The 72,089-nt window shown below is 44.1% G+C and overlaps 1 protein-coding gene across 1 annotated transcript; it reads right to left on the bottom strand.

Annotated features, from left to right (window-relative positions):
• Positions 1-23,822: 23,822 nt before the first annotated feature.
• On the bottom strand, positions 23,823-55,485 carry PCSK1 (proprotein convertase subtilisin/kexin type 1). The gene is made up of 14 exons (XM_086628718.1): positions 55,306-55,485; positions 53,701-53,805; positions 50,076-50,186; positions 46,708-46,854; positions 46,138-46,214; positions 40,766-40,854; positions 36,587-36,759; positions 34,083-34,295; positions 32,750-32,850; positions 31,541-31,774; positions 29,878-30,035; positions 27,710-27,843; positions 25,723-25,884; positions 23,823-24,185 (listed from the first exon to the last, which is right to left on the bottom strand). Exons 1-14 carry the CDS (start codon positions 55,483-55,485, stop codon positions 23,823-23,825), a joined length of 2,247 nt encoding a protein of 748 aa, XP_086484844.1.
• Between the last annotated feature and the right edge of the window lie 16,604 nt (positions 55,486-72,089).

The raw sequence follows: 72,089 nt of genomic DNA, 5'->3' as shown, positions 1-72,089 counted from the left end.
AAGTCAATAGTTCAACTATGGGCCAAATGGCAGAAAATCACGTGAACTTTAATAATGTCAGAGCCATTTTCGTAATATGTTCCCTTTTTAACCCATAATTCCAATCCCAAATGAACTTTCAAAGCAATAAATTGACTTCAGACACTTGTCTAAATAAGTCTGGTAGCAGCTGGAAACTTGCCTAACTGCCTGGACTTCCATCTCCTCTGAGGTTTAGAAACTAAGTCCTGCGCTTCACCTGCCCGTTGCCTTCTGCCAGCTGCAGAGCTCAAAACCCACATCTGCCTATCAGAGAAACAACATAGACTACTTTTAACAAAATTATTTGTCTTTTTTTTTCTGTGCCAAAGTCAGGATGAGGGGTAGAAACAGCAATCGACATAGAATCATAGAATGGTTTGGATTGGAAGGGATCTCAAAGATGATCTAGTTCCAACCCCCCTGCCATGGGCATGGACACTTTCCACTAGACCAGATTGCTCAAAGTCTCATCCAACCTGGCCTTGAACACTTCCAGGGATGGGGCATCCACAACTTCTCTGAGCAACCTGCTCCAGTGCCTCACCACCCTCACAGGGAAAAATTTCTTCCTTATTTACAGCATGAAGGTTCTGTCTGAAGCCCTGTTGATAGCACTTCTCCCCAGCCAGAAGTAGGAGACAGCTTTGAGAATGTGTGAACAGAGCAAGATCTGTCAAAGAGGAGAAGCCAACATTTCATTTTCCATTGGACTTAGATAAACCCTGGTCATGCAGAAATCTCTTCTTTAAGGATATTCTAGAAGTAACTGCTGGCAGTCTGCATTGAGGGCCTGGCTACTTACATATAAAGAAAACAAAACAGAGCAGAAATGGTTCCTGAAATGCCTCCATCAGATTCCAGTTGCAAATTTCTCTGGAGCTGGTCCTGCCTACTCCCAGTTCAATAGCCATGCGCTAGACGAGAGGGCAAGGGGCTGGAAGTGCACAGTGCACACGAGTGGGGATGGGAAGGTGTCCCAGCTATTGGCAGTGGTCTACCCCAGAGACCACTTCCTTCATCAGCACACACTGGTGCTAAATCACAACCAGTTTTAGTGTTAGAAGTCGTAACCACAAATATATTTTTTTTTACTGTGTTACATGCCTTTTGACAAGCCTGGATGCCCAGGGAGAGCTGAAGTCTTTCAGGAGGAATGACTGACACCGTCCCAGCAGCAGGGAATCTCCCCAGACATCCCAGATGAAGAAATGCCATTTTAAATGATAAGTTTCACAGCCGAACAGTCCTCTGCACAAATGGGGACAAACGCAGAGGTACTTTAGAAGCACGATGCCTTCTAGAGCGTTTGGGCTGAAATAGGTGTTCAGTTCGGACAGAGGGTTTGTGTCTGGCACACACTCCCCACTCGCCATGTTCACACTCAGAGCATGATTGAGGCTGAAAAGGGATTTACCAAGTGGAAGTGTACCAGGGGCTTCTGCACGTCCATCACATCGTGCTGCGACACCGGTTCATTTTGACATGTCGGCACTGGGTTTTGTGCCAGCAGAGTCAATGGTCTCTGCTAAAACTGCTGTTAGGTGCAGGTATTTTCACTCCCAGGTTGGCTCAATGACTGAGAAAACGGCTGTTGAGAATTCCTCCCTCCACGGAGGGTTCAGTACACCAATTCTGCTGTGCTAGTGATCATTAGAGCTCCTTGGAAAGGGTCCAGCTGGCTGTCCAGCAAGGGCTTTATCTAGCACTCAGTTTGTAGCCTTACTCATCTATATGACTTGGCAAAATAAGAGCTTTGCTTTCAGAGAGCATGTGGGTTCTGATGTGTGTGAACTTTGCTCCAGCATCTTCTCCAAATGCTGTGGTCTGGAAGGCCCTAGTACCTGGGGAACGGTAGCCAGATATTGCCAGCTACATCTGTCTTACACATTTGCCATGAATACATTTTTTCATTTAAATCTTTAGCTTCTGCATCCCTGTCAGTGCTGTTGAACAATGGCTTTTTTTCCCCTGAAAATAGTTTAACATGGATCTGTTTAAAGGGTCCATAAAAGAAATACAACCATTTTAGCTGGCTTGTGCTTGAACAATAAGTACTTACCTCAAGATGTCCTCTGTCCAGAGGATTAAGTTATATATTTTCTCCAGCCCAGGGTTTCTTCAACGTGGCCTTAAAGCCCCCAACTTTACTTAGCATTACTCACCACTAGTTCTGTATTTCTGTCTTCAATATCAATTTGGCTATTTACACCTCTTTTTATTGAAAGATTTCTTATTTCTACAGACTTTTGTTGTCATGCTTACCAAATCTCCTGGTGCAAACACAGCCTGTAAATGTGCTCTCTTTGCAAGTGTTCTCCTGTCACTCTGAGGAGCCCCAATGACATGAGCATCCTTCTCTGGCTTCCTAGCCATTTGCATGGGCAAACGTCCCCAGGAGTCAGTGCTACGTCCCAACTGCTCCCTGCATTGCCTGTTGGTGATGATGTGGACAGACTATGTCAGGGTTGGCACCAATTCCCAAGATGTACAGCAGAAGACACACGTTAAAGAGTGCATTTTACCCTGTGTTTGTCTGACAGCCTACTATTGACTTCTTCCCCCATAGTTACTGATGCTCACATACCTGGTAGAGACTTTTTTACACTCTCCAAGGACTTTGTCCTAGTTGGCTTTGAAGCAAATGCTATAGATGACATGTTATAACACTGCAATGTGCATGATGGAATGTATTTCATGGCTGATGTATGGATGCTGCACATCTTTAAAAGATCTTAAGCAGCTGAATATGACTCTTGAAGGAACAGGGCAGCACCTCAGTTAAAGATGACAAATGCCTGCACTAATAAATTAGCTAAATTAATTAGACAAAACAACCCTTTTTTGTCCAGCTGTTTCACGACAGAGCAGAAAGAATTACCAAACAAACCTCCAGGACCCAGAGATAAGTCTGTCAGTAGAAAGAATTACCAAACAAACCTCCAGGACCCAGAGATAAGTCTGTCAGTAACTCCAAAGTGGACATTTAAGATCAGTTCAACAGCACCTGCACTGCGTTTATCGGCATTCAAAGATAGTAGTGACAAGGCCACTGAAAAATGCGTCCACGTCTCTGACAGCGTGGTTCCGCTCCAGATACTGAAGAGGTTTGAGGACCTCAGCATCCCTGGCCAGTGGCCGCTGTCCACGAGGTGGAGCTCCGAACGTGCCGATGAGCTCCGTAAGGACACTTAGCCTTGCCCCTCACGCTCCGTTTTACCCTCTTCCGTCCCGCAGAACTGCAGAGCTGTGGCTGGATAATCCATTTTCTTGTTAAATGAGTGCTTATTCCAGAAATAAGATTGAGGGTTTTCTTTTCCGTCTGTTTCTCTGACTTTGCCTAATACCACTTTGCTCTCTGGTTCAATCACTGGAGTGCTTAGACACGAAATACAAAACCAAGTGTCTTATTAGAAAATGGGGCATAATTGTGAACAACAGGCATTAGGTCAGCTTCACTTCCCTCTCACGTTGAACGCTCCAGAAGGCAGAGATTATCGGTAGATTCAAGTGTTAGATAATGACAGTCAACAACAATTGACACAGACAGAACCGTGCTGAAGAATTTCAAGTGTTTCACTGAGAATTTCTAAGAAGTTTCACCCAGCCAATTTCTGTAATTGTGGCAGGAATGTAAATGCCTTTCCTGCAGCACTGGCACAAGCAGGTCATGGTAATTTTAGAGGATTGGAAACAAAACGAGTAATTAATCTCACCCACCTTCACAAGAGACAGTTTGTTCAGGAGATTTTTACTTGTCTTTCTCGTAAGGTTGAGAGTAGCAGAGGTGATGTTATCTGAGGCAAGACAGAAATTTATTATCCATCTTACTGCAGATTACCTAAAAGTTCCAGTGTTTATATGAGCAACATCATGTGTGCTCCCTGTCCCTGTCCAGCTTTTGAAGATCCTCCTTGTGAGCACGAGGCAGATGTGCTCCATCTGCTTTACCGTTCAGTGCCCACCAGACCTTGTGGGTGGGCTTTGAGCCCGAGCTCCAGCTCTTTGGCATCCGTTCAGAGAGGGCTTGCAGGCCTGCATCAATGTGCTAAGCCTGGAACCCAGTGGGTTTTGAGTCAGGAGGGGCTGACTCCAGTGGGATCTACCCCAAATGTCAGCATTTTAGTAGCATTATATTGCTCAGTCAAACACCGCTGAGCCAAGATCCTCAACTCTTAGCACATTGCTTTTCCTGGTAACTACGATTAATATCAAACAAGATAAGAACCAGTTTGATCAGAGTAACATCCCCATCAGGGCTCATCAGTTCAGGTCCTGATTTGCTTGTTTTCAACTGCTGGAAAACATGACCATGTATTTCAGCCTGTGTGGAAGGGCAGGCTTTGCCCTCCGGACAAACACAGCTGCCTCTGGTGCTCCGGCTCCTCATCCTACCTAATGACTTCTGCTCCTCAGCTGGTATTTCAGCTCTCAACTCGAGTTCTGCTGCATGGTCCAGACCACTTCGCTGGCCGATGTTTTGCCCTGAGCCTCATCATCACTCATGGTGGACCTTTGACATCTCTCGTGCCCGATCCCAGGTGATTTGGAGAGTTATGCCTCTGACCTTCCAGAACTGATCAGAACGTGACCAGAAAACTAAGGAAGGGCTGAAAGACCCTCCATTGAAACCCAAAATAAAGTCAGCTAGATAGGACGTGGAAGAAGGAAGGCAAAAAAATCAAAGTGTGGGCATAGGAGACACTCACGTCTCTCGCACTTATGCATGTATCCTAAGTGTTACAAGACACGTATCTCAAGATTGAAACGGATGAGACGTTTTCCAACCAAGCAGTTACACTACAAGTTTACACCTGAAAAAGTGTTCCTTGAATTTCAGAAGTGGTCAGTGACCTCCAAGCAACAGTACTAAAAAGCTGCCTCTGGCTGCTGTGATCAAATCCGATGGCATCTTCCCCTCCAGCACCCGTACCTGCAATGGTGATGAGGTAGAGCTGGCAGGCAGGGTGTGTTTTAGCAAGGAGAACATCCCCTTGCACTGTGGAGATTGCAGTTGAGGTTAAATGCCCCTCGCTAAGGCCACAGCTGGAGGTTTAATCGCCACAAGCACAACTGATGTGGGCTTGGAAGAGTGAGGGGGGACACACTCCATAAGTGGGGCAGGACAGAATAAGAGTTTTTTCCGCCATCCCGGACACACACCTCTCTGTCCACCTTGGGCTAGACCAAGGAGATCCCTCCATGAGCCAATTTGCCTGCAAAACAGCTGTATTTGAAGCTGCCCCCTGCCCCACACGAGGGTCTTGGAGGAGTGGGAGGACAGAGAGGCCAACGGGGTGGATGCAGACAGCCTCCTTCCTCACAGCTGAAGCCACATCATGGCAGAGGAGTCACTTTTGTTGTTGTTCTTCGTCCCAAGTTTCAGTGTCTTGGCCCCAGAGATGAAGGGAAGGGGGCCAGCGCAGGCAGACAGAGTGGCTAAGCCCCTGTTGGCACCCGGCGGCACTGGGACAAGGACCCTGTCCCACCTGGAGGAGCCCCTGTCCTGGCGACTGGCAGCACCACAGCATCTCGCTCCCTGTCTGCCAGCTCCGGGTGTGACACAATGCCAGCTCCATGCAGCTTTTCCCGCTCCCAAACTTTGGCTCTGGTGATGTTAAAAATATGGTGGGAACAGCAGCAGTTCCTGGCTTCAAGCATAAACACAGAGCAGGGGGATCTCAGCTCCCCGGCAGCAGGATTTAAGGCTTAACTCTCTCCACCGTTTCCTGCTCTCTGTCATGACCTCGGACACCCAACATCCCTGCCCCGAACCTCCTCCCAGCTCCGATCTGACCCTGTGGATTTCCCTCGGGAGCTGGCTGATGCACAGTGAGCTGCTGAGCACTCCAACATGCACATCCCTGGGATCCAGCCCTGATTTATTCCATTTATAAGCACCTTGTTTTTGCGAGGATTTCTCCTCCTACCAGCTAACTAACCAAGAACAAAACAAATCATTATTTTTCCTAAAGAATTCAGAGTGGCATAGCCCTCTGGAAGAGGTTGGTTTTTCCCAGCACGTTTTTTTTTTTTTTTGCAGGATGCATTCAGTGTGGTAGTCAGGGCATGTCTTTGCTGAGCTCCAGCATAAAGGTGAGCTGCCACAAACAGAACTATTAACTTTCAGATTCTCAATAACTGGGTCTTGCTATGGAAACAAAATCTCATGCATTTTGTGTGCAAGAGTGGCTATCAGTTTTCTGTTTGTTTTGTTCCTGCTTGTTTGCAGTTGTGCTTAATAACAACGTCTTTTACTTAACCCCATGTTTAGAAAACGTCGATAAACTTCTAATTCTCCCCACTAATACTCCCTATAAAAAACTTGCTTTTTATATACCAGGATAAAGTTTTGAGAAGATAATCTAATAATGGTTGAAGAGATTACATGTTTAGGAAAAACAGGTAACGGAGCAGAAGTAAAAAGCTATTAGTACCGTCTTTGTACCTGCCATATTAGTCAGTAAAACAGAAGGTTTGATCCAATGAAAGTATGTTAATACAATACTTTTTTGCACTAGGAAAATCCTGCTCAGAGAATGAGCACACTTTGTATGTAACATATGTAAACAGTATTTCCTTCGTACCCTAAAGGGGTACCAACCAAAATTTTCATCTTTCTCATGCAAATAGAGCTTTGTTTTAACTGCTGGTCTGATTAGGCAACGCATTTGAAAGTTGGCACAAGCACAAACAAATAGTTGGAACTAAATATGGAAATATGGTATCAAATTAAGTTTACTTTCACACTTTCCTACATGGTAGTGCTAAAAAAAAAAAAGCCCTCAAGTCTCTATCCTGCAAGTTTTATATTGATTTCACTGTTATGTGACAAGGGAGTTTTAAATAGCATATTCTTGGGAAGGGGACACCACAGCCTGAGGTAAAGGGAAAACGTTTCAGCTGGTGGGAGGCCCGTTGGCTCTGGAGAAATATGGAAGGATTAAATAAATTGTGGTATTTACGCCCCTACGGAAGTCAGGAGGAACACTTCATGCAGCTAATGACAAGGCAGCAGTCATCCTCATTGCAAGGTCGAGCTTTAATTAGGTGCAAAACATATGGCCTCCAAGAGCCAAAGGAAAACATGCGATGCTACAGAGCAATTCTTTCCAAAGGTCACAAGACCATATGAAAATTAGATTTTCCAATTCTTCACAGTAATGTGTTTTTTTCCTCCATTTAACTGATGGCAAAATCAAGACTACTATTGAACTTGTATACTGTAATTATTACATCAATAGATAAGATGATTCAGTAAATAAAAAGAGCAAGAGGTTTTCATGCTATTAGTACTTTATCATTGATTATTTCAAGCTTTTATCAAGGAGCGGTAATCAACCTTTATTCGCTTAATAAATTCTTATCCCAAAGTGTTGATTTTATCAAAATTGCCTTCTCAGTAAAGGATGTAATTTTCCGGTGGTAAAATGAGGAATGTTCTCAATACTGGTAATTGTCCAATTATTTTGTACGATTTTTATGTTTTAACAAGCTTGGTGAGTTTCTAGGCAGCCTGAGCACTCTTCATGGTTTGTGAGCACGCTGAACAGGAAGGCACCTGGCAGTGTTTTAATTACACACGGTCTTCTCGCTAACTAGGATAAAAAGACCAGAGTGCATTTTTTTTCTTGCTGAGTGTGAAAAAGACATCACATTTTCACACAACAGAAAACAAAACAAACGTTATCCAATCATTGAATCACAGGATCATGGGATGGCTTGGGTTGGAAGGGACCTCAATGATCATCTAGTTTCAAGCCCCCTGACATGGGCAGGGAAACCCTCCACTACACCAGCTTACCCAAAGCCTCATCCAACCTGGCCTTGAACACTTCTAGGGATGGGGCAGCTACAACATCTCTAGGCAACCTGTTCCAGTGTTTCACCACCCTCAAAGGGAAAAATTTCTTTCTTATATCCAATCTAAATCTCCCCTCTTTCAGTTTAAATCCATTGCCCCTTGTCCTATCACTACATCCCCTTGGAAAAAGTCCCTCTCCAGCTTTCCTGTAGGCCCCCTTTTGTCGCAGCTGGAAGGCTTCAGGCGGCTCCAAGCAGACCAATGTTCTAATGCGAAGGCTTTAGGCTCTACTCTAAGGAAAGCCCACACTCCTCCAAGGCCCAGGAGGAAATGCCTCACCCTTAGGAGTAAACGCCCTGCCTTAAATAGTCAGGAGTCACATGATTTGCTAGATGGGTCAAGGCTATTGGTCACTTGACCATCCATCTCCCAGAGTGATTGGCTGAATGCTACAGCACCTGTTTCAAGGTAACTTTCCCAGTGTAACGAGCTACAGGTGTTTCTTAGTTAGCCTGCATAGGGAAAGAACTTTCACAGGATGCTGCAGCAGCCAAAAGGTTTCTCCACACCCTTTAAGTACTGGAAGGCTGCGGTAAGATCACCCTGGAGCCTTCTCTTCTCCAGGCTGAACAGTCGCAACTCTCTCAGCCTGTCCTCATAACAGAGGTTTTCCAGCCCTTGCGTCACCTTCATGGCCCTCCTCTGGACTCGCTCCAGCAGCTCCACGTCCTTCTTGTGTTGAGGACTCCAGAGCTAAATGCGGGATCTCACAAGAGCAGAGTAGAGGGGCAGAATCACCTCCCTCGACCTGCTGGCCACACTTCTTTAGATGTAGCCCAGGATACAGCTGGCTTTCTGGGCTGCCAGCACACATTACCGGCTCATGTTGAGCTTCTCATCCACCAGCACTCCCAAGTCCTTCTCCTCAGGACTGCTCTCAATCCATTCTCCACCCAGCCTGGACTTATGCTTGGGATTGCCCCAGCCCACATGCAGGACCTTGCACTTGGCCTTGTTGAACTTCAGGAGGTTCTCACAGGCTCATCTCTCCAGCCTGTCGAGGTCCCTCTGGATGGCATCCCTTCCCTCCAGTGTGTCTACAACACCACTCAGCTTGATGTCATCTGCAAATTTGCTGAGGGTGCACTCAATCCCACTGTCCATGTCACCAACAAAGATGTTAAATAGCACTGGCTCCAGTACCGACCCGTGAGGAACACCACTCGTCACAGGCCTCCACGTGGACACTGAACCGTTGACCACAACCCTTTGAGTGTGACCATCCAGCCAAATCCTTATCCACTGAGTGATCCACCCATTAAAATCATGTCTTTCCAGATTAGAGACAAGGATGTTATGTGGGACAGTATCAAATGCTTTGGATAAGTCCAGGTAGGCAATGGCAGTTGCTCTTCCCCTCTCCATCAGTGCTGTAACCTCATAATAGAAGGCCACCAAGTTAGTCAGGCAGGATTTACCCTTAGTGAAGCCATGTTGGCTGTCACAAATCACCTCTTTACTTTCTATATACCTTAGCATATTTGCCAGGAGGATCTGCTCCATGATCTTGCCGAGCACAGAGGTGAGACTGACTGGCCTGTAGTTCCCTGGGTCTTCTTTTTTTCCCCTTTTTAAAGATGGAGGCTATTTTTCCCTTTTTCCAGTCAGTGGAAACTTCACCCGATTGCCGCGACTTCTGAAATATGATGGATAGTGGCTTAGCAACTTCATCTGCCAGTTCCCTCAGGACCCGTGGATGCACTTCTTCAGGTCCCACTTCCTACTCCAAAATACAAGTTATTTAATAGCACCTACCAGAGCATGAAACAAAGCCCAGCGAAAGAGAGTTGAGGTTGTTCAGCCTGGAGAAGAGAAGGCTCTGGGAAGACCTTCTAGCAGCCTTCCAGTACCTAAAGGGGCTACAAGAAAGCTGGAGAGGGGATTTTGACAAGGGCATGTAGTGACAGGACAAGTGGAAATGGCTTTAAACTGAAAGAGGGGAGATTTAGATTACATATAAGGAAGAAATATTTTACACTGAGATTGGTGAGGCACTGGAACAGGTTGCCAGAGAAGCTGTGGTTGCCCCATCCCTGGAAGTGTTCAAGGCCAGGTTGGATGAGGCTTTGGGCAGTCTGGTGTAGTGGAGGGTGTCCTTGCCCCTGGCAGGGGGGTTCGAACTAGATGATCTTTGAGGTTCCTTCCAACCCAAACCAGTCTTTGTTTCTGTGATTCTGTGAAAAGGGCTCCGCATGGTTCAGGGTGGGAGATACCACTGGCAGCACAATGATTTGGTAGGAAAACTTAAACCTGGATGTGTGGTACAGCTGATGTTCCGTGTTCATGGGTATCCACAAATACCTGCTCTGCTTCTGGGGATGCCTGCCCCTGGTAAGGCTGCTGTTCCCCAGGAGCAGGAGGAATACAACTCGTGCCTTGCTTACAGCGTGTTCCTCCCCATTGCATCAGCTGCAGGTGAGTCCAGCAGCAAGAGAAGGGAAAGGCCTGGTCCCAGCCAGCTGCGATGCACGAGGCAACCAGTACCACTGGTATCACCAGCAGCACCAGCGAAGGCTTTACAAAACCTGAGCTGCAAGCACCGGGATGTCCATGTCCATGGACGAAACCTCCCTGCACTTATCTGCCCATCCATGGCATCATTTCCAGCCTCCCACTCTTCATTCCCTCCCCAGCTTTTTTTGCACTGTTGCCTGGAGCAGCAAGGAGCACGCATCAGGTGCTGAACACACTGAAAAATGGACATCTGCCTCAAAACCGCGTTGTCCTCTACTTCTATGCTACTGCGAAAATGCTGCATCCGCAGTCGGCCACGCTAAAGAAACAATACACTGCACCGGATAATCACACCAGATGATCTGTGTCGCCGGGAAGACCGACTGAATCTTGGCACAGAAACAAAACACAGATGAGGTGCGGCGATTTGCACCGCCGGTAATTCAGATACAGCCAAAAACCCCCGAGCAGCAAGAAACAAGTGTTGCCTGACGATATTATTGATTTTCCTATTTCGAAAAAATCACCAAATAAGCACTAGAGGGCAAGACTGAAGGAGAGGAAAAAACAGTCAAATTTGGACTGCAGTGAAATACTTGACAGACTAATGAAATTTCCTTTGGTAAATTAATGTAAAACGGGCTTGGAAGGAACACTCTCATTTTAAAGTTGGCTGAAAGACCGTAAACAAAATTATAAGTGACAACAGCAAACTGAGGAGGAGTTTTTAATGCGATGGCAAAGGGATTAGGTGTCAGGGCTCGTTCTATTTAACATCCTCATTAATGATCCAGAAGAAGAAACAAGCAGCGTGTAATGAGATTTGATCCTTAGGAGGGTTAGTTAGCACCAGCGAGAGCTGCAAATTAATGCAAAGCAGCAGTCACCGGAGTCGCGGGCGGGGAGAAACAGAAGGCACAAAGCGCGCAGGCGGAAAACGAATTTAATAAGGAGAAACCTGAGGAAATTGCAGCCGGAGGAAAGAGGAAACCCGGGAGGCAGCAGCATGGGAAGCAGTTTCAGCAGGAAAGCGGAGGTGCCACAGCCACAGCCGGGCACAGAGCGATAAAGGCGACGGCGAAGGATGGAGCTGCGGGAAAAGGCTGGAAGCGTGGGTGCAGCACAGCTCAGTGAAGCCTCGGCTCGGGAAGGGCAGAGGGGCACAGCCGTCACCTGCCTCTGAAGAGGCACAGGAAGGCAAAATGCAGCTCAGAGCACCGAAACCACAGCTTCGGCCGTACAACAGGGGAGATGCAAATCTTTGGGAAGAGTTCGGGCCGTGACGTCTACGGAAATTCCCACATTTCAGAAAATAAGGGCAACCTGAGTGAATTCTACCAAAGGCAAAAACCTATAAAATCTGAAGCAGTTAGCTAGGACTCCATGTGAGCCATGTCCTCATGGTCACCCATCTGGGGGTTAAACCCACTGCTCTGGGGCAGCAAACACTGTCTTCTTCCTCCCCAGTTTACTCCTTCTGCGGGACGTGCAGGAATCCCTTTGTCCACAGCACGTGCTGTCAAGAATTCCTTCCTACAGGTCATCACAAACCTTTAGCTGTTCCCACGGGTCCTTTTTCAGACGATCTCTGGGTGGCCAGAGGAGACTTAGGCAGACCTGCCAATGGAGGGAGCGGCAAGTCCAAAACTGCTGACTCTGCAAGATGGACCCTGCCCTGGCAGAGGAGCAGCAAAGGCAGCGAGGATCTCTCCATGTCTGGACATTGGTGGGATATGTGTTCCTCAGCCTGTCCGGAGCAGAAAGCAGAGCTGTGTCTGTGTCGAGGAAGGTGCTGGGAAGCACCCTGGGAGCAGGAACTCCCCGTGGAGCTCACGGCCTTTCCATTGGCAGCAGAAGCGAGCAAGCCATTCATGCCAAGGAAAATTCCCGAGGCTGGTCGTGATCCTTCAGAAAACACAGACATTTTATTTGCACATGAAGGATGATGACCAGAGCACCGGGCATGAGTGCCATAATCACAGGCAAGCTCTTCGCCACTCCAAATGGTGAAGAACAGCTGCTGGGCCACCGACTGGGGATGAGGAGCTGTGACTTGTCACGGTTACTGCCAGGCTGGCTGGGAGCCGTATGCACAGTGAAGTCTATGCCAAAGCATCCCACTGTTGTCTGTCATCCATATCCTGCTTCACCCTTTGCCTCACTGCGTTCTGCCCTGGCCTCAGCCTGCTCGGAGGAGGAAAGGTCCTACACCCCCCACCCATTCGCTGTCTCCCACAGCACAGCCCTGTCTCAGCTGGGCTGTGCTCATCAGGCTGTGATCATCTCAGTGATCTTTAAGGTCCCTTCCAACCCAAACCATCTTGACAAAGCCAGGGTATTATCCAGTAGATAAAAGCACTGCTGTAGATTCACATAATACCTAAACCTAAAAATATCGTAAATAACATTTTAATCTGGCTGAGGGGCTTCCAAGCCACCTATTTGTCAGCAGCAGTAGTTAGGGCATGCCAAGAATAACCCCGAACCGGAAAGTTATTGAGCAGCAATCGCACAGATGGCACGGTGAGCTACTCAACACGTGTCTGAGGATGACTCAGCCTTCCTCTCCGTCAGGGTAAACAAAAGGTGATCTTGCCTCTCCTGCCTGACTTTTCCGGTTAGCTGAAGTGCTGGTGCTCATCTTTCTCCTGACCATCTGCAGGCTGGAAAAAATTAAATCCTGGGGCAGCTGGTGGAACGAGGGAGCCGTGGCTCTCTGCTCACCAGCTGCTGTCTACGATCAAGCATAAAACATGGCCACTGAAGGAAAACTGATGCTGCCCAAGAGAGGAGTTAGTGATGCTTTCCTTTATATTGCTTTACACTGAGGTACAGGTATGCTTGCACGTGTATACTATCAGTAATTCTAGAGGAGAATGACCATTATCTTCAGGCTGGGCAATTCTGTTTCACGTCTCACAGCTCTTGGCTAATTTACAGCTTTCTAGTCCTGAGGATGCCCTTATTTCAGGCTGGTTGCAATCTGGAGTCTGCTTTGGTACATGTGGGGGAACCAATAAATTCCCACACGTTACAGGGCCTGAAAAGCTTGCACACAATGCGTAGATCTACTGACAGTAATAGGAATTAAATGCACAAGATACTGGATTTTGTCCTTAATTTCACCCCTCCAAAAATGCACTGAAATCCAAAATGTAATGTTTCTATTTAAATGTAAAAGAGACAAGAAATGTTTGAACTGCAAGAATGTTGTGGTGAAGACATATACCAGGAAAACAAGTGATTTTCGGACATAATTCCTTCTATTTGGAGAATGAATATGAACTACACTGGCAACATCACTATTGCATGGATAATAAGTGCACCTGGACAAGCCATACCAGAAAACACTGCCCAGCACAGATGAAATTTTAGCTGATTGTAGATAGGGTGGAGATCAGCAGAAAGAAATTACTTTTTAATTGGGCATTTTCAATCAGATATTTGGGCATAATTTCAATGAGCGGTGAGGCACTGGAGCAGATTGCCCAGAGAAGTTGTGGATGCCCCATCCCTGGAAGTGTTCAAGACCAGGTTGGATAAGGCTTTGAGCAACCTGGTGTGGTGGAGGGTTTCCCTGCCCATGGCAGGGGGCTTGGAACTAGATGATCTTTGAGGTCCCTTCCAACCCAAACCATTCTGTGATTCAATGATTTTGGCAGGAGATTTTAGGCTGGGCAGGGGTGGGCTGGACCCAGGTGAGACACCAGCCTGATTCCATCACACTGCGAGAATTACTCTGGGTTTCACAAGTTTCAAGCTTTACCAGGTCAGGGAAAAAGATGCATTTGTGCGAAGTTCTTACACGTCGCGTAATCAGTTCCTCGCAGGCGGCCTTTAATGGAAAATCACCTCCAACTATTCGCCAAGGGTTGAGGGGGAGGAGAATGCCTCCCTGAGGCAAAAAGATCATTCTTTTTTAAACATATAAAGCCTGTGAGGTTGTTAATTCTTTTTCACTGTCAGGTTCTTCGGGCAGACCAGGCGACGGCCATACTGCCTGATGAAAACAGAGCAGGATCAGATCAGCTCCATTTATGACTCCGGAAAGGGCGATTGGTCAGGCTCCATGAGGAGACGGGTTGAGCCAGACGTCAACTTCTTTAATGTGCAAGGTGCGACGCAGTCAATTAGATTTCTTCCTCTTCCACTGTGACTTCCATCCACTCAAAGACACTACTTGCACGACTCTGCGCAGCGCCACGGCTGCGGTGAACAGACGGCGTTTGCTGGATGAGCCATGGCTTTGTGCAAACAGGAGACAACCACACTCAGTTTAGCACGTAATCCTTCAGCCACACTTCACAATCCACCCAGGGATGTTGTGTTCCGGAGAGACGCAATATGGGCTGGGGTTTAAAAAAACCTGGAGGGGTTTAGGTGCTTAGGTGCCACTGAAAGGCAAAGGAAATTCCAGGTCCCTACTGCCTTCTGTTTCCAAGTTTCAGCAATGACCCACTCCTCTGTCAGCTCACTTTTGCAGGAATAATGTGCTGTGGTTGTGCCTCAGGTAGGTGCGTGCTGGGTTTTTGAACAGTGCAACAAGCTGAGCTGACACAACCGCCCTTAGCTTCGCTGAGAAAAGTAAACACTGAGCATCTCTCAAAGCGAGCATGTGTTGATGAATGTTCCTAAAAATGGATAATGGCTTAGACTCTCAGTTAGTATAAAATTACAGGGGCAAAGTCAAGGAACTGAGATGATTAACACAAACTGCAGAGCTGATGAACCTTGAATATCTGGAAATGCTGGGCTTTGGATTTTATAATTAGAATTCTGGTAGGAAAGGGAGACATGAGAGATCAAGAAAGCAATGAATTCTGTTACGAAACAAACCATATCTGACTCATCGGCATGAGCAGCAGAACGATCTTTAAAGTTTGTCCTTTCAAGCCAGGGTAACGCAACTGAGAACTGTTTGAATAAAGAGAATGGAAAAGCACAAAATTCACTCTGCCTTGTCTGGTTCTCTTTCCAATCTGTCATCTCTTTCTTTTCTCGTCTTTTCCACTGCTATGGAATAACGCTCAACTCAAGTTATTTTCAGCAAGCTTCATTTTTCAGGTACATGAGAACATTTGGAATAAGCCTCAAAGGACTGTGTAGCTGTTTGAAATTTACATTAAAGTAAGTAACAGTGCATCTGTCTTCAGATTGTTCTTTAATCCCAAGGCATTTCTACAGCACTTCAATATGAAACTAAATTAATTATTATAATAGCTATGGTTGAGCTTCTTGTTGAACAAACAGCATCCTCTGAACTTCTGAAGAACACTGAGGTCACACAGGCTCGAAATGTCCCAACATCTGAAATGTTCAGTAAGATCACGAAGTTTGCCGGTACGGATGTAAGGCCTCCAGACACACAGGGCTTGCTTGGAGTTTTGTGAGTGTCATTTCATAGAATCATAGAATCATAGAATCATAGAATCGTTAGAGCTGGAAGGGACCTTCAAAGGTCATCTAGTCCAACCCCCCTGCAAGGAACAGGGATATCTCCAACTAGATCAGGTTGCTCAGGGCCTCATCCAACCTGGCCTTGAACGTCTCCAGGGATGGAGCATCCACCACCTCTCTGGGCAACCTGTTCCAGTGTTCTACAACTCTCATGGTAAAAAATTTTTGCCTAATATCCAACCTGAATCTACCTCCCTCTATTTTAAAACCATTACCCCTTGTCCTATCTCAACAGGCCCTCCTGAACAGCCTCTTCCCATCTTTCCTATAGGCCCCCTTGAGGTACTGGAAGACCGCTATAAGGTCACCCCGGAGCCTCCTCTTCTCCAGCCTGAACAGCCCCAACTCTTTCAGCCTGTCCTCACAGGAAAGGTGCTCCAGCCCTCTTATCATCTTCGTGGCCCTCCTCTGGACCCTCTCCAACTGGTCCATGTCCTTCTTATGTTGGGGACTCCAGAACTGGACGCAGTACTCCAGGTGAGGTCTCACGAGGGCAGAGTAGAGGGGAAGAATCACCTCTCTCGACCTGCTGGCCACGCTCCTCTTGATGCAGCCCAGGATGCGGTTGGCCTTCTGGGCCGCAAGAGCACATTGCCGGCTCATATTGAGCTTCTCGTCCACCAGTACTCCCAAGTCCTTCTCCTCAGGGCTGCTCTCGATCCATTCAGCATCCAGTCTGTATTTGTGCCTGGGATTGCCACGACCCAGATGTAGGACCTTGCATTTGGCCTGGTTGAACTTCATGAGATTGACACGGTCCCACCTCTCCAGCCTGTCGAGGTCCCTCTGGATGGCATCCCTCCCTTCCAGCGTGTCGACAGCACCACACAGCTTGGTGTCATCGGCGAACTTGCTGAGGGTGCACTTCATGCCACTGTCCACGTCACCGACAAAGATGTTGAAGAGGGCCGGGCCCAACACGGACCCCTGAGGGACACCACTCATGACCGGTCTCCACTTGGACATCGAGCCGTTGACCACTACTCTCTGAGTGCGGCCATTGAGCCAATATTTCCCTGGTAAAGAAGGGCTGGTATGCACTTCCCTGAGGGAAAGTGATTCACCGCACCAGGCTGAGCCCCAGCACACTGCAATGTACCCAACTCATGAAACTCAGTTGCACACTGTATGGAAACTCTATGGAAATTGTGACTCACGGCACTTCATGTAGAATTGCAGCAGATGTTTGCAGTAGCTATGCACAACTTTAACATCACAGCCCCTAGGTGGGTGCAGAGGTACCCTGGAGGAGCAATCCTTTGGGATGCAGCCAAGCCCTCAGTTGGGTGCCTGATCCCATACACAGGACAGGAGAGCGATTAAGCAAGCAGGTAAGATTACTAACGAGTTTAATGGTTTTATATCACCTGCAGCATGTGCTTGAATGACTTGCTAAACTGAAGAATGCCTACTGTTTTCTGAGCTGATTTTCCTCAGGTCTGGGGGGGGCGGGTCACACATGATCTTTATGGAGAGCTATTTTGGACTGAAATGGGAGACCCTCGAGAATTTTCTGTAGCACCACTGGCCTGGACAGCCCCATCTCCTGAACGGGTGCTCCACAGCTTTGGCCTGGTTTTTCAAAAGCGCTGAGCAGCTGCAGCCAGACGTGCTCAGTACCTGGCTGGGAGCAAGGGGGCTGGAGAGCAAGGACACTGTTCACACCGCCTAACTTTAGGCATGTAAATTCAGCGCCTGAATTAGGCGTGTGATTCAGAAGTGACATGCCGTGTAACCCTGTCAGACAGTCTCCTCCACAGTGTGATTCAGAATAAACTCTGAATTCTATAGATGCTCTACGGGAGACTATTTCTATTAATTTTATAGGAAATCTAAAGAAATATTCAGAGTAGTATGAATACCTAAAGAATTTCAAATTCGACACTCACAGCTTGGAGGAATTTTGACTGCAGTGTTTCACAAGAGACCCCCAGATCCAGCATTTACAGAGCCTGATACAATACCTGCCTGCTGTCTCACAAAGGCAGCATCACTTAACTGTCTAAACTGTTCAAAGCTTCCTACAGAGTTATGGCTATTTTTTGCATAATAAGATTAGGGTTATTTTTCCATTAGTGCAACTGCAGAAATACAGAATTCTTTGAGAAAATGTACCCCAGCTGTTAAAATGATTATCAAATGAACAAATCTCCCTTCCTCCTCTGCCACCCTGCAAAACACCCTGCATCATCAATACTACTGTGATGCAAAATCTGCAAAGAGATTTAGCTTTAAACTCTCTTCTAGCAAATGAGCACTGCAGCTCCTTCCTTCGTGCTATTCCTGCTAAGAGTTGTCATGTTCTGCCATCAAGGAGAGCTTACACGGAATCATGTGAAAACAGTACGTTTTTTTTCATTTACAGGTATAAGCAATGAACGGGAATGACTTCAGACAGCCTGATGTGACTCCATGGTTACGCTGTTTTTAATATCTACGGGTATTTTCAGAAAAGTTTCATTCAAGTATGGTGCATTGCTCTAAAGCGGCGTAGCTGAAGTACAGCATAGAAGAGGAGAAACTAATAGCTACTAGTTTTTCCTAAATCCTTGGCTTCTAATGCGTCTCTCACAAACAGCGAATTAGCCCAAAGGTAACTGCACTCCCTGTTGAACTGCGGTACCCGACGCTGCCTGGGCTCGCTGGGTGCTTGCGATGCTCCGCATCTCACTGTGGCTGCTCCTCAGCGCAGGGCTTTGCCGGGTCTCATGGAGCACATGGCTCTCCTCTTTGCCTGACCTTCTCCGGTTCGTTTCACACCAGCACTTTGTGGACCAGCGTAGGCAAAGCTGCATGTCCTTAGCTCTGAGCGTGTTTCCTTATCAGAATATGTGGTGCTGCATTACGCTGCGTGTTTATGGTTTGAAACACCGAATGATAACGTGGGTGTAGTCCAATAAAATGGTGCACGCAACAGCAACCAATTCATTTGTTTTAGGGAAAGAACATGACATCAGAAAGGGAGAGATATATGCTCAGTTGCATTTGATTGGAGGTAGTCAAACAGCTGAAATGATACAACCATTAAGATATATTTTTGTGATAACTACCTATATTCACGTGTTAGCTATTTATTTTTCTCTGGTATCTTAGTGGAACTTGGAACATATTCAACCTATATTGTTCCACTGGGCATTTACTGCATCACTGGAAGCAAAATTTCTGGTTACATTATCCTTAGACATTGTAATAAGAGAACTGATATTTTTAACGAGTACTTCCATCATTAAACAGAAAAATGTTTACTGAAATGATTTCTATTAGTGCCTGTTAGGGTTGGAGTTTGAGCCTTTTCAGTCTGCACTGAGAAACACTGTCCAGCTGAGTAACTGATACAGAGCAAAATATGCATTTCTAGAGCTGTCCCTTTGCAAAATGCTCTTGTGCATGGCACGTTTCCTGGGAGCTCTGGAAATGGACTTCCTGAGTGGAAAGATTTGACCAAACAGAAAAGTTTTAGGCTACGCAGATACTCTGTATCTGCATAACGTATGGTGGTTAGTCACATAATAACAAACAGGTTTTTTCCTGTACTTTTTAAACTAATTATTTTCAGAGCTGAACTAACTTGGGACTCAGCTTCCTGAGGTGGGTCACATTTGGAAAACAGCAGTGGCAGGACCTCGTTTGCTGTTGCAGAAGGGGGACACTGCTCCTCCTGCCGCTCTGGTGCACGTCGAGCTAAGCGTGGCTGTCACCTCCGTGGTGTCATCTCCACGTAAAATACATAAAAGTTCGTAACTGACCTTCAGATGTTTCCCTTTCCCATGAATATGCTTTTTTCACAAACAGGCTACATCCACTCCTTATTTCTGACACTAAGATAATTCTAGCATTGTATTTGCAAAGTCCCCTTTTCTCTCTTGAAATTATCTTCTTTTTACTGAAAATGTTCATTTTTTTTAAATTTAAATTTTCAATTTAAAAATTTTTGATTTTCAGATTGAAGTGACTTTGGGAGAGGTAAGAAAGAGAACACTTCTTTCAAAAACTAAATTTCCAAATTTGGAGGTGCAAGGTATGACTGATCAGGAGCTCCGATGGGGTAACTCAGACCAGCTAAAGCTAAAAAGTTCAAGAGCAGCCTGACTTTTAAAAAGCAAGCCAACTTGAGAGAAAATCCATTGTTTAGTGTGGAAGCTAGTTAACATTATTTGAATGGAGACTTTGGAGACTTTGATTTCTTTTTTTACGTTACTTCAGACACCTGTTTTCTGTGCACGTTTACCAAAAGCTTCTCTGCTATGGAAATGCAGCTTATTGAAAGCACAAAAAAAAAAGTTTTAATTATCCTTACAGCATTTGATAAAGCAGGTTTTGTTAACTGAGCAGTAGTGAGCTGAGGCTTGAGAAGCAAACTAAATCTAAGTGCAATCCCTAAGTCCTGAAGACGTTAAAGCTTTAGGAAGCAGACTCGCTCGTCTCCACAGCGTTTGCTCAAACGTGATGTCCTTTCAGCCGAAGAGTAGAAGGGGGTTTCACGGAGCCAGCTGCATCTTTCTGGTCACCTCTGGGCATCAGGCCAGGGAACACCCCAAAGCATGTGCATGGCTACGTGGTCCGCACGGAACCCGCTCTTCAGTATGGAGCAGCGAACCACTGCCGCTGAAAAGCAGCTCTCTGCAACTGCCTCCAGTATATGAGGGTGTACAAGGACTTGTTTCTTTACTGGCTTGAAATGTGAGTTTCCGGGGGGAAGGGTGTGAAAACAACAAATATTTTCACTGCTGATGCTTTGATGCATGGAAACATAGACCTGTGTATTTAATTTGACCCCGACCCATTCTGCTGCGTTATTTCATTATAGTGCTTCTGACACACACATCTGCACGTGACAAAGGAAGGATTTTGTAATTCAGAGCCAACGGGTCTGAATTACAGACAGTGCTGCTGTCACTGACATCCACAGCAAATCTCACTGCGGCTGCAGTTGTGAAAGGTCAGCACTCCAGCATTCCTGAGGAAGAAAGCCTTCGCAAGTCTTCATTTTCACTAAATTACACGTTTTCTCCACCCAATCCCCTGATACTTCCTCAAGTAATTATTTTCAATTCTACACTATATTTCCCACTCCTTTTAAGCCAATGGCTTGACTTTGTCTTACTGTTTTCTTTACAAATGTTAAGACCACACACTGAGCTCTGCTAACACACTGTATTATGCTACTAGTAGACAAATTTTAACATCACATCACATACATGTTGCAGTTGCTGTTGGAACATGCCTTTCAAAAAATACCTTTATTGGATGAAATCGTCTCTTTCCCAAGAAAAATCTGGTTCTTCAATATAATTTATTATGCCTTTTAAAATTCTGTCTGTTCAATAAAATCTTTGCTATATTATAAATACCTGTAACGAAAATATAATTTAAAATTCTGAGAGAAAACATTTTTTTTTTCCTTTTACATTTTTCACAAAACCCACACAGGCACCAAGGAAAGACTAACAATAAAAATAATTTACTCCTGTACAAGCTACTCTGGGTTGGAAACATTCAAAAGAGAGATTTTAAACTCGTCCTCTGATGAAACTTTGGCTACAACATGGGAACTGATCTTAAAACAAGGGAAGGTCTTATGTTTTCCACCATTTAACCTGAAAACTTCTTTCAAGGGCTGAGTGAGTGTTGCTAGCACTCTCCTTGCCGTAACACACTTGAATGAGGACTGGCTAAAATCACTGTTCTTTGAGGGAACCAGCCTCTGAGCTTCATTGCACAGGACTAAAAGTGGTCCTACCTTACCAGATGGAAATATTTACCCCGGAGATTAACTCCCAGTTCTGAAAATTAAACATTAGTGGCAATAAGTTAGTGCTCTCAGTCTGCAATAGCAGCAATTAGAAATTTTTATGTTTCACTTGTTCAGTAGTTATGTATTGCCAGAAACACTGTGTGTTGGAGGGACAGCACAAGAAAGCTTTCTGATTGGGGCCACTTGCGGAGATTTTTTTAATCACTTCTCATTCGAAGCAAGTTTCTTAGTAGAAAGGGAGCGATTCCGTACAAGAGACATTCAACGGTGGAGCTGTTATCTTTGAAGTATAGACTAGAAACATGGAAGAATTCTTCAAATCCACTAAGCTAAATCTATTTAAAGCTGGCAAAAATGCAGACTAAGCCCAAGATAGGTGTGAAACCATAACAAAGAAAGAAAAAGTGGAGATTTTTAAATCTTAAGTTTGGTCAGACAATTTTCAAAGTTGTCTTCAGAGCAGTCCCTTTTTCCACAGAAGACGACTTAAGTGCTGTTACAGTGAACAGATTTATCTTTAAATGACAGAATTTAGTGTCAAGTTTGAAAAATATCTATCTGAACAGATGAAAGACAAGCAAAATGCTAAAGTCCTGTCTTAGAGACACTTCCATCATTTTAAGAAATAGACAATGAATGAGAATCAAATATTTCTACAATATCTAGAAAACACATTTCAATAGCAGAAGAGAGAAGAAGAAAAGTAAAAACCAGTCAGCACTTGTTTGAATTATCCTTAGCACTGCAGTGAGATAAGTATCCCCTGGGAATCTTCATTTCCTTGTTCTAGATTCCCTACAATTTCTGAGCATCCAACACTGCATTTTTTTTTTTTTTAATTATGAAAAGCAAAATAACGTGTCAATCCTGACTCTGACTTTAAAGAGGTATGTGTGGAAAACAGTTTGCCTAGTACACTGCTAACATCAGGGAGCTACCCACCCCTGCTGCTTTCTGACAGCCACCTCCATTTCCTTCTCTTCCGTCTTCTCCTTCCTTCTGTTCCTCTCCCTCTTCCACATCCCATAGCTCTTTCTCTCTATTCCTGAGTCCCTTCTCAGGGTATTTTTTTTGTATCTCACACCTCTCCCCATCCATTTTGCCTTAACTTCCCAGACTTTTGGGAACTCATGGAATTACAGAATTGTTTAGATTGGAAGAGACCTTGAAGATCATCAAGTCCAACCATTAACCTAACATAAATGTTACAATCTACCACAGATACTCCAAGATACAGTTTTTAAGTGGACTTTGCTGGTACAGTTATCCTTTCTGTTCCACTTTGGTCACAATTCAAGGAACGGGCAAAGTGATCTCAGCTTTGTTGTCCTGACCACTGCAGACGCAGGCATCTCAGAAGGCATTTATATTATTTCATTTTAGAAGTGTGACTGAGGTTCCACAGGTAGGAGGTTGATCCTCCAAAGCTCATGCAGTACTCCATGAGGTAACTCAGTACCAACATAAAGACTAGCCAAATGCTCGGAAGTGCAATCTATAGGATGCTCTGTCTTCATTAGCCACACACAGCCTAGAAAGACTGGGCTCATGATTCAGGCACTTCACTTAGGTAGTTAAAATTAGGTGGTGAGAACGCCATCCCACAGTCTGGGATGCCTCTTTTGGGGCTCTTTTATGTTAGTGTATGTCTGCCTGTAGTCCAAATCATAAATAACTTCCACCACTGTTCACTCAACTCCAGCCTCCCAGCTGCTCCTTTACGGGGCAACAGAAGGGTAAGGGAGTATTGTTGTTTGGAGAAGGAATAAAAATCATATGACGGAAGCAGTAACGGCTGTAAATATTGAATCTGGAATAAATGTCAAATGTAAGAAAGACTGTAATATTCATTACAAATCCAGGGATAAGAGTATCTCCCCATAGCTTTAGCAGTTTGATTCAAAACTGCTTGGCAATTCAGGTTTTGAATCCTACTGCACGTTAAGTGAATAAGGTGAAAGAATAAGTAACTGGAAAATTGTTTAAAATAGAGCATTAGAGTTTTCAGGGGAATACTGCTGCATTTCATGCCTGAGGGGACAAATCTACTCTGATGGCAATGAAGATAGGCTTTGAAAAAAGCTATTACTAAAAAGCATCAGTTTACTGCCTTATCCTCCCACATCCGTTTTTTCCCTTCCTTGATATTTATATTAAATATGAAGCAATCAAAGCAGCAATCACACAACTAGAGCATACAACAGACTTCTGAAAAAAAACTACAGGCGGGATGTGGAGAACGAGTATTTCCAACTCAGTGCCATACCCTATAGTTTAGTTTCCTTCATTTATAATATCAACCAAGGCTTGCAGCAGTCGATCATCCCTATGCTTGTATGGTTTGGCATTGTAAAAAAGATCAACGTAGTCACTGTACAGGCTTTCTTCTGAGTCCCGCAACTGGGAGGGCTTGTTTAATTTTTCAAGGGCTTGATAGAAGTGTTCATATGGAATATTTAACCTCTCACTTGCGGTCTTCTTTGGCAGTCGCTTCTGAGCCATCTGTCTGCTAAAAGCACTTCTCAGCAAATGTAGCATAGCCTCTGACGGGATTTTATCTTCTGCTTTGTCACTGCTACTACTGGTATCTTCTGTGACTTTGGGTTTTCCACTCGGGTCCTCCTGTGCTGTATGGTCCTAGAATACAGGTTAACATAAAAAGGGTTAGGTGTCAATGAAAAACTGACTGGATTAAGATTTGCTATGGCTAGTGATTTCCATCTATGTGTGAGCAGATGCTATTTTTTCATTCAGGAGCCACTTAGCATCTAGAAAAGAATTAGACCATTATACACCAAAACAGACTATCAAAAGGACGACGTTGTACAAAATAGTGAAATCCCCCTGACAACATAGGAAGTCACAAATTCAGATTCCGCATTGGCAGGATACAACACGACATTTTATAGCAGGATTTGTCCTCGTCTTAAGAGGTATTCCTGGTTGTATGACAGGAGGCAGCTCCTTAGCAGTGTAACTGAAGGAAGCATATGCAGTGGTCACGGCAGCTCTGACGGTGCCACGTACCCCTGTGAAAAGGACTGAACCAGTGCATCCGCATAACCTGCCCTGCAGATGCTCTCACCTGAGAAAAGACAGTGAAGTATGGCTAATAGGTGACCACAACATATACCTTGGAAACCTTGGAAGATTAATGCCAGACACGGATGTACGAAGAAGTCGGTGAGAGGCACGGTCTTGTTTCGACAGTGTCTATTATGCCTCCCATACTGACGCAGTAGTATGCGGCTGCATAGCTTCCTCATTTACACTGGGATTGTCTTCCTAACTAACACTCATTTTCCTCATCTGGTTTTTACTACGCCCACCAATCTTCCCCTGCAGTACCTCCTGAATGCATGTGCACTTTCTTCAAATTTATTTTCTTGCAAATGGTTGCCACGCCTGCAGCGACTTATTTAATGTATTTAAAGACCATAATCATGTCTCCTTCAATCTTCTCCTTCATAACCTGGCTGAGGAAGGTTAACCTCTCTATACTTTATGGACATCCTAATTACTTAATGGGGAGACAAATTGATGCGATGTGACTAATAAAGTATTCTGAAGATGTTGACATAATCAAGCATTGTGAAAACGTCCAGTACTACCATCCTGTGCACCCAGAAACCCACCGTCACTCTTGGAAACCTGGAGTGAATTTAGAGCACTCTATCTGAAAGGTGAAGAAGGGGTGACGAAGGAGCTAGGTGCAATAGATCCACTTAACCAAACCTTCTGAATCAGTTGCTCCCTGACTCTTGTCACGTCTTTTGTCATTAACTTCCTTCCAATCTCCCTGGCAGCACTCCAGCAGCCAAAGCTCCTTTTGGATGCGACACTTGCTCTCACCAGCATTACTTAAATTTAATGTGTCTGTCAGAGGCGTCTTCCCTCCTTGTACCACTCAACTGCATTAGCTATTGAGTTCACTGCTTTAGTAGCAATATCCTCTTACCATCCTAAAACCCTTACATGTTGGCATATGAAAACAGAGACTAATAAAAATATCAGTTGTTGACGTGGACAAAAAAATTACAATACACAACTCAAAAGGGGTCAGGGGCTAGACAAAATGAATACAGAATGAGTATGTGTCTTCTTACTGGGAAAAAAAACACAGTTTTCTTATAAATTGAAAAGTACGTTTGGAAAAAAAGTAATGTGACACTACCTCTACAGAGTCCGTCACCTTCTCCACTCCTCTTCTGTCATTTTGCACAGCATTGTAGGATGTGTATACACGTGGCTGCTTCATATGTTCAGGCTGGGTAGCAGTGCCATGCAAAATCAATTTCCAATTTACAATCCTTCCTTCATTTTGTATTCTTCTGGACTAAAAGACAAGCATGGCATTAGCGTAGGTTCTTGAGACATAAGAAGAGGAAACGGGACACTTGATTGTAAAGTAGATAGAATTGACCAAAATAAATCATAAACTTTCAGTATCTAAATTTAAACAATGATTTATAAGCACCAAAAGACAGATATATTAGAGACAGGATATATCAGAAAGTGGGATTTAATATAATGGCTCAACTACGCCAGATATTCACCTTTTGATGCAACATAATAAATAATTAATCACGTAAGCATTAATGGAACTTTGTCATAACACAGAACGCTAAAAATTACCAAAGTAGTATGTTGTGTTATTAGTACTTGTTCACTAAGTCATTCCTGGGCAATTTCCTCACCAAAGTTACCATTGGAATAGTAACTTGAATAACATTCTATAGTGGTGCACAACAGCAATCTGAAACAGAGCATGTGGAAGTGGGCAACAAATGCTTTGTTCACGTGTTTTGGCGGCAATATTTAAACAGTAGAAAGTGGAAGAGGCAATTACAGAGAACACTGAAACTATATTTTACGAAAGCTTCTTTCAGAATTTTTGCTCAGTCATTTAGTGACTGAAGATGGCTGCTGAAGCTCTTCTTTTCAAACAGAAGTCTATGCCAAAGTTAATACGCACAACTTACATGACAACTAAATTATGAATAACTCTGCATGGGAATCTGCAATTTCAGTTAGGGTCATTAATGCAAAAACTTATTTCAGGAATCACAAAACCCTACAAGCTGAGAAAAGAGAGCATTACCTCTTTAGGACAAAGAGCTTGATTTATTTTAAGTTTCAGGAACCTCTCAGTTGAAAATGCAAAATGAGAGATAATTACAAACAAAATGCTCTTCTTAACTTCGTTCCAAAAAATGCATTATATTAATTACAAAGAGCAGGATATCTGTAACCATGGGGTTATCTATAAGCCTGCAGTATTAACACTACACTGTTGATAATAATATTTACGTCTACTGCGTTCTCCATCTGCTTAGTACTTGGCATTATCCTCCTGTTTAAAATTTGAGGCCAATAGGGGTTGGAGGCTCAGTGTCTGATAGGAAGCATTCAGTTTCAGGATCTGACCCCTAATGACTAGCTTATTAACAGACAACTTCAATGCAATTCTCCAGGGGTGAGTGTGCTTGATCACTCTCTTTTTGAAGAGAAATGATTTTTCAGTTGCCTATCAGGCAGTTCTATTTTGGTGTCTTGCTGTTGTAATCCATATCCCCAGGTGGTTTTAGTAAACTTACTTATTTCATATCTGTAGATTTCTTGGCTTTAATCCTTAAACGTTGTTCAGCAGTAATTACTCTAAGAAAGAAGTTAAGGAAAGGTAGGTCTCCAAGGTCACCAGAAATTCATTAATTCAAAAGGTTTTGAGTTAATGAAAATTATGCACATACTCCAAAAGAAGACTAGATCTATCCTGCGTTCTTTTCTGCAGAAAAACCTAATTTGCAGTTAATCATATGCTAATTCGATTACATATTTCACTCTGTGAATCACAGAAAACTGTATTAACTGATTTCTTTCAGTGACCTATAATGCATTAAAAACACAGGCATGAAATTTTTTTGACAGGTACACGTCAGTGAAAAGAGGATGGTGCTTTGCATTTATGTAAAGAACAAGAAAATCTGACCCTATCTTTTTTCTTTAATCTCTAACCCAGGTAGATATTTAGTGTAAATAAACCCTTGTAGCTTGCTTAATGAGAAGAATCACTCTTCAACGTGCTTGGTAGTGGTTAGTGATCATTTTACCTGTGATAGCTTCCAAACATAGCTAGTCAACACACAGACAGACGTACTTACCACATCAGTAATTCTTAAAACCCAGGTGCCTGTTGGATTCTCTCCCCATGTGTGAACAGACATGAAGTCCCAGTTCTTAAAGCCATTGGGAGATTTATCTCTCTCCCTCTCAGCGAGTAAGACAGTGCTGGTCCCTGTGTCAGTGCAAGATCAACAGTAATGACTCTTCGCACATGCCCAAACACTCTGCTCAGCATGCACTATACCTACTGCATAGGGAACCCGGAAAATACACTATTTAACAGCGTCTTGTGGGACAGGAAGCATGCTATTTCTGATCAGTTGTTCCTTCAGTTATTTTCACAGCAGTACTTAAGAGCATAAAAATAGCATATCAGGTCACATTAAAAAGGTACATCTTGCCCAGTGTTCAATCTCTAACACAGAGAAGTAGTGGATGCGCATAGAGAAGCGTAAGAAACAGAGGTGGGACACAACCAGTCTTTGCCACTAATGAACAGCTCAGCAAACTTCTGAGACAGAAGTTTCCAAGGCAAAGCAGTACTGTGAAACCAAAGCCTTATCCTGAATTCATCACTGCTTTTGGGTTGGATGTAAATTGCTACAGCCCACAAAGACAACAGGGTGAAAAGCATTTGCATTGTTGTTGTTGTCGTTATTATTATTATTATTATTATTATTATTATTATTATTATTATTATTATTATTATTATTACAAAAATGCTGCAGTTCACAAAGTATTTCTTCAGCAGAAGAGATTCTACGGCACAGCAGGATACTTACTGTGCTTGTTTGCATATAAGGAGAGAGCAAGGAAGCTATATTTACATAATAAGGAGCAGAGAAGCCCTGGGGAGCCTGATCACAAGATATAAATGTATTTAAAGGTAATACCATAAATATAGAAAACGAATGACATACATTTGGTAGTATGTTTTGCAGAACGTGGAAAACCAGTAAGAACCAAGAGAAAGAACAGTCTAAACATGACAGCAACATGATACTACAGCAGAGGCAGCAGCACTTGACTGCTGCTACCTCAGCTGAACCCACAGACATAAGTACAAAGATGAAGAACATACTGCTGTTGTCAATCTTTCAAAGAGGAGTGTTTTTCCAAGACGAAGCCATGCTTCCTACATATCACCAGCAGAACAGTGTCTTGGGAGGGAAATACCTCTATAAAAGTGGAATGACAGCTACTGTTGCTGTCATCTCCCTGATGTACCTAGAGACAGTCCCTATATTTACCACCAAACTAAAACTTACCTAAGACAGAATTAAATTTGAAAATACCCCAAAAGACAAAGGTAAAACACCTGAGAGCAACATTGCTCATAAGATAAAAGGTAAACTCAGAAAAGAAGAAGTTAAAGTTAGGCTTAAAAGGAATCCCAGACAAGGCAGGGTTTGGAAATACACTGCATGTACAGTATCTTAACCCTGCTCTCCAGTGAGGTCCTGCAATAACGATACGAACAAGGCTCTACTGGTTTACTGTCTGTGATTTACTAGAATAGCCTTTACCATCAGTAAATTAGACTAGTCTGATGTTTAAATTCACATCTGAAAGCTTGTCTGTTTTTCCTAATAATACCAGCTGATCTAATAGATCTTACTCTCTACAAAGTTGTTTATACTAATTCTCCTTTTTTTTTGTCTCCTTATGGTATTACTTCAGGGTATTGTCAAGACAGCTTGCCATATTCCAGCACATTTAGTATAGCTGTACCAAGGTGCCCAACAGGGACGCTGTGTTTTTAAATATACCAACGGGGAGACACAGTTACATGAGATCTAAGGAGTCAGACTTCCTCAGCTTTGTATTAGTTTCTTAAATCACAGTAAGGCTGATAAGCACTATTGAACTGTAATTTGTTGTCTGCCAGGAACTCTCAGTTTTTATACGTCCTGCTGCCAGAACGAAAATGTATTAGAAACAGTGCCTTCATTTTCTGAGGTATGATTTTCAAACTCTTATGGGAAAAACCCAGAACACACGAAGGCTGGAAAAGGGTTTCAGAGAACCAGTTCTCTAGTTCCCAAGATGCTTTGTCCTCGTGCTCACTTATTGGAGGTGACCAGGTTTGTTTAACAATATATTTAGCTCTCTTTAATCCACCAGAGAACGCAGAGGTGGTTTCTTATGAAATAAACGTGACACACACTACAGCAATACAAACAAAGCATGTCTTTGCCTCCTGTACCTGAGGGAGACACCAGAGCGACGTGAAGATCACCTCTACGGGAATACTCAATCGTTGCCTCAAGCTGCACATGCTCCAGAGATGCAATGGAGTTTTCTTGACCTTCGCAGGCTTTTGTGGGAATTTCAATGATGACTTCCTCATTTGCTCTTAATAATCTGGCAAAATTGCAGTTCTTTGATTACTCACAGAAACTTTTGATTCCGGATCATTATGTGAAGTGCAAATGACACGTTTAACACTCACTTCAGAATGATGAGAAAGGAAGAAGTAAAGACACATTTTACATTTATTATTTTTCTGAATGCTCCAAGAAAAAACATGGGAAGTTCTGGAAGCACAGATAATACTCAAGTGGACCAAATGATAGCTACTGCATAAACGAGGCTTGTGCAATACACCCCAGAAGCACATGAGCAAGTTTGATAACCAAAGGCTGTCCCACAGAGACTACAAAAAAACAGTCTCTGCAGGCAGCTAAGCTACATCACACAACTGTATCAGACTTACACGTAGTCACCTCATTCGAATATCCAGAAGTGCTGTTATCAGGAAGTTAAAATATTGCAGCGGGCACAGCCACTTTAACCCTTTGTACTCAATGACATCACCTTAAGAAAAAACCACCTACATCTTCTGTACATTCTCTGTACAGAGAGCTACTGTGCATAGCTTTCCCTGCACAATTTTCATTACTTCTAATGAGAATGGGGTATCTAAATCTCCATGTAAATCATTCTAAACTCAGAACCGTGGGATCTTTGTTTTTATAATGTAAAATAGACAACTGCAACAAAGAGACATAAACAGCAAGTATTACATGCATCAGTACTGGATCAGCACTCTGTGGAAAGGAGAGAGCTTATAAAAGCCAATTGATAGTAAAATAGCATAAATAATAAGGTTACCAAGCAGTGACACTTCAAGACACTGCAGTATGTTTCTACAGACAGATTTTTGGTGCCCTCACACAGCATAATTTCAATCTTTGAAATAGCTGTTTTTTCTAGACAACAAATCCCAAATTAAACAAGCGGAAACAAAATGGTCTAGATATCCTTACTGATTAACTGGCTCAGCGACTAATTATAACTTACCTGTATGTTGAGCTCAGTTTAGGCTCACAATGCTGGGAGCACTTGTGAACGTGGCTGGTAAAACTTCTCAGTGAGCCTCTGAGACATTTGTGATTCATAAGAGACATGCTATGGATGTGACTAAAGCTCAATATATCGCCTTGATTTCAACATCTACTAAGCCTGTCACAGGAGAAGAATTGCTAAGACCGATTACAGATGGTTTTTTTTTAAAATCCCCAGGAGACTTTGGTATCTTTTTATTCACCTTCCGACAGCCATCTAAACATTAATATCTTATCTGATCAGGTTCAGTCTCACAGTATCATCCATCCACATGCTGTCTGCACAAGCAGACACAATAATCTTATTCTTTGTTAAGGCTTCATGCCAGTAATTTCTATCAGTCTTACACTAAAAAAAGCAAACAAACGCTGCTTGCCTGCCCCTGAGGAAAACAGTAAGGCAAAAACAAATGAATCAAAAGAAATCTCTCAGTCTGGTTCAGAGCAATCTGTGCAGAACACTATCCTTCAGGCTTTACTAAGACAGACATAAGCTCAGTTACTGCTAATGCAAATTCTTACCTTGGTTCAAAGCTTTTGTCTTTGACAATACACTCTCTCTTTTCTGGTACACCTTTCCATCTTTTGGGATCAGCTAAATCTACCAACGCATTGGCATTGAGCAGTCCGAACCCAAATCGGCTGTTGACCATCAGTCCCGCTCCATTCTTTTTCCACCCTGGATTTCCAGCCAATGGATCGTATTCTGAGGTCCACACTACCAAGTGCTGCATATCCCTCCATGTTAGATTTGGGCTGTTGAGAAAATGTTCCTGGTTAATTGTTTCAGGGCTATCTACCATTTTTCTCTCAATTACTAGTGGGCAACAGAACATGCTTTGAATGTATATAGTGTTCCATTATTTTAAAATATACAGCACATTGCATGTTTATCCTCACAGTATTTCTCCAGGTAGACAGGATTTCTGTGTAAATGAAGAATGGTTATGCAGCAAGATTAGAGTCCAATTCTTCAAAATTATTCAGGCATTTAAATTTAACTAGCAAACTAGTATTTCCCACCAGTCTTTACAGGACTTGGACTTTGAAGGGTATTTGATTCTACCTGTGACCAACCCTACCCTTCAAAATACGGCCTTAAGTATCTTGGCTTATGTCATCAAAGGAGTATGCAACAGAACATGGAGCAGAACCTAAACCATTCAAGTACTAAGCCTACGCCCTATGCCTGAAGTGTTTTCTGTGAAAAAGGTATTGTCCTGTCCGGTCCTGTTCTTTTTTACCCTCTCTAAGTCATACATTCTGACCACCAGCCCTACAGGATCTGAACCTGCCTGGTCCCTGCCTGCTCTGACAGTCGAGGCTGGGAACCTTCCATTTTATGTCTCATCATTGACAGAAAAGGTTCTGTAACTTGACTAAAGGCTTAATTTAAACTCCTACAAACTATTGTCTTCGAATTACTTTCTCCTCATACATATGCAGCCTCACTGCTTTTAAGTGCAACTGACCAGAACTCAGTTAATTCTTGGCAATGCATAATATGGACTAAAAACCCTCAGTCATCACATTTTGCTTATGTTGGTTTTGCTTTGCTAGGAAGGTGTTGAGGCAAGTAGATGCTTACTTTTGTCACCAGACTGAGCAAGTCTGGCTGACAAAAAATAGAGCTGCAGCATGAGATGGTGCCACTTCAAATAGACAACATTTTGGGGAAGATGGTGGTGTGGCTGAGAGAGGAGTTTTAAAGGTAACTGTGTGACATCTTACTTTGCTTCCAGTGCTAGAGCGAAAATTCCTGCTGCCAGTGGTGCAGATGCAGAGGTCCCAGTGTGAGTCTCTGTACATTCGTTGTGAAGATCAGCACTTGTCTGACAGAAAAAACAAAAAAAGTCCAGACTGCATGAACAAACAGTTGGAAATACAGTCATATCCACACTCAAAAACATAGCCATGTATCCTTTACTCAGTGCATATTAATACATTCCTCACCAGCAGAAGTGATGGATGTTTTAATCCGTTCGTATTTCAATCCACTCTTTTTACTTCAACTATAATTTTTGTATCAAAACGCTTTGTGTTGGAACAAAATACTCCCACACTGCATATCTTATTTTATTCTAAGGTTTCATAATAAGTGTTTCAGGCTTACTGGTGAATCATAAAAACAGATCATTGTGTTGGGCCTAGAACATTTAAAATTACTGCTTGAGAGAAAATTACTCATAGGATTAGTATTGGTGTTCTGCTCCCTCTTCAGCAGAAGAACTATAATTTGCAATGAAATATGTGCTTTATTTGGAAATTAAATACCAAACTCATCTGCCTATGTATCTACACCTCGGCTATGAAGAGAAACCACTTACAAAGGACTAATCTTCTGGCTAACTTGGAACAACATTGTTTTAATACCCATCAACGCGATTTATTGAAAATCAGCATCCACCTGGGCTGAACAGAAATTACAGGTTCTTCAACATTATTTTATCACAGTAATTTTCTTCAGTACAAGTTATTTCTTGCACAGTTAATGAAGGCACACGGACTGATCTGTCTGCTCGCTGAGTACCTTTTACAGGTTTGGAAGCACTATTGTTGCTGTCATAAGTGGGAACTCAAGGGCTGACAACCTTACAAAAGCTAATGGCAAGGTACACCAGCGGTACTGACTCCTATGGTACATCAACTTCACAGGTTCTTTTTCCTTTTATTCTAAATCTCTCTTCACCTGCCCTTTCACCATTAGGGTCCCAGCTTGCACTGCAAATATCCATGTGTTCTGGATTGAAACCGATCAACGGGGCCCTATCAAACTTCATGCAGAGACCTCTGTCATACACAAACTGCAGACAGATTCAGCACGCTGATTTAATGGCACTGACACAACGATTTTGTTTAGCCACAGCTTTACAGTAGAAGATGTTCCAGGAATACAATTACTTTTTGGATTACAAATCCCTCAGTGTTTCAAGGCAAAAGCACTAAGCGTGTAACACGTAACGTAAAGCAGGCACTTGAAAACAAGCATTTATGAGCTCTCACTTGTCATTTGCATATATAATACATTGCTATGTTTGTTCTGAATCTAGTAAAAACAACCTACAATTCTTTGGTCAGTATAATCCCCACTGCTGTATGCTGTGGCCAGAGTTGAAGAGCACTTCTCTGCATACCAGGGAGAAAGGCCTTGCTGAGAAGCACTGCTAATGGAGATAGTGTAGATACTATCAGTGTAACCATCGCAGTCACAGTTGTCACCCTGACGGCCTCCGTTCCCAGAAGCCCATACAAAAATGGAGCCTTTCCCATTTCGGCCCTAGAGAGAAAGGAAATGAGTGGTTATCAAAGAGATTTCAGTCTCTGTAATGTATTCTTAACAACTCCTCCCCCCGAAAAAGCGTAGTGCATCAAACATTTTCAGGTAGGAAAGGACAATTTTCCATAAACTCTGTAGAAGATGGAGACAGAAGAAACCAGTTACTTGAGGTATCCTACTTCACACACTTCAAAGTACATTTGTCACTTTGACTGGTCTAGGTTTAGCGTTCTGGGTACAGCAACTTTCCTCAGAATAGATTTTTAAGTAAGTTAAGATCAGAGTCTGTGCTCAACAGTAAGTTCTCCCACTTGCTGATGTTTTGGTCCTGAACATTTCTAGGAAAAATGTCCTTTTTTTTTTTTTTTTTTTTTAAAGAAACAGCAAGTGTATCAGGGTTTATTCCACTTGCCCTTCCTGTAATCACAGAGGTACAGGTAAGCAGTACGAATGAGGTGCATGATATGATTTTTCCACCAATTTCTTTTTTGTAATGAAGCCTTTCACAGTTGGCATTCGCTGGCTGAAACACAGTGAGCCAGCAGACACGTTTGGCTGAAAACCCTCCCTTCTCTTGTGGATCTGTGGGCCAGCACCACCAGTCTTCCAGACACGACCAGTTCGTTCCCTGCTCCAGTCTCCAGTGTGTAATGAGGGAAGAGCAGCTGACAACTGATGTGGACAGATGACAGCATGTAAACAATTACAGCTGTCATAGAGGAAACACGTATCACCCCATACAGTCTTAACCCATGCTAGTCCTTCGGAGAAAAAACACCAGTTTTGTGTGATGAGCAAAAGTTCATCTGTTGTTCATTATTAATACACACGCATTTACTGGAAACAGCAGCTGAAATACAGATTTTTATCATCCCTCTCAGATGAGATTTGAAGTTATTCATGCAAGGGCTAAGACATCTGCAGCACTTAAAATGTTAAGAATAAAGAAAATAGAAAAGTAAACTGTGCTTTTTGTGATAACACTGCTAAAAGGGAAAGGACAAGCCACATCGATTATAGAAAATGAGACAATATCTTCTTTGCAAAGTCCAGAAAAGCACTGTTACATGTAAACACTTGCTTTGCTTTCACTTAAGTGTGCTACCAACATCTCTCAGATGCTTAAGGCTAAGCATGCCCCTAAGTGCTTTAATGGCCCAGCAATGAAGGAGTCAGGGATGAAAGTCATTGACAATCCCAACTCTGACTGACTTTAAGCATCAGGGACATCATTCAGATCCTTGAAAAAGAAGCCTGTCAAATTAATGGGTAAATTAGCTCCCCTTAATAAATAAAACAAGTTGTAAAAACCCATACATTCTTCACCATATAACCTGCTCTTTCAGAGTAAGACCACTGAACACTAGTTTCCTAATCACTGCCTTTAATTCTCCCTCTTCTCTCGCTGCCTACCTATGGACTTAGATCTCTGTTTATCCCCAGCCCACTCCCCTCAGACTCCGCTCTTCCCTCAGAGGATGTCTGTCAGCTGTCAGACTCTTCTCTCCTTTCTGCTGATGTTAACTGCCCTTTTTCCAAAATCTTCCTTCTCTTTGATTCTGTCCTTCAAGCTTTCCTCCATTTCCTTCCTCTCACATCCCTGATTCAGTCTTCCTCTCCACATTAGCATCTGTCCCACTTTAGGTATCTTTTCACCTCACTGGCAAGAGCAGTTTATCAATATATCCCCAGTAGCTCTCAGTGTGCACCTTACTTATCATCCAACCAGATCTAGAGAGAATAATATAAAAAAGAACTGTAAAAAGTGTTTTGGATACTCTTCATCATAGATTTTTACTATTTTCGTTTTAATTGGATCATGATATGCGCCAATTTATAAACTAATGCAATTAACATACTACAAGCCCATCCACTGGGTGCTAAAATGCATCACTACTTCACACAGCAAAACATTCACAAAGCAGAAATTTTGTATTAAATTTTATAGGCTTTCAGTGCAGAAATCCAATTACTGTTCAGTTCAAAACAAGCAGCAGAGAAGGGTGGGGGTAGGGCAAGACAAAGGCAACAACACTAAGGATGGAAAGAGAAAGCTTATCTGTGGAGAAGAGCAGCTTAAAACCAGTTTAGAAAGCTCTAATGCTGCTTTTTTAAAAGTCCTGTTCTGCCTGGTAATTTCTCTGACTTGTACTATTAAAATCCATCTCCTCCTTTTCAAATACGTTTGAGCAAAGAGAGCACAAACTATTTTCTTTTCTTCCCTGATATCAACCATTTCAGAATTCTGCCCTCTGCCACATTTTATTGTATCTTTCTCTTAAGTATCGTACCTGTTTTATTCCATACTCAAAAGCCTTCTGTGCCAGTCTGCCAGGTCCCTCCACAGTTTTACCATCATCATTAGGGCCCCAGCTTGCACTGTAAATATCCACGTGTTCTGGATTGAAACCGATTGAACTGGCTTCAATAGCATCGGTGACTATTCCATCCAGCATTCGTATACCTTAACAGAAAAAAAGACACAGACTGGATTACTTTCTCTTCCCTCTTCTCTGTCTTTTCTGTTTGTAAAGTTTCCGACAAAATTAATCTGTAACTATTGCAATCACAGCCTACAGCTGTTCATGTAAGTAACGCTCAGGTCTGTTCATGTCAGCGTGAAACAGTACATTTACTGTTTATTTGCAGAGCTCAGTGCTCCCCACAAACATTTTAAAAAAACCCTCCTAAAATCTTGGTTGCCTCTTACTTACTTTCTCTTTTCCTACAGAGAGCAAAGAAGATGATGTTTTGCTTGCTGATCCTGCTTTTTCTTATTGCGTTATCTCTCTTGACTCTTTCTTCCTCTCTGCTAGATCTGTAACAAAGACTTCTCAAACTGCTAGCAGCTCACTAAAATTAAATAGGTTTTATCAGCATTACTTTTATCTTTAAGAGTTCTAAGAGTTTTAGTTTAAAGATGCAGTTCTGAATGTTCCAACTAAAACACTTGGTCCTCACAGTCCTTAAGGTTTTCCTGTTTTTGTGACACCGTTATTTCACTACCTCTTCAGCCTTCACCACAAAGAAATTCTCACTGTTGTTTCACTGACACATCTTTTCTACTGTAAACAATCCAGAACTGCTAGAGATATCCAGCCATTAACATTTTACTAGGAACTGGATGATCTAATCTTCTTCAGAGCGAGCCTGATCTCAGCGGTACTTAAAATTCAGTGGCAGACAGCGGTTCATCTGCACTGGATCTCTCGTTCTGCAAATCCCTGGCTCTGCAGTAGGACTGCTACCCCTGTCCAGTGTCGGAGGAAGACAGGAATACCAGGAGCCTGGCAAAATTCCCGCTATGGCACGGCTCTCTCAGCAACAGCAGCGATATAAGAGCCGCAGCAGTCAGGATTCAGCCTGTGTTTTCAAGTAATAAAAATGTCTGGGTTCTCCTGAACTTGGCAAGTTAGTACTACAGCAGCTGCACCATTACTGGCAGTTGGTGAATTATGAGTACTCATGTTCTAGTATTTTCCACAAAATGGGGGTTTTTCCAAAGTACTGCAGGCAAAATGTGGTTGCTCTACTTAAAAAAAAAAAAAAAAGAAAACCCCAGCCTCACCCTTGCAGTTCTCAATTTCTTGTTCTTTTTTTATACTGTCAAGTAGGAAAAAAAAAAGACTGCAAGCATAATTCTTTCCCCACATGGTTGGCCTCTAAGGCTCGTAATACCTCTGAGATAAAGCTGTACTTTATTATTTCATATTAATTAGTGGGAAAAAACAGACAAAGGAGTTAATCCGCTCAACCACTGCTACTCCACTATCACTCACAAAGCTGGGAAAAGAATCACGGTATATCCCATGCCTCAGGTACTAAAACCACCACTTATCCTGGATAGGCTCAAACTCATAACGTTTTGAATACTCATTTTTCAGTTGGCTCAGAATTTTGAGATTCTTTCAACCGGCACGCTGTGAGCAAAGACCTGCCTGTGTGGAAATGACTGCAAGCACCGGGTGCGAGCTTGTGACACATAATGAGATACGGGGAATGCAGAGACTGGTGTGCAGATACTTCCCACAGAAGACAACAAAGCCAACTCTGCAGAAAAATAACATAGTAAGGTAGAAAACAAGAACACTGACAACACACTGATGAAAACAGTTCAAGGGGAAAAAACGCTGTCTTGTCTTTGTGATCACCAAAAATCCTTGCTTCTTGAAGTCAACTCGGGGATTTGATGACTGCAGTTATATTTCCCTAAGCAGACTCCAATCATGTCCTCTTGCGCAAACTCTTTCCTATTCTCGCACCTGCTTGGTCTCACCATCAGTCCCACAAAATCAAAAGCGGGTAAAGCCCAAGGTAATTTCAGACACACACATGCATCTGGCAGAAGGCTATTTTTAGCAACACGTCACTATGCGGGAACTCTCAGCCCAGTCCTTTGTAAAATGGAGCTTCTTAATCATTTGATTTCCATGGCAGCACCAGCGAAATATCGTAGCACAGTGCTACAGTTAGGTATGCGTGAATATATACACACCCCGCTCTACTCCAAAGGTGATTGATAGGCACGCATTTCTTAGCCTTATACAGAAGGAGAGGTGAATGTTAAAGGACACTGAAAGGTGTCACTTCGAAAACTGGCATTAAGAAGTATATTTTTTTCACTCAGTGTGCAGAAAAGCCTACAGGATTCACAGCCATAAAGTACTGAAGAGGCTAACCAAGGTTTCAGAAGAGGCCCAGGCATTGATGTGACTAATGAGAACACTCGGGATTATTAAAATCAGTATTTTCATGGAAAACAAAAAATTTTGAATGGAACGTGTTGTTTTACCCCTCAAGGTAAAGTTAAACCAACCTCTGATGCTGAAGGTTAGAGAATGAGGTATTCCAAGTGTCGGGGTTTCCTTCCCTAAAGCAGTTATTGCTGACTATCAGAGAGCAGGCATTGGCTGTGGACCACTGGATTTATCCAGTATGGCGATTGCTACAAGCAAACAGCCATTTAAAGAAGTCACCCTGAACGAATGTCAAATAGAAGTGTGTAATGCCTCATTTCATGGATTTAAAAGAAAAAGAAGAAAAAAAAGCCTGTGAAGAAATGAATCTTGTATAGCTTGGAACATCAAAAAGCCTTCCAAGGTTTAGCCACTTCAAATTTATCTGAATCTTTTGAAGACTTCTCCTGTCTTCCCTGGCTCTTCTAACATATTTTTGTTACGTCCCTATCTTAATCAGGCTAGTTATATATAACAGTTTACAACTTCTTTCAACCTTTCCATTCTTTCTCCTCCCCCGCCCAAGTATAAACAGCTTTCTGGGTCATTTGGATCACTGGACTGCTTTTCCTCCCATTATTTTTCTTTCCTAGACAAATGACTCCGCACAGATCTGTAGTTTGCATTTGCAAATGAACACAGAGCATATGCAAATAGCTATGGAAGAATCTTCTCTATAGACGCAACTGCCTTAAAATATGGGCACAGCGGGAGTTCAGACATCTTTGCAGATTCATCCATTTTGCCACGCTTTGAAAATCTGGCGTCTTCATCTTATGAGTGAGATATTTTATTTAAACAGACCATGACAGCACAATGCGTTATGGCAAAGGCAGACTGCAAAGTTGACATCTACGACAGCTCAGTACAGTAAATGAGAACCTACAAACGTAAGACTGAAACGGTGGCAACGGCAGTTATGGGTGTAAATTGGCACTCATTGTCCCTTTGTTTAAAAGGAAAAAAGACAGTAATGGAAAAACTAGGGCTGTACAAGTGTCTTCCTCTGAGCTAAATAACCATTTGCAACTGATATGTTGATCATGACTATTTCATAAACCTCCAATGGATTAAACTTTTAGTTACCGCTTCAAAAGATGGCAGTATTGACTGATGGGCAAGCAAGACTACTTATTCTCAAAATTAACTTCTGATGATAGTAGAGAAGTAAGCTGTCACAACAAAAACCACAGCAGTTTGAATATCTCGACTGACATGACCTTTCAAATGGAATTGTGCAGATAGAAACAATATGCTGCAAGCAAGGGTGAGTACAGATTTTGTACACTCTTACTTTCACTCAACCCCTCTCCTCCTCCATGCCACCTCCTTCCAGGATAACCAATTACAAGAAATGAGTCTATCATTGCTCAAAAGATACAGTCTTATCTCTGGGTACAATACAGGTTGTTGCTATTATTATTATCATCACCATTGTCATCATCATTGTCACCACCTATACTGTTGTTGCTGTCGTTATATATTCTACCTATATTCAACTGATAGCCAAATTCCAGAGAGTATGCTGACATTCAAGAAATGCTGTCATACAGATGTAACACTCTGCGTTATGGCCAGACAGGAGTTTGCAGCCTAATACTGCAAGATTGATGTTTTCTGAGAAGGACCAATCATTCGTACTTCAGACTAATGGGAGCTGAAAACACTCAGCACTTTGCAGGATCTGTCTGGTGTCCATTCATATTAGACACCTAATTATTTTCGTTTTCTCACCTCCAACTTTGGAATTGTAGGCTACTCCAACTCCACATTTTCTGTTGTTGGCTTGCATGGCAATTTCTCCTGCACACCGTGTCCCGTGCCTGAATAAACATAGCAAGAATAAACAACATCTCATTGCATCTATGTTTATTGTACACAAAGACTCATCAAAGATCTTCTTGATTTGGTGGAAATCTTCCTTCAAGTAAATGCAATGCAGCTATTAAATAGTTTTTCAGTTGTATCTACATGACACAAAAATACTTGCTCCTCTCAGGCTTCAATCAAGAGATTTTTACCTACTTAATGATCAAAGGATCTTCATCGTGAGATGATAAAAACCTAACTTAAGTCATACAGAAGTCCATAGACCTATTAGATACCAGAATTTTAGTAGAGTGCAAAAGTAGCGTAAAATTATGGGGCTAAGAAGCTGCTAAACTTCTTCAGACAGAAATATGATACCAGTCTTTTTTAATCACATATTTCCTTTTTTTTAATGACTGCATTTATTTAGGATTTCAGAAAGTTAGCCTTTAAAGCATGCTTGCCATTGCTAAATTTTTCTTGCAACCACCTATTTTCTATGCAATTCTTTTTTGCCATAGCTGATTCTTATTCCACAGTACAGAAAACCTTCATATAAGTGTAATTGTAAAAGAACTGTATTATTTAATACTACAGATTGTTATTCAATGAAGTGTTTGAATGCTTCTGGGCTGAATTCCATCTACTTATTAATAGAGATTAGAGGTAATACAGGTAGATTTAACAGATAACGTCATCGGAACAAGAGGATAATGGCTTCTTGCTCTTAAAAAACACTATAACAAAGTAGAAATGTAATTTTTCCAAAGTGTTACTCATGAGACATTTATCCTTTGATTAATTGGGTTTTTTTCCCCATACACTGATTTATATTGTGGATGCTATTATATTGTCAGATAGACAACAAGGAACCAGTGTATCAGTTTCTTACTGTATCGAGTAGTGGCATCCTAATTGGTTTAAGAAATTGACTTCTTCTGAGTACCAGCTTTTAAAGAGGTCCATTTTCTTTCTGGTGGACAAAATCCCCCCCTGAACTACCATGAATACATTAGACGTAACAGACCCATCAAGATGTTTCACAGAGCATCAATGAGATAGCTCTAGACAGGGCATCAGAAAATTCCTCTCTCCTTCTGAGACACACAAGTCCACTAAATGAACTGTCTGGTTGTCTTGTGTTCAAACATTAGAAACCTCCTAGGTTAATACCTTGAGGACATTTAGGCCAAATCTGTTCTAAATAAAGCTTCCACACGCATCAGAAGACACAGAAAGATTGTCCCAGAAGTGAATCATAGAATGGCATAGGCTGGAAGGGACCTCAGAGATCATCTAATCCAACCTCCCTGTCATGGGCAGGGACGCCTCTCAACTAGATCACGCTACTCAAGGCTCCGTCCAACCTGGCCTTGAACACCTCCAGGGAGAGGGCATCCACAACCTCTCTGGACAATCTATTCCAAAGTCTCACCACCCTCGTACTGAAGAATTTCTTCCTAAAATCTAATCTAAATCTGTTCTCCTTCAACTTAAACCCATTTCCCCTTGTCCTATCAGTGGACACTCTTGTAAAAAGTCCCTCCCCAGCCTTCCTGTAGGTTCCCTTCAGGTATTGGAAGGCAGCTATTAGGTCGCCCCGAAGTCTTCTCTTTTCAAGCTGAACAATCCCAGCTCCCGCAACCTGTTCTCGTAGTAGAGGGGCTCCAGCCCCTGCATCATCTTTGTGGCCCTCCTCTGAACACGCTCCAACAAATCTATGTCTCTCTTATGGTGGGGACACCAGAACTGGACGCAGTATTCCAGGTGGGGTCTCACAAGAGCAGAGTAAAGGGGGAGAATCACCTCTCTTGACCTGCTGACCACGCTTCTCTTGATACATCCCAGGATGCGGTTGGCCTTCTGGGCCGCATGAGTGCACTGCCGGCTCATGTTGAGCTTCTCATCTATAAACACTCCCAAATCCTTCTCCTCAGGGCTACTCTCAACCCACTCTGTGCCCAGTTTGTATTTGTGCCTAGGATTGGCCCGAGCCAGGTGAAGGACCTGGCATTTTGACTTGTTGAAGCTCATGCAGTTAGCACTGGCCCTTTTCTCAAGCCTATCAAGGTCCCTCTGGATGGCATCTCTTCCCTCAAGTGAGGCCGCGGCACCACACAGCTTGGTGTCATCGGCAAACTTACTGAGGGTGCACTCAATGACGTCATCCATGTCACTGACAAAGATGTTGAACAGCACTGGACCCAGAACAGACCCCTGAAGGACACCGCTTGACACTGGTCTCAGGCATCGCACCATTGACCACAACTCTTTGAGATCATCCAGCCAGTTCTTTATTCACCAAGTGGTCCATCTGTCAAATCTGTGTCTCTCCATTTTAGAGACAAGGATGTCATGTGGGACAGTGTCAAACACCTTGCACAAGTCCAGGAAAATGACATCCGTTGCTTTACCCATGTCAACCAGTGCTGTAGCTTTGTTGTAGAAGGCCACTAAATTAGTCAGGCACGACTTGCCCCTAGTAAAGCCATGCTGGCTGTCACCAACCACTTGGTTATTTTTTATGTGCCTTAGTACAGCTACCAGGAGAATCTGTTCCACGATTTTACCTGGCACAGAGGTAAGGCTGACTTGTCTGTAGTTTCCCAGGTTGTCCTTGGTCCCTTTTTTAAAGATGGGGGTTATGTTTGCCCGTTTCCAATCTGTAGGAACCTCACCAGACTTCCAGGACCTCTCAAACATGATGGCTAGCGGCCTAGCAACATCAGCCGCCATGTCCTTCAGGACCCATGGATATATCTCATCAGGTCCCATGGACTTGTGCACCTTCAGGTTCTCTAGGTGTTCCCAGACCTGATCTACTCGTACCCTGGGTGGTTCTTCACTCTCCCAGACCCAGCCAACATCCTCTGTGATTTGGGTGGTGTGGTTCAAGTGGTTGCCAGTGAAGACTGAGGCAAAAAAGTTGTTGAATATTTCAGCCTTCTCCACGTCGTTGGTAACCAGGTCACCTTTATCGTTCCGGAGAGGCCCCACATTCTCTCTCGTTTTTCTTTTTTCTCTCACACACCTATAAAATCCTTTTCTGTTATTTCTAATATCGCTGGCCAGATTTGACTCTGTCAGGGCCTTCGCTTTTCTAACCTGGTCTCTGAGTACACGAGCAACTTCCTTGTACTCATCCCAGGTTACCAGTCCCTGCTTCCATGCTTTGTGTAATCTCCTTTTGTATTTGATTTTAGCCAGGAGTTCTTTGTTTATCCATATAGGTATCCTGGTGTTCTTGCCTGATTTCTTCCTTTTAGAGATGCAATGCCTTTGAACTTGGAGGAGATGACTCTTGAAAGTCAACCTGCAATCTTGGGCTCCCAGTCCTTCCAGGGCTTTATCCCATGGCACACTACCAAGGAGGTTCCTGAAGCGGCGAAAGTCAGCTCTTCTGAAATCGAGAGTTTCAAGCTTGCTGAGCTTCCCCCTCTTAGCTGCCCTTAGGATCTCAGACTCCACCATCTCATGGTCACTGCAGTCAAGGCTACCCACAAGTTCAACATTACCTACCAGCCCTTCCCTACTGACGAGAACGAGGTCTAACATGGCACCTCTCCTCATTGGTTCCTCTGTCACTTGAATAAGGAAGTTATCGCTAAAGCATTCCAGGAATCCCCTGGATTGCTTGTTCCCCGCCGTGTTGTTTTTCCAACTGATATCGGGGTGGTTAAAATCCCCCATGAGGACCAAGGCTTGTGAATGAGCAGCAACTCCTATCTGCCTATGTAGGGCCTCATTCACTTGGTCCTCCTGATTGGGTGGTCTGTAGCACACTCCTACTGTAAAGTCTCCTACCCTTCCTTTCACCCTGGCCCACAGGCACTCGCTTCTTTCATCATCACTTGCCAGGTGGAGCTCCATGCATTCTAGCTGTTCGTTGACATAAAGGGCAACACCCCCTCCTCGTCTCCCCTGCCTGTCCTTCCTGAACAGTTTATACCCCTCTAGTCCAACACACCAATCGCAGGAGTCATTCCATCATGTCTCTGTGATGCCGATCAGGTCATAGCTCTGCAGGCTCACAAGCATCTCCAGCTCCTCTTGTTTATTGCCCAAGCTGCGGGCATTCATATAGAGGCATTCGAGTTGGGTCCCTGATAAGGTACCTGGAGCCCCCTGATGATGCTCAGATGTTTCCACAGTAACCAACCCCTCAACAACTCCTGTGCTCTGTCTGAATGTAACCTCCTCCAGTGTCCGACCATATGAGAAGAGGTCAGGAGCATCACTCCACTTGTGATGGTATGCACTGAGGTAGAAGCTATTCTATGGGTCGAAAAGGTACTGTCAAATCTGGAAAACAGTATCCTTAGCTACGAAAGCCGACCTGAAGGGGTGGCTTTCTTAGTAGGTTCCTCTAAGATATCTCTTCCAGAGCCCTTCATAGGAAACACATTCTTTTAAAATTCCCAGTACAAAGCAGAGAATTGAAGTCAAAATCTGCTTAGGGAGGTATCATTCTAGAAACATACATGATGACATGAAAAGATTGTTTCCTTCAGCTTACAGAAACATATCGGTACCTTATATATACAAAGATACGAAGAAATTCAGGACATTACAGGGAGATTACAATTACGAAGCTCTTCATCTGGGAATTTCATTTCATAGAATCATAGAATGGTTTGGGTTGGAAGCGACCTTAAAGATCATCTTCTTCTAACCCCCCTGCCACGGGCAGGGACACCTTCCCCTACACCAGGTTGCTCAAAGCCTCATCCAACCTGGCCTTGAACACTCCCAGCGATGGGGCAGCCACAGGTTCTCTAGGCAACCTGTTCCAGTACCTCACCACCCTCAGAGGGAAGAATTTCTTACTTAGATCTCATCTAAATCTCCCTTCTTTCAGTTTAAAGCCATTACCCCTTGTCCTATCAATTTCCTTAGTTTCCAGTGTTTGTGCCCATGGTCCATGCAAATCTTTGTGCAAACTAAAACACAGGAGGTTCATTCCGAAGAAATGATTTTTAACTGTGAGGGTGACTGAGCACTGGCACAGGTTGCCCAGGGAGGTGGTAGAGACTCCCTTGGAGATATTCAAAAGCCATCTGAATGTGGTCCTGGGCAACTGACTCTAGGTGTCCTTGCTTGAGCAGGGGCTCAGACCAGATTACCTTCAGTGGTCCTTTACAACCTCAACCATTCAGTCATTCTGTTACATAAACATTTCCTTTTATTATATAATTGTCATAGAGGACATAAATAGACATTTCTGCATTTTTATGTTCTAACGCACAAATTAACAATGTATTATTTTGTTCTCTTCACGCAACTGGGAGGCTACTCACTTGTTTTCGTTTGTTGGGTCATATCTAGGAAAGGGATCATGATCATTGTCATTGAAATCGTAACTTGCCTGTGGATCCTACGTTTAAAAAAAAAAACAAACACCAGAATTAATTCAGACAACTAGAAAATGCATTTTAAAATGCTTAACAAAATGGGTTCTAGAGTCTGTATTTATTTGGTGTGGTTCATGTTGACAGCAATCAAGTTGGTAGAATTTGACGGGCATTAAGAATTCCATAAATTTTTCACAGAGCTTTAATAATTCAGCATTAAACCACTGTATACAAACATGCCTGGGAACTAAATCCACTGAGGTGAAAAAAACAAAACAAAACAAACAAACAAACAAACAAAAAAAACCCAAAAAAAACCAACCCACTATCATTGCTAAGTAACATTCGGCTTCCTGTGACACAGACCACGTTCCAAATTATGCCTAAGGCAAATATTTCAGTCTCTGTACTGTAGGAGCTGACTTACAGAACAGAGAACAAGCTGGAGAAGAGTGTCTGTGTATCAAATTTACAACTGATTAATTTATTCCATAGCATTCTAATGCCCAAACTTACATAGTTGGCATAGATGTCAGTATGATTCCACTCCAAGCCATCATCTAGGACTGTGATGACAACACCCTTGCCTGTAATCCCTTTTTGCCATACAGGAATAACATGGAGATCCAGTTTGGGCAGGGATGGAGTAACTCTCGTATCTTGCTAGGAGACAGAAAGAATTAAAATACGTCAACATTTTTATCCAAGTCTACTACACAGGTCCGAAGCCATATTTTAAAGATGCTCTAAACCATCCCAGCCTGAACTTGCATATTTTGCTCAAATTTTGCAAAGATAAAACAAAAATTAGGTTCTTAAAATACCTGTAGCACTGAAAAATTTACCCTGTTACTTGAAGATCCCTGAAGACCACCTCTGAACAAAGAGCATCTTGCATTGATTGGAGGTAGGCAGCAGAAACAGGGGAATGGTAGGGATGTACCAATGAACCTTGGAACATTAATAATCAGACCTGATAATGTTTGTTCTTTTCACTTGATGAGAAGCCCAGACAGTACCCCACAGCACACTGAGCTGCGTTTTCTCCAAACATGTTTTCTCCTTTGACATTCAAGTTAGCCAGAGCAAAATAATTAATGGATAAAAAAATTAAGGTAGTCATTTGGTTAGCAACAACTATGCTGAATCACAACTTTCTGTTTACTACCCTCATTAATGTTCCTGTGGTAAATCAATCAGAACCATGATTCATCTATAGCCTTCTCTTCCACAGCAAGTTCTTTGAAGAGTAGCTCCTAAATGGGTCATTCAAGCGATGTTCCTCAGGATCTGTTCTGGGTCAAGTGCTGTTCAACATCTTCGTCAGCGACATGGATGACGGCATTGAGTGCACCCTCAGTAAGTTTGCCGATGACACCAAGCTGTGTGGTGCTGTGGACTCACTTGAGGGAAGAGATGCCATCTAGAGGGACCTTGATAGGCTTGAGAAAAGGGCCAGTGCTAACTGCATGAGCTTCAACAAGTCAAAATGCAAGGTCCTTCACCTGGCTCGGGACAATCCTAGGCACAAATACAAACTGGGCACAGAGTGGGTTGAGAGTAGCCCTGAGGAGAAGGATTTGGGAGTGTTTATAGATGAGAAGCTCAACATGAGCCGGCAGTGCACTCATGCGGCCCAGAAGGCCAACCACATCCTGGGATGTATCAAGAGAAGCATGGTCAGCAGGTCAAGAGAGGTGATTCTCCCCCTTTACTCTGCTCTTGTGAGACCCCACCTGGAATACTGCGTCCAGTTCTGGTGTCCCCACCATAAGAGAGACATAGATCTGTCGGAGCATGTTCAGAGGAGGGCCACAAAGACGACGCAGGGGCTGGAGCCCCTCTGCTACAAGGACAGGTTGCGGGAGCTGGGATTGTTCAGCCTTGAAAAGAGAAGACTTCGGGGCGACCTAATAGCTGCCTTCCAATACCTGAAGGGAATCTACAGGAAGGCTGGGGAGGGATTTTTACAAGAGTGTCCACTGGTAGGACAAGGGGAAATGGGTTTAAGTTGAAGGAGAACAGATTTAGATTAGATCTTAGGAAGAAATTCTTCAGTACGAGGGTGGTGAGACTTTGGAATAGATTGCCCAGAGAGGTTGTGGATGCCCCCTCCCTGGAGGTGTTCAAGGCCAGGTTGGACGGAGCCTTGAGTAGCCTGATCTAGTTGAGAGGCATCCTTGCCCATGACAGGGAGGTTGGATTAGATGATCTCTGAGGTCCCTTCCAGCCTATGCCATTCTATGACTCTACGATTTTTCCTCTCTAATATTAAATATGCAGTATCTACATCTAATTTAGAAAATTTGTTCACAACCCTCATAAAAACACAGAGGTAAAATAAAAGCTTTTTCTTTCTATTTCTCTGTGCGTAATTACATTAGTTGATCGCAGGTTTTTCATTTCTTTGTTTGCAAAGAAATGTTGCATCAAATATGAGGCTTAGAAAAAGGAATTTGTCATGGGAATGACCTTTCTTTCATTTATGCTTTCTTTTCTGACTGCTGCCTTTCAGGGAATTATTTGAGGTTTCAAGTTTTGTTCTCTAGAATCCACCAAATAATCATTTTTTTTCTGCTGATGTGTGAAGGTACCCTGAATAGAGGTAAAAACTGCTGCCATCAAATCATAATAATAAGGTAATAATAAGTTATTTACTACAAGGCAAGCAATATATTTTGGAAGAAAATATTTAACACGTTTATGCATTTAATCAGGAAAAATTCAATATGCACCGCAAATAAGAGTAAGCACGATGTTTCTGTTTCTCATGTGGGAAAACTAGAGAGAAAAGAAGTGAAAACCATAGCAAGGTGGCAGAAGGAACTATGTCTCCTGGAGAGTAGGACATTGCTTTTTTCACAAAACTGCTTTTTTGAACTCTGAGTGTGTTTGCGTATTGGTCCGGTACAGACATCTCAGAAATTTCCTGCTTCCTATTGGAAACAGGCAAAGAAGCAAATAGGCATTCAGCTTCAAAGAAAAGCTGAATTCTCAAAGATAACCACGTCGAAAAGAAGTCTGCAGGAATCTTCACAGAAATATTTTATGCTATGCAGTTTATAATTTATTTTTCCTAGCTCATACAAAGGAAGGAGAGGGCGAAGCATTACACAAACAGCCCAGAGTTTGGTCTGTTTTGTCTAAGCTGAACTGAAGAAGAGAAAGGTATTTCCAGCTACTTGGGCCACATTTGTGCTTGAGCTTTCTCCATGATTTGTTATATCCACCTTTAATCCCATCCCAATTCTGAATGAAAGCAATGAAACCTAGACTAAAGCTAGATGCACAGTGGAAACACAGACTCTCAAAAGAAAACATATAAAACATAAACAATCAATTGTATTTCTGAGCTGCCACATGCAGACAGAAACTACAGAGCTCAGGAAATTTCTTTTCCTTGAAGTTTTGAACATGTACACTGTATAGACCCTCTTCTACTTAAATCCTCTTCCAAGAGGCTGAAGGTGCTTGTCACATGCGTGCATACGCTTTTGTTTTCATCCAGAGTATGCACTCTGCAGTATCAATTTTAATAAATACATAGTCAGCTACAGATGTGATAAGGGACTTCTTATATGCCAACAGCAAATATCTTAAAATTATCATAAAGGTAGCTTTTAACTCTTACACTTTCTGGTAACAACCCCCATCCTAAGCAGCAGCCTGAACTGGCTTTTAGAATCTTTGTACAAATGACACTTCACAGAAAACAGAAGGTTGCCTGGAAATATTATGCACAGAAATCTCTCACTTTTATAGCATATGCTAACGAGGGGGACTCTTCATTTACTCCCTTCAGTGCCTGATACCAGCAAAATAATGCAGCTGATAGCGCAACCGAAATTCACCATCCCCCTTTCCATAATCAAACAAGTTCTTACCAGATACCATTGCTGATTCCACATGGGATCATTGAAAAGATTTTCTGCCGAGTCTCTCATGGTGGCACGCTTAGTTCTCTTTTTTTCATATTGCTGCTCTGCCCATGACACCTACAACGATTTGTATAAATATGACAAGTGAGCCTCTACAGGTTAGGACTTTCTTAACCTAGAAGATAAGGGGTTTCGTCATACAGCAAAATTTTGATGCCTAAAGCAAAATGAGCAATGTTTGGTGCAGAGAGGAGGATTGTTTATACTGTAGTATGGGCTACTTTGGGGAAGAGGACTTGGTGAGATCACGAGACTATAGAATCAATTCATAGAAAATCATTAAGTACAAGTTAACAGTAGAACTTCCGTGAGTGCCACACAACACAGGCTTTTATACCAAATGTGCAGTATGGTTAGGAGGTTATCTAAGCAGCGCTGGTTACCAAAACAAGCAAAACTATAGCCTCCTCTTTTCTCCTACCTAGGTTTTAAAGCCTATCTATGTCCATTGGGAGCTAAAAGAAAAGGAGAAAGATTATCTCTGGCTTTAGTCTAGCAATCATGACAACGCTGTTACTCATAGCCCAGCTAGACCTTCAAGCCTCCTTCCCAGTGGTGTTTTGAAGTGTGATCAATTAGTAAGCTATGAATATTGGACTAACTTCACCACTGGCATAATTCCACTTAAGGCAACTGAAAGCCAAAATGCTTCAGCACGTTTTGCTAAAGCATTGATATGGTGAGTTGCATAGCATTTGGGGTTGGACTAGATGACCTTTGAAGGTCCCTTCCAGCCCTAACGATTCTATGATTCTATGATTCTATGATTTGTGCACAGACACAGCAATCTGTAAGGCACTAGGTTGCGCTTTAAAAGTGTATCCCACTTAGTTCCCTTGAATGCATTACTAAACCCAGTTCAAATTAAATCCTGACTCTGACACCTCTCTCTGTGCTGTGTGCTCCTTTTGGAAATGGGAATAAAATGCTATTCATTGCTAGTGGCTGAACAGTCACTCTGACACAGATCAAGTCGGTGTTTTTCATCCTAAAAACCAATTTCCAAATGAGCAAAGCAAACTCAGGTTCAGTAGATGGCCAAGATCCTGCTATAAGCCTCAAGTGGAGGATGCCTTGGATCTCATCTTTTGCTTTAAACATCTGAATAGATCTCATTGTCTTTCTCTACTGTGATCCAGTGGCTTTATGGTCCTTACTTCTATCACCATACATGAAACAACGGTAAGAGTGACTCAAATTACGATGATAAAAAAGACTGATTTGATAAAAACACTATTTTCAAGTGAGAGTCTAACCAAAGTTGGCTACAAAAACATAAACCCTTTAAAAACGGTAGCCACACCAGGCATGTTTACTGAAAGCTCCCTAATACTATTCCCTTTCCTACACGTTTAGTGCTAAAAACCCTACGAACCGTAGTTAGTGACAGAAGATTAATATACCCATGCGAGTGTAAGTACTTTAGACTGCCCTATTGATATCCAGGGCCATACGTACTGGTGCACAGGTTAGAGCAATTACCTTTATCTCTCTTCCCTGCCCACAGCAAAGCTTGGCCTCTCCATCACCCAACAGTAATTAACAATTGACAGCTTCCACGCTTGTTATTTTTTTTTGCGATGTGGACAACTGCACTGAGGGAAATGAGCTGAAACTACCAAGCACATATGTCAGATAAACAAGCCAAATGTTTGTCACTTGGCAGCTGTGTGAGGTTCCAACCATCCATCTATGGCAAAAGCTGAAGGCCCTGTGCCAAGTCTCCAGTCGCTGATACATACAGCAGTGAACGTAATCTTGATTCAGGTCTCTTTCAAGAAACCAGATTTGGAAACTAGTGCAAATACTGGAAGAAGTTAGGGAACCAGATAATTGTATCCCTTCAAGGTATTCACAGCCTTTATCTGTTTTACAGCAAACACTGGGACATCTATAGGAAGCAGACAAATATTCACATTAGAGCCAAGTTTTACCCCAGCTTTCACACTTAACACATCGTAAAATTCATGAAGGCGTTATACAAACAAAAGCAGGATTCCCTTCTCTCTCCCTTTTTAAAGGCTGAATTTAAATCTTTTTAAATAGGTGGCTGCTGAACAAAAGTAGCTCTGGGGAGCAAAGGTCCATGTATAACTACACAGCATTACATGATTGCTTTGTGTTTACATACTTACATAATGACATAATTACATCTCATTCATTCACATAGCTGATTTGCATACTAGATGGTAAATAAAAGCGAAATTGGAGTAAATTTAGCAAATCACCTGCAGTACTTCAAAGCTCTGGTTTTGGATCCAAGAATGTAAGTCTGCAATAATGTTTGGCAGTAATTTGTGTAACACAACTGCTTCCATTCTGCTTATGACATTAGAATTTGATACGTTAAACACCACCTTGCTTCCCTGCGCAAGAGATGCATTCAATGCAGTAACTTCAAAAAAGAGAGGAACTGCAACCAGAAGTCTGCTCCTGAGCAATGCACTAGGATGGCATTGAACATCTGATCATAGGTACGGGTGTAAAGTAGAACATCAATTTGCATTAAAGCTGTGGTTTTGAACATCCCCAGTTTACAATGATTTCACTGTTAGAATGATTTAACTCTTAAACATATGTCTGCAAGGAGAAAGATGGGAGTGTACGGTTTTTAAACAGAACAGGCAAAACAAATACCGTCTCACTCCCTCCTTTAATTCTTCGAACGGCGCATTTCCTCCTAGGTGACATTTGCATCTAATACCTGCAGATAACCAATTACTCATTCTCAAGCGATTTGTCCTTATATGATAAACTGCGGGTTTTCACAACCAGGTTACTTCATGTTTTGGACTGCTCATATTTTTTGCAACGATTGCTGCAGTAACTCTAATTTGAAATTCAAATTTCGTTGTTCTGAAATTTGTCAGAAACTGTTTTTAAAAGGGGCTGACAGCATTCTGGTCTGTTCCTTAAATTTGCCACTCCCTCATTTTCCCTGTTTACAAGCAGACACGCTTCCCTTTTAAATAAAGGCAAATAAACGCAGAGTCTGCTTCACCAGCGGATCATACCTTAGATCCTTGGCCCTCCAGTGTGCCTGTTCTCTGACTGCAATGGGATCACAGTGTACCCCTTGGAGAAGGGGTTTTAGCTGGTCTTAGAAGCAGCAAATCCAGCAAAACCTCAGCCCTTTTCCCCTAGTTGGTTTTTGTTTTTGTTTTTTTTTTTTCATCCAGTCACTTCAAATCAAACCTAATTCCCATGGTAATTGCACAGACGTGGCCTGATTAAACTTACTGCATCTGTGGATTTTTACTTTGAATCGAGCCCTGCGGTTCCTGGTTCATATTTTCATCAGCGACACGCTGACATCTGAAATTCTGAGCTTCTGCAATGCTGCAGATCTTAAATCTTAATTTGGAAAGCACTTGCGAAAAATATGGTAAGAGAAGGTCAGATTCTGCCTGCTAATGACAGAATAATAAAGTATTATTCAGCATGAGTATGGATGGCTGAATATATCAGCCTTGCATAATGAGGAAAGCCTGCCTGTGACCTCATTTACAAAGCCAGCAATAAGGAGACAGAATAAACAGAGGGCATGAAAAGCAATAAATGTAACACTCACCCGCTCATCATCAGAAAGTCTTTTAGTGATATGAATGGCACTTCTTCGAGACCGTCTTGGATGGTTTTTATGTCTGAATAGGTAGTGATTTTTGAGTGATCCAATCTATAAGACAGAGGCATACTTTAACTATTGAGAGATATTTCCCCACTGCAAACAAATATCAACAATCGCAACCTGACCGAGTTTATTCTGCTTAAAAGAGGAAAGAAAAGAGCAAGAAAGTAGCCTTTAGATACTTAAATCTAAACTAAAAACCACTCTTCAACTAAGAAGTGCTTATCACAGCCTGTGTGCTGCCAGGAGAAACTGGGAGAATAATTTTGTCTGAGCTAGTGAAGTAGCAGTCATTACTACTACAGTACTCAGCAGCGTAGTATTTGTGGTAGTGAGCAGTGTACTCGCAGACATACCTTGGCCAGGTCGCATTTCGAAGGGTGGGTTTCATGTATGGTCACACGCCAGTTTTACCTGCTTTTCCTGGGGCTCAGCTGAACAGGAACATTAAAAACGCTTCGTGCAGCTCCAGAAATCCCACTGCGGGGTTTGTGTGCACGGGCACCTGCCGACCCGGCAGCTCCACCTGCGCAGCGGCTGCTCGCCCCGAGAACGGGCCGCACCTCGCCGCTTCTAAACATCCCTCTTCCCTACGCAGGGGGCCGTTCCCAGTCGGCGGGGGCGAATCCACCGGCTCCGAAGGCAGAAGGACCGAACCTCAGCGACAGAGGCGAGGCCACGCTTCGGTATGAGAGGCCGGAGGACACGGCCGAGCCCGGGCGGCGGGGCCGCCCGTCCTGCACAGCCGCCCGAGCCCGGGCAGGGGCTGCCCACAGCAGCGGGCCCGCCTGAGAAGCGCGGACGGACCGCCCGCTCGGCCTCCGCCGGCTGCCGGCGCAGGGCTGCGGGGCAGGGCGCGGGCGGGGAGCGGCCCCGCGGCGGAGGAGCGCGGTCCCCGGCGCTGCCAAACGCACCGCCCGGCGCAGGACTCTCGCCGGGAGGGGGGACGAGGCTGTTACCTCAAGGCGGTTACTCATCCCTGACAACGCTGACGTCACGGCATCCCAAAAAAGCGCCGGGAGGGCCTGATGGAGAGAAGCCCCGCGGTGCCGATGGAGCCTCCGTGGGCGGCGGGCCGGAGCCAGGGCTGCCTGCTCCCCCCTCGGAGAACGGGAGCGCCCTGCCTGGACCGTGCCGTGTCCCCTCAGGGAGAGCCGAGTCGTGCTGCCCGACCCTGCCCGCTCCCCTGAGGGAGAACGGGGCTGCCCTGCCTGGAGCCCCTCAGAGAGGACAGGGATGCCCTGCCCGACCCTGACCGCTCCCCTCAGGGAGAACGGGGGTGGCCTGCCCGACCCTGCCTGCTCCCCTCAAGGGAGCGCAGTCCCCGAGCGGGCGCCGTGGTCAGGGGGCTTCCCGCCAGGAGCGGAGCCAGGGCCCGGGGGCGGCGGGGGGAGAAGCCGCTTCCAACTACCCGGAGCCCCGCGAGCGGCAGCCGGGCACAAGTTTCGGGGCAGCCCCGAGGCCGGAGGGAAGGAAAGGAGCCCCGGCGCGGCGGCTCGCCCGGGCTGCGCGGCGCTCCGCTGCGGTCCGCCCCCCGCCCGGCCGTACCTGCCCCACGAGGTCGTAGTCCAGCTCCTCCGCGATGGCTCTGGCGGCGTCGGGGCCCGCCGGGATCTCCGCCGCCCACTCGTTGAGGAACTGCCGCTCGGCGCTGCCCGCGCGGGCCAGGCAGCAGGCGGCCAGCAGCGCCAGGGCCGCGCACCGGCCGGCACAGCGGCTCCCGTCCATGGCCGCGGGGCGTGCGGAGCGGCGGGCGGGCGGGCGTGCGGGCTGCGGCGGGCGCAGCGTTGCTAGGCGAGCGCGGCGGAGCGGGCGGCGGCGGCGGCCCAGCGCGGGTCCGTCCCTGCCTGCCGGCGCGGCTGCCCGGGGCTGCGCGGCGCCCAGACCCTCCGGAGCCGGAATGGAAATGAGTGTTTACACGTCAAAACGACGACAGCCATCCTGACGTCAAGTGTACCTGGCCCCCGAGCCGGGGGGTGGGGTGGTAATTCCCGGGGGGGGGGGGCGGGGGTGTGGTGCGGCGTGCGCGGAAGCGAGCAGGAGGGACGCGGGCGGGCGGCGGGGGCGAAGCGCGCCTGTCCCCGGGCGCGTCCCGCGGGACGGGGGCGGCCGATCGCCGCCGCGGCAACTTAGCGGACTTGTCGACCGGGGCGGGTGGCGGTGGAGGGGGCGCGGGGGTCTCTCTCCCCGCGGACGGGGGCGGCTGCCGGGAACGGAGAGCGCGGGGCTTCGCTTTGTATCGCTTCGTGTCGCTGGTCGCCGTTATTACGGGCGATCGTTGCGGTTCACCCCGAGCCGAAGGCGAGGCGGCAGCTCGGACCTCGCCCTCTCCTCCCACCCGACCCCTTCGCGGGTGGGTTTCTCCCCCCTAGCCCGTGTCGTGGCGGGGAGCAACGCTTGGCTCCCAGCCTCGGTGCAGGGGGAGAGCTGGGCGAATACAACGTTTTTTCAGTTAAGCTAATAAGCCGGGACCTACTGCACGGTAGTGCTTGATTAACGCGCATCATCCCCCTGATATTCCCAACGCTCCATAGGTACGCTGCATTTGTGGGCACTGCTACCTGCTCTGGCGATGTAACAAATATCTTCATCCTGAAATACAATTACTTATTGAAAAAAAAAAAAAAAAAAACAAAACCAAAAACAACCTGAATTCTGTTTGTTTGTTTGTTTTTTAAATCACGTCTGGTGGTCTGCATGTTGCAATTTCTCAGCAAATACTGGAATTTGTTAAATACTCATTTATTTCCATATTTTCCTCCTCCATCCCCATGTCCCCAGCTCCTTCTGTTTTATTTCACTTTCCTACTACCATTTCATTGTCTTTCCTCTCCTCACATGTCAGAATCTAACACCTCTAAAAATTTCCTGATGTTCCCGAAAGGCTGTTTGCTCTACCTCTAAAACTTAGCCTTTTAGCAGCTTCAGTTTGTAGTTAACTGTATTTAAATGTTCGATTCTTCCAATTTTTACACTGGAAATTTTAATAAGTTGCTTTTAAGTATCAGAGCTGAGCTTCAATGCTGTTTTCCTTCTTCTGTTTATTATAGAGTGACAGATATGCCTGCCCTGCTCTTCGCTAGCTTCTAAAATAGTAAGATAATGGAAAATGTAAATACGAAACAATGAGGAATGGAAAATATTGTAAAAAGCTGGCATTTCAGTGCCTGGAATCTCAGCCTTGGACATGATTGTTCTGGGACGGGTATGGTTCTGAGAGCCTCCTGAGGGCCCGTGTGTCCCTGTGGGGACCAGGGGATTGTGACCACTGCAGCTGAAGTAATAGGCCACGGCGTATACAGGAGCCAAAAATAATAGAAATCTGAATGGGTCAAGGGAGGGAAAAAAAAGGATGAGTATGTAATAAGTGTGCCAGAAACATCAATAGAATATTGACATTTATATCGGTACAGAATAGAATAGCAATAAAATGACGCTGCAGCTCCTTCCCAGTATTCACCCGTAACCACTTTCTGCAACGTGGTGTAATGATGGGACAGGGTTTGTCAGAGTCAAGCCAGTGACTAGGACACGTGTTTTCTGTTAATTTTAATTTATTGTATTCACTGCATGATTTTCACAGTGTTCACTGCCAAAAATGTATTTTCGCTTCCCTGGACAGATGCCTTAAAGATCCCTCTGTTCCATTTTTAGCAATGTGTTTCTGAGGCTTTCTTTAAATGTGGTTGTCTTGCCAAGTAATTTCTGGTCTACGTGGGTTTTACCTGTGTCATTTTTATCACTACTCTTCTACTCAAAACACAAAGGGCTTTTCACCTCTCATTTCTCATCACTGAGACTGCAACATGACTTGAATTTTACATTTTGTATTAAACAACTGCCCAGAAACATCTTCCTACGGAAATGAAATGAAAGCCGTATGTATGTATAACGACAGTTTATAGTCCCAAGTCTTAAGTAGCGGTTAGAACATCTACATCCCTAAGACCATTTTGAAAATCTCGGTACTCTTTTCTGAATGATTAATTCATTCTCATGTGTGTGCTTATTGGGATATCCTTCTGTTCAGGACTTTAGTTAGGTGGGCTGCGTGCAGCATCCCGAGCTGCGTAGATGATGAGCTGTGTGCTACCCAAACTTTGTTATCCCATCCATTAATGAAGGATGCTGTCCAATCCAATGCATTCCCATCTAATAATAGCACAGTAAAAAGGAACAGCTTGCTCAGCAGCATCAGGTGGAGTCAAAGATAATTGTTTCATGCTCTATGAACAGTTCAGGTTTGTTGCTTATCAGTGAAAGATTTATTTAGCCCCTAGTGCACTCAGTGGTATTCTGCCTGAGTGTAAAATCAGAATCAAACACAAGACCAATTATAAAGATATTATTTCTAGTGTATAACTTCTGTTTAATGTGATATTCAAGATAGACGTGTTTCTAGGGGATGTACATTCTGCTAAGGACCTCTTTGCATGTGGTGGAGGACTGTTAGTAAAGCAGCTCTTCAGGATTTTTTCAGTGTGTGGTAGCTGAGTGGGAATTGTTACGTTTTCTGAGCTGCAGTGTCTTCTTGTAGACCAAGTGCAAAATGTTTCCTTGCACGAAGGTAAGATATCCATCCACACAGTGTGTAATACTGAGTAGGAAATCCCAAACCACAAAGGACTGTAGTCACTGGTTGCAGGAGAGTCATGAATGAATCCCCTCAGTCCTGCTATTGACCTAAGAAGAGTGTAAATCTTCAGTAATTCTACTAAAATACTTTTTATTAAGAAAAGTATACTATAGCATCGTGAATGAATTTAAATCAGAACCTGTGGGGCAGGAGTCTTTTCTCCAACCTCGTTATTTCTTCAGCAACTATAAATACCTGTCTTCACCTGTTTATCGTCTGGATGCCTCCCCTGTGGCACACTTAGCTCACAGGGGTATTTTGGAGAACTTAGTGTTAATGGTCGGTAACTTGTTCCAGGATATCTGGATGAAAATTATGTTGGAAATGTCCTTACACACCCAATGTGAAAACTTAACCCCATTATAGCCAAGGGCAATCTCATACCAAAGAGTTTAACTGATTGGCTTTTTCTTCCTGGTTGTCAAAAGGCATGTAAAGGTTTCAGGCCATAGCTGTGGTTTTGTACCTGCGTTTCTGATCCTTCAGAAAGATGTCCATGGAAAAGGGAGACAGATTGGCTTTGAAAAACCGAGCACTTCTGCGCAACACCTATTTCACTGCTCGATAGAGGGCGAACATGTTTGGACCTACCAATTCTTATTCAAGGCTTAAGTCCATATTTTTGAGCCCAACTCTCTGCTGAACTGCTGTGGCATCTCTCCAGATGCTCCTCACTGCGGCGGGAGGGGGCCGTACTGGAAACAGGGTCTTGGGAGGAGCAGCGGGCTCTGAGGCTGGCGTGGGCATTGCTCTCTGCTCCAGCTGGTACCACATCCCTTCACCGTGTCCACGCTGGCCACACACCTGTCCCACCAATCAGAACCACGCAGTCGGGCAAAATATGCCACACAGGGGAAGACCGGGGAGTTGAAAAGCTTCACCGCCTCTGAATGGCAGCCGGTATCCTGGGAAATACATTGATTACAAGGTGGGAAGCACAGGCATGAAACCCTGCAACTCATGGAGTGAGAAAGCTGTCACTGCAATGAAAGCGCCCTGGGAAGCTCTAAAGAGAGAAAGTTGCGTCCCTTCATCCTTGTGCACCTTGTAGGAGAGGAGCAATTGTCTTCCTGAGGCAAATAATGAAAGAGCACAGATAAACAGGAACGCTGCGTGAGGAAAACCAAAGGCAGGTAAAAGAATTAAGTTCATCTGCAGAAAAAAAAATCAAAGAGTTTCAAGGGAACACCGTCATTTTTTCATCTTCCTATTTTGAAAGACTATTCCCAATGAATAAAGGTATTATGTAATGATGTTTCATTTTGGATCAGTCACAGGGTAAATGCCAGAGAACAAATTCATCTCTGATGTCACTTCATGAAGTCGACCCATTTGATTTTGCAAAATGAATCTAAGCATTTTTTGTCTGCCCACAGAGCTGTCTTTCAACAAATCAGCTTAATTAGGTTAAAATATTGGTTGTCCTTCATGGGTAAACGATAAGCCATCGCCGTGGAAAGCCAGAAGAGATGTGTTTACAAAGCAGGAGGAGCACATCCTGAAGGCATTGTAGCGTCCCTGCACTGAATTGGCAGAGAAAGATGAGACCAAGTCTCAGGGCTGGGGATCTTCCACTGCCACGATGGCCCAAGCGGAGACCCCACCACTGCAAGCCTTGCTCTGAAGCGGAGACAGAGACACTTGTTTGGGGGAAGAGACCGATGCATGGCAATCAAAGATCAACCCAATGCTAGCCTAAGTGATCTGGCTACTGCACATCACCAGCATCCACAATTTGAGGGTGGCTGTGGGGCTGCTCTTCCGACTGAGAGCCTGCATGGGTCAGCTCCCGGAATTTTGCAGAATACCTCCGACGTTGACCCCGGCTGCTGAGGAACTGCTCTGTGCTACCATCCGTGAGGAACAATGCCACCTTCTTTCTTTTATTTCTCCTCCTAGTGCATTCACCTAGAAGAACAACACGTTGCAGAAAATCTGTTATGAAACGTGACCGCGGATATTTCTGCCAGCATCTCATTACAGAACCTGCCCGTTATTAACACTGCAAGATCAGTGGATCTTACACTGCTGTCGGGAGCTAAATGCTTCTGCAAGATAAGACTTCAGGCTGCACAACTGGTTGTATGGGTGTTGATAATATTTTACTGACTCGGTTTGAAAGGTCCCATTTGAGAAGGTTAACACCATTCAAATGGGAATTTGTGTTACATGTAGCTTTAGTCTGCTAAGTCAGAGCACCACGTTTAAAAATGAGCGTAGCTGGAAGCAGTTCGATGGCTGAAGTGGATGTGGTTGCTGCTGTAGTTTAATTATTTAAATACTAAAAAAGGGCTGTGCTGCTTGTATTTAGTTTGGCTGTGGACCAAAGAACGCTCTTGAAACCTACTCTTTTTTGGTAACACTATTTCTTTTTCTGCAGGAGCCAACACTACAAAGTAATTGAAGGATGGTATAAAAGAAGCCATATGTGTAGGCAATCACACAGAATATGGGAAACACCTGTTTTTCCGTCAATTACTGCCTGCAAACTAGTGGGACATGTTTATTTTGAGGGCATTACATTTGCTTGGGTAATAGCGCATGACACATTTTCAGTTTTACGGCAGACGAACACTGAGAACAGCTAATCATATCGGTATAAATGAAACACAAACATGCCCTCCCAGCCGTACGTGCGGTTAAATTGGGGCCTAATGATGCCCCGCATTACCCACTGCGTGCTCCTGGGCAGGCAGGAAGCAGTTGGTGAACAACCATCCATTTGTAGCAGCCCGGCTAATTCTGTTTACTCTACAGCTCAAACTAATTCAAGCAAAAAGCCTGGAAAATGCATCAGCAGGACTGCCGCAGAGGTGGAAAACCCCAGAAAAACAGCAATAATGACATTATTTGGAAGAGGCAAAGTCCCCCCAAAGCGTTTTACTGCAGGCAACGGAAAGAGGGAAGGTTGCAAGTTCATATCCTGTTTGTTCGTAACCCAGGTAACAGAGGTGATCAAGGAAAGGAGATCTTTTGGGGAAACATTTTTATCTATTTCAGGTACATAGGTACAAACCCCAACGTTTTTAAGTTCTTTGGGTTATACTTTTAATAATGCTTTACTTACAGTGAAGGACTTTATTGCCCTCACTTGCAAGCTCTTCAATAAATCCCTAAGCGAGGACCAATAAATTCATAAACTGTTGACGTATTTTAATAACAGCATAAGTACTATTTAACATTGATGGAAACTGCTGAGAATTCAAAATTACTATTTTCATTACACATTTAATTTAAAGGAAGTGGTTTTGTATAAGTCTTTTTAGAAGACTAAGTACATTGATTAACTACTTTTAAATGGCTCTTGTACAGTGTTCTTCCTCTTCGTGTTCCATTTCAAGCATGATGAAAAAGAGAAAAGACCGGAAAGAGCAGAGAGCATGCATACATGAGAGAAGAGTAAAAATACGTGGGTAAACAGATTAAACCCAATCAGAGCTGTATGAAAAGCTGTATAAAAAGAAGTCTGTTCCTTTTCTCTTTCTTATTTTTAGCAACTTGTGAGTAAGTAACAAAAAGTGACAATAAATTTAGGTGAATATTTCAGAAAAGTTTTCTTGTGTGAGGAAAGGGTAGTCTCACTGAAGAAAACTCTGAGACACTGATTAATGAAAAGAATCATTAGAATAGAATAGAATAGAATAGAATAGAATAGAATAGAATAGAATAGAATAGAATAGAATAGAATAGAATACAATACAATACAATACAATACAATACAATACAATACAATAGAAAGAATAGAATCACTGAGATTGGAAAGGACCCTTCAGATCATTGAGTCCAACCATTAACCCAGCACTGCCAGGCCCACCACTAAGCCATGTCCCTAAGCACCACATCTACATGTCTTTTAAATGTCTTCAGGAATGGTGACACCACCACTTCCCTGGGCAGCCTGTTCCAGTGCTTGACAACCCTTTCTATGCCAAGTAAGAGCTGACATTAGATGGTCAGCCTGTTGCAGAGAGGAGGACGGTGCCCGTCACCTACCGAAGTCCCTTTTAGTCATTACCCCAAGCGTAGGTGAACACGGGGTGAATGGAAGCATGTGGCTTTTACTTCCATCCTCCCATGGCATCTCTCTGTGTCCCACCAGACCAGGCTGCAATGCCAGCCTCGTGTGCTGCGGTACCCAACTGCCCTTCTGGGGCCACGTCAGTGTCTGAGATCACCTTGCCAGGAGATGCACCCACTCTCTGCAAAACTTGACTGAAATCAGGCTTATTTGTTTAAATGGGGGAAAACTCCTTTCCAGTTATCCTCATTTCAGTTTAAAATGGTTAACTTTGCCTGGCATTAGGTCAACGAAGAATAAATTGAAGTCTGACTGTTCTTAAACCAAAGTTAAAATGTCCATGTTGGTTTGACCAATACAGCCAAAGCAGCATCAGGCTGCGGATCAGCAAGGCTTGTGCCTGCACTGCACTCTGCCCCAGGGCAGTGTTCCAGGTGTCTGTGCTGTCCAGCCTGCTCTCCGAAGTGACGCTCACCCACACCTCATGCTTCTGGATCCGTTTGAGGGCTACCTGTGTGCTCTCCTCTGGTAACTCAAGTGCTGATTCATATCATATTATTAAAATCCAGCCTGAAACGCATACGTGTTTGAGCTACTGGAGCACCACTGACTGTTGGAAAGAATTTTTTTCATATTCTTTGAGCTGAGATTCATCTATGACAAGCAATGGCATTTCAAAGGAAACCACTCACCCCTGACCATGGCAGCTGTTTAAGCACAAAGCCCTTCTGTGCACGTGTGTTGTGCGTGTCGTTGGGAGCGTTTTCACCAGTGCTGAGCAGGGTGCAGCCAAAACAAACACAATTTGGAGGGATGGGAGATGCATTTCATAGGAAAATCAGAGGATTGCTGCAGCAGGTTCACGTAGGTGTAAACCCCCTCCATCCAACACTGTCCAAAACAGGGTCCATCTGCTGTGGTGGTCTAACCCCAGTGGCGACTCAGCCCCATCTGACTGCTTGCCTGCTCCCTGCCCCGCCCCCCCGGTGGGACTGCACTGCCTGCTCCTTACAGACTTCTCCTGATCACAGAAGGGAATGCAGAGTAACATATTTCTCTTATCTCACACCCATACTCAGCCCACTAAAGATGCCCATATCTTGCTGTGCTGAGCTCTGCATCTGTCTCCTGACGAGTTCTTACTCCAGAGGATTTTCAGTGGGGTTTTCAAAAATCTTCCGCGTTTCAGGAAATATAATTCCAGAATAACAAAACCAAGATTTCACCCCAAATATAGAGTCTATTAAGGGTACAAAGATATTAAACACCTTCAGATGTGTGGACGTTGACCTTGGCTGGCTGCCAGACACCCATCCAGCTGCTCTCTCAATCACCCACCTTATCATGATGGGGGGAGGAATAAGATGGAATAGATCATGAGCCAGGATAAAGACAAGGAGATCACTTGCCCGTTGCAGGCAAAACAGATATGACTTAGAGAAAATTAATTTAATTAGTTCAATTTAATTTGCAACAATTTATTGCTGATTAAAAATAGAGTAGGATGGTGAGAAGCAAAGATAAGAAGAAAAACACCTCCTCCCTCCTCCCGCCTCCACGCGCTTAAACCCATGGCGCTGTGATTAGACATCCCATTCCGTGCAGACTGAGCTGCAGTGGAGGAGGAAGGATCTGATCAGGAATTTGAGATAAGGACAGCAACTGGGAGAGGAAATGGGCAAAATTTGGACTGGATACAGTCAGAGTAGAATAACTGTGGAGAATCTTTTGTTGTTGTAATGTGATGAGGGGACAAGGGGTGGAGTTTTAGTTTGTGTGTAAACCATCCACTTTTGTCAGTGTCGTAATGCTGTTATTTGATTTAGGTATGAGGAATGTTTTGGTGTGGGGAGAGGCACCCACACAGAAGCAGGTTCTCAGTCAGGAACTATGGCCCATGGAGAGGTCCTGCGCTGGAGCAGGTTTACCCTGAAGGACTGCAGCCCAGAAAAGGGACCCTTGCTGGAGCAGGAAAAAAGCCTGAGGAGGAAGGAGTGTCAGAGAAGATGTTATGAACTGACCACAATCCCCATTCCTCATCCCCCCGCACTGCTCAGGTGGGAGGAAGTAGAGGATTCAGGAATGCAGGAGTGAAGTTAAGCTCAGGACAAAGACAAGGAGGAGGTGTTTTTAGCTTTCATCTTTGTTTCTAACCATTCTCCATTTCTAGTTGGCAATAAATTAAATTAATTTTCACCAGGTCATGTCCGTTTTGTCTGTGATGATAACTGATACATGACATCCCTGTCTTTATATCAACCACAAAATTTTCCATCTCATTTCATAGATTCATAGATTCATAGATTCATAGATTCATAGATTCATAGATTCATAGATTCATAGATTTCTAGGTTGGAAAAGACCTTAGAGATCATCGAGTCCAACCGTCCCTAATCCCCATTAAACCATGTCCCTAAATAGATCATCCACCCTATTCTTAAACACATCCAGGGATGGGGACTCAACCACCTCCCTGGGCAGCCTATTCCAGTGGCTGACAACCCTTTCAGAGAAGAAATACTTTCTAACATCCAACCTGAATCTCCCCTGACTAAGCTTATACCCATTTCCTCTTGTTCTATCACCCAACACCAATGTAAAGAGCCCCTCCCCTACCTCCCCACCATCTTTTCTCAAGTATTTGTAGGCTGTAATCAGGTCTCCCCTCAGCCTCCTCTTCTCCAGGCTAAACAGCCCCAACTCCCTTAGCCGCTCCGCATAAGTTTTATTTTCCAGCCCCTTGACCAGTTTAGTCGCCCTTCTTTGGGCTCGCTCCAGGAGCTCAATATCTCTCTTAAAGCGAGGGGCCCAAAACTGGACACAATATTCCAGGTGCGGCCTCACCAGTGCTGAGTACAGGGGCAGGATCACTTCCCTGCTCCTGCTGGTCACACTATTCTTGATACACGCCAGTATTTCTCCCCCTGTCCTGTTGAGGAGGGGCAGCAAGAGAGCACTGGGGCTGGCGCCCAGCAGCCAGCCAAGGTCAACCCACCCCAGTCATTTTAGATGCCTGTACTGGGTCTGGTGGGGTGGGGGTTGCTTTCCTCATAGCAGCCCAGATAGTGCTGCGCGTTGCCATTGTGGATGAACTGGTCTCAATAACACACTGGTGTGTTGACTACTGCTCGTCGCTGCTCACACGGCGTCAAGGCTTCCTCTGTCTCTTCCACCCTGGGGGTGGGATGGAGGTTGGGAGGGGACATGGAGATATTCCAGCTGACCGGAAGGATATCCCATATTGTATGACATCATGCTCAGCAATAAAAGCTCAGGGAAAGGAGGAGGAAAGGGGGCACGTTTGTGATTATGGCATTTGTCTTCACAAGTAGCCATTAACTGAGGCTCCGCTTCCCAGGAAGCAGCTGGACATCTGCCTGCCGGTGGGAAGTAGTGAATGAATTCTTTATTTTGCATTGCTTGTGTGTGCAGCTGTTGCTTTCCTTATTAAACTCTGTTATCTCAATCCACGAGTCTTTTCACCTTCCTTGGACTCTTTTCTCCCCGTCCCCCAGGAAAGAGGAGCAAGTGAAAGGCAGGGTGGGTGCCTGGCTGCTGGCCAGAGTCAGCCCACTGCAATGTGCCATTGACAGATATAAGCGATCACATATCGTGCGTGACGAGATTTAGGACTTTTGACATTTGCAGTTGAAGACAGAGGAGCCCAGAACAGACACAAGACCCCTTTCCTACCTTTATTGCACATACTGTACAGTACTGGCATACGAGAGAGCTGCTCCCCACAAGCAACTCAGAACCTGTTGTACTACAAGGAGCGACGAGCTGGGCCGGTGGGGTATGGACAGAGATGCTGCGTTCTTTAAATGGGCAGGAAAACTATGCCTAGGCACACACAATGGAGTTACTGAGCTGTGCGTGTGACCCAGGCCCAGCTCCGTGCCTTTGTTTTTAATATTAAATGCCACAAGGTGACTGCCAGTTATTCGAAGAACCATTTCATTTGTAAGTTACAAAAATACCAGCTTCAAATGTCACTGGTTGATTTATTCTCGTCCTGTATTTGGGGTAAGCCACAAAAGAAGGAGTAGGGTGTCTGTCTGAAAAGCAATCTTCCCTGAATCACTGTCCTCATGCCAAACAATCACAGAAATTTCTTCCTCCTGCGCACAAAAGGCATGTTGTGATTTCCCGAGCTACCGCTGCTGAGTCCAGGAGAGAGCAATCTTCCAGCCTCTCCTCTAAGAAAAGGCAATTCAGGCAGAGCACAGTGCCACGGATGGGGGAGACGGTGAGAGGACCACTCAGGGCAAGTGAGGCTGATTGTGTAAGCAAAGAAAATTCCGCTCCCAACAAGCAGAACTTAATTCCAGTGACAGCTGAAAACATTAAGCGTCTTTCAGGATGGTGGTGTCTCGCCACAGGCAAAAATGTGCTTTCTGGGGAAAACGCTGAATCGAGTATCATTAGCAAGGAGACATGGAAGGCTAGCAAAATCGAAGCAAATGCATTTGAAACTTCAGGCCTATCATCTCAAATAAATGTTTGGGTAGTTCTGCGACAGCCATCAGATCGGGTGTTATTTATGGTCAGAGTAACCCAGGCCAAAAGGTATGCTACCGTAACTATGCTGGGAAGTTGCATGGAACTACATAGATAGAAATACTTGTTTTGCCTTGAAAATTTACATAACGTTCAATAAACCCTCTTCTCTGAAATACGCTGTTATGGACAGCCAGCTTTTCTAAGCTGCTTTCCACCTCCCTGTCTTCTTTGTCTTCTGTCTTCTGTTGTCTGTGATGTGTTTGAACAGAATTCCATATAAAGATTTATTTAATCAAATTAAAGACAAAGCCTTTTTCAGATACAAGCAAGTGCTTGCAGTTAGTTCCCCGCAGATCAAATACTTGGGTTCGTATTTTATTGTTTGAGTCTTCCAAGTTAATAACAATTCCATCCAAGATTAACATCAGCAACATTTCTAGATTGGGTTATCTTAATTAATTTTGTTGGGTGTTTATGCAACAGCAGGTTTCTCTGTATTTTTATATAACGAGCATGAAATCCTGTTGCTAAGCAGAAAGCAAAATCAATATAGAAGGCAAGCCATACCAGCTCATCTTTGAATTGTTGTAGACATTTTGCTTTCTTGTAACCTCTTCTCTTTTAATGGTTTTCTTCTGTAAAAATCTGACATGACTTTGTGACTAGTATTTTGTATTTATCCATATTTCTAGAATACATCAGATAAAAAGTTCTGCTATTTTATTAAAAAGTAGCATTGTGATGAAACTGCTAAGACAGCCTCCACTGTTAAATAACCACCTCTGAATAATGAGTGAAAGGGGCTGAATTTTAGGTAGATTCCTTCTACTAATCTGCCAATATTTCTAAAGCTTTCTCTTCTGGTTGAATCACAGCAACTGAAACTTTTGCCAAAATGCTGCATTGTAAAAAAATGCTTAATGTTCACCATCGGAAGAACCATTTAAAAGCTTACTTTCCTTATAAAGAAAAAAAATTAAAATCTCCATTTACTTGTGTATCATTTCATCTTATTTAGTAGGAAGGACTCGGTGAACGATCAGCCTCCTGTCTTGTAGCTGCAAGAGATGCCTTGCACATGCGTGGGAAGGGTCGCGCAGAGGGGTGGAGCTTTTTCTCTGCAGCTCATCCTTTCCTCCTGCAGTGGGTCTGGCAGAGGTGCCCTGTTCAGGTCAACTCCGCACGCATGTCAGGTGTATTGACTAATACCCCTAGTAGCTTTAACAACATCTTCTGTAGTGGCACACCTGTGTTTCTTACAAGCTGCTGCACTTTCCAGCGTTTGATATTTTTTGTGCACCTTCTTGCTCTCATCCCAGGGGGATCAGGCAGTGTGTGTGAACCTGCAATCTGTGTTGGTGGGCTGGGAAATACACCCCTGGTGTATATACACCACCACGGCGGGCTTTGCACATCAGTCAGACGGCATTGCTGACTTCCCTCTGGCAATTTGGCTGCTGCCCGGGTCCAGCTCGGGAAGAAGAACCCAACGGCATGTTGACCCGGTGCTCAGAAACCTGTTGAGAAGATGGGCACTAGCTGCTTGCGGCTATGGGCAGGGACGCCCAGCTGGCACCGTGCTGTGCATGCCACCCTGCCTGGGTCACCCTTATCTGGGGCTCTCTGCCCTGCGCTTTGCCTTCCAGTGATCTCTCTTAAAAGACCTGCCAAAATTGACAGTCAACAACATGACCAGAATGGCTAAGGGCATCCCATTGCCTGGGCTGGTGGCTGCATGGCTGTACTGCTCCGTCTCAGCCACACCAAGAGGACACGGTGGAGTGACGCTCCTGACTATCCAGCACGCATGTCCAAACTCTGAGCTGCTGGACTCCTGTGCCACCGTACTCGTGTGCTTTGATGTTTTGTGAAGCTCTGGACCAACCCATCCAAACAGAAGCAACCCCAGTCTGCTCCCCTCTGCAGGACAACCGTTCTGCTAATCTCTCCTGCACTGTTGACTGCCAATCTGTGCAAAAATCAACAGCTTTACTTCTTTAAGCTGGAAATTCCTCTTGATGCTTGTGAAAAAAAAAAAAAAAGAAAATCCAAAAATATTCCATCCTGAATACCCAGGACAGAAATAAATATCTCGTGATGGAGCAGATATAGCACAGCTTTTGCTGGATTAAAAGAATGATTAATTCATACACTTTATACTTAAAAAAGTTATTTTGGAAAGAGCGTGAGCAATGTATGCCTGGAAATTCCCAATTAGATTCAAGAGCAAGTTGGAGTGAGTAAGCACACACCCACTGAAGCAGATGTTTGTTTGCACTATCACAGCACGTGCATCGCCCACCCAAATGACTTCAGAGACAAGAGGGGGCGATGAAAAGGTGCCGTTGAATTCAGAGTGACCGTGTAATTCGTTTTATTATTGCACTTCTCAGAATAAATAGTTCTTGGAGAAAATTTCAAAACGAAAGGCAGATGAGAGTGAAAAGACAGCTCTAAAACCATTTCCCTGAGCAGGGTTTCCGGGCTGGCACCTTCCTCCAAGCTAAAAAAAAAAAAAAGGAGAAAAAAAAAAAAAAAGAAGGAAATAGCCTTGGATTTCTCCAGCAGCAGGGTAAATAAAGTGTCAGAGACATTCAAGCAGCGGAGCAGGGTGTCAGCCACATGGTATTTTTCCAATGAGCTCTGCGGGGCTCTCTGTGCAGCTGCTGCAGCGGGCCAGAGGTGTTCTCCGCTGTGATTCTCCACCCTTGCTGCCCTCCTGGCACACAGTGCCCCTTCTGAATTTTGGGGCACTATGAGGTTGCTTCCTTCCACGAAAATCCACTCTGTTCCCAGATTAATAAATGCAGACAAGCATTTCCAGACAAGCAGCTGAGGATCCTGTTTGTTCGTGCTGTCAGGCGCTCGCAAGCCCGTGCCGTGGTTGCAGAGGTCAGTATTGTGCCCTGCCAGTGTCCATCTGTCCGGGTGCCTCATCAGCTGCAGTTCCAGGGCAGGCAATGGTCTTTGGAAAGGCAGGGGTGGGAGAGGTTGTCAGTCTCCATTTCTACCTCACCTTCTGTCTTGTGCAAACAATGAAAGGGGACTAAAGTAAAACAGAATCGCTGCACAGAAGCCTCATGCTGGTGTGGTGTACCAGTCAAAAGGAAAAACAAAAGGAGCCCCAAACCTGTTCAGAGCAGAGGTTCCGCCACTATTTCTAACACAATTTGTTAGCTCTTAGTTTGAAAAGAAAGCCAAAAAATGTAGATCTATTTCAGCTGAAGAAAATAATGGCACATGTCCTGAGCTTACATACGCAAAGAAAATCACGAGAAGAAATCCCAATGTGGTTTTTTTAATATGTACTTTGACGCTCTCGCATAATTTCCTTTGGGAGAATGATAAGTTAACAGATCCAGCACTAACACAGCATGATTCATCAGCTTATGCTTCACAATGAGGAGTGGAATTGTTATTCCTTTCTTTTGCAGAGGGAAACTGGAGGAACAGGGAGATGCAGTGACTTGCCAGAGGCTGCCCAAGAGCCAGGCCAGTGCCCTACCCAGGCAGTGAGTCAACATAAACACTGCAGACTGCTTTTCATTCCTCATGTCCGTTGGAAGTCAGTCTTCAAGCACTGAAATCGCTTACTTAGAATATTCCTAATTTCTCCCCTTGCAGCAAGTTATCTCTGCCCTCCAAAGGGAGGAGAAGGTGGGTAAGATGTTTAACGCTAAACAACAATCACTGCTGTTCAGAGATTTTAAATTCCATTCTTTACAGTGCACTTTGCTGATACCGAACAAAAGGGAACATATGTTCCCAAGACAGCAGCAATAAATTTTAGTTTGGGCAAAAACCCCATTGATACCTACTGAAAGTTTTGAGGGATGATTTCATTTGCAGAGAAACACAGAAATTGTTATGATACACTGAAAACTTATATATAACCTGAAGTTGTCCTTATTACGCCGTGTCTTCAGCATAAATTGCACTGACGTCGTGGCATTTACCCTGAGCTTTACCGGTGACAGAGGTGGGCAGTGTTGTGGACCTCACCACGATCTCTCCTGGCACGAAGGAATACGAATCCTGCCTCCCTTCAGGGCAAAGCAAAGTGCATTTAATGATTCAGCTCCTGGTTGAAGGAAACACCAGGCTTTATATTTATGTGGGCATGGAGCGTTTGTGTATTCCACTGCAATTTGTGCCGGCAAAGTGGCAGAGGAGAGGGGTTAATGACATGTTGTACGGCTGTTAATATCACTTACCACTACAGCTCCTTGCATGGGACAGCAGGTCAGAGATCAGAGTCAGCTCACACGTGGGACCACCACCCTCGCCCAGGGCACCGAAACACCCACTCCCCCATGCTGCAGAGGACAGGCGTACAAGGTAGCTACAGGCACACACTGGCTGGTGGCACACAGAGGGTATGAATATGGGCAGGTGTTTGCTGAACATAAATCCAGTTTTGATTATTATTCAAGTACCTCTCTGTCCTAATTTCTATGATTTCTTAAAAGTCTTGTTTAAGCTTTATTAAGGGCAGGAGATAAAACATGGTAGATACGTCAAGTCCCATCTCTGTCTTTGACCATGTAGGCATCATTTCAGGGAAAAAGTGGCACTGGGTTTGATTTACCCCTCCAAATGGATATGTGTCTTAAGCAAAGGGAAGCGGTTATCTAAAACCGGGAAAATTTGTGGCCATGTCACTTGGACACCAGTCCTGCCTGTTTTTTCTCGGGCGGCACCAGGCGCTGCCCACAGGGGTGGGTCTGTGCCCCAAGGAGAGGAGAGAAACCCCCTGCCTCATTCCCTGGGAACGCAGCAGCAAGGGTGCCAGAGTGTTTTCCAGAGCACTTGTGGCCCCTCACCTGCCCGTGGTACCCCGACTTCCCCTCCCTGCGACTCTTCCCTGGGTGCGACGCGGCGCTGGGACAGCACCGGGTTAGGGGTCTGTGCTTGAGGCAGCTGCGTAATTGTCAGCCTGTTTTCTATCTGCTGCACTCCTCTAACATAAAAAGATGCTTGATCCTGGGGGGTTTTTTTGAAGCACTCTTTGTGCTCTCTCTGGGTGATGCTGTTCTGTCTTCTTTTTTTCTTGCCTTTGATGTGAAATAGATGAGAATCAGGGCTGCTCTCTGGCTCCGGGTCTGTGAGAGGACCCAGAGCTGCTGCCTTAATAAGGGCTGGAAAACAATGCACCAGTAGGAAGGCAGAAAATAA

Source organism: Tauraco erythrolophus, chromosome Z (assembly GCF_009769465.1).
Source record: "Tauraco erythrolophus isolate bTauEry1 chromosome Z, bTauEry1.pri, whole genome shotgun sequence".
Taxonomy (NCBI): domain Eukaryota; kingdom Metazoa; phylum Chordata; class Aves; order Musophagiformes; family Musophagidae; genus Tauraco; species Tauraco erythrolophus.
The sequence above is the reverse complement of the archived record's forward strand: the minus strand, read 5'-3'. Positions and strand labels throughout refer to the sequence as shown.

Excerpts from the sequence above, each read along its gene's own strand:
- PCSK1 (XM_086628718.1), bottom strand. The coding sequence starts at position 55,485 with ATGGACGGGAGCCGCTGTGCCGGCCGGTGCGCGGCCCTGGCGCTGCTG. Across the intron at positions 50,187-53,700 it reads GACTTTCTGATGATGAGCGG|GTGTCATGGGCAGAGCAGCA; the intron begins GTGAGTGTTACA and ends AAATCGTTGTAG. Across the intron at positions 46,215-46,707 it reads CTGACATCTATGCCAACTAT|GATCCACAGGCAAGTTACGA; the intron begins GTAAGTTTGGGC and ends TTTTAAACGTAG.